The following is a 72,089-nucleotide window of genomic DNA, read 5'->3' as shown; positions in this document are numbered from 1 at the left end:
TCAATGCCTAAAAAACCATGTTTACTATTGTCATCCATACCTTGTGATTTATAGCCATATTTTGTACCCTAATGTTAATGCATGTTAAATCTTGTTATTGTTTATATCCAAGGGAAAAGAATCATGACACTATTGTCATTTTGCATGTGTGTGTTCATCTACATTCTATACAATTTTTTATTCCCCTTAATTCAAAAACTTTTAGATACAATCTTAGGTTCCCCTCAATTTAAACCTTAGGATTCTATCTCTCTCTCCTTCTGATAACCACTTACATAATAAACTTTGACTTAAGTCACTGTTTCCCCTTTTATTTCTTAATCAAATGCTTCAAAACACTTAAGCATATTCAAAGATCTTTTCATAAGACCTAAAAAACACAAACTTAATTCAAACCCTTTTGCCACTTTGGCTTTTCCATGTTTAAAGCCTTTTCATAAAAGGATTAGACATGAGTCATCCCTAATTGAGATTTAAATCTCCTACCCCATAACATTGTTGAGATTGATATTGATTCTTTTCCATTTGGAAGAGTTATGTGGCATACTTGTTGATTCTATATCCAAGTGAGAGCCCTTCTTTCAATTTGATGCAAAGATCTATCTTCCACATGTTTGTGTTGGTTTAAATGTGAGTTTTCTCCTTAAGATGACAATTTGTATCTTTCTCATAAAACCAACCTCAACAAATCCCTTCTTACTTTTGAACCCGAACTACGAGGTTTTAATCCTTCACGGGTACGTAGGCATAAGACTCAACGTCTTTCCAAATCATCAAACAATAAAAAGATGTTCTTTTTCTCATCTTCCCAATTAAATAACAAATAATTTTAAACCAAACACATATATTTAAAGGGTCCTTGTAGAGTACTACATATGATTAGGATGCTAATACCTTCCCTGTTCATAACACACCCCCGTACCTTTAGAATCTTCCCCGTTTTGCTTTGCTTAAGTTTAATCTTATAACTTTGCATATACATATTGGGTTATTTTTGAATCTTTCCCCCTTTCCTTGGATAAGTTAAAGTTCGGTGGTGATATTTTGATTCATGAGTCAAGTCTAATCAATAGCTTGATCTCCGATTCTTCACCGCGACAGGTTGCTATTTATTAGGAAAAAAATAACTTAATTGGTACACTCATATTCTCCCTCAATCCATGATCTCAGCATTTCCTCTAGTAAATGAAACATGGTTAGTAACTTCCCAAGACGTGTTATACGTTAAAAAATACCTTGTTACGAGAAAGGCTCTATATATATTCAGAATGTATTCACTTTGTTTCATGGTCACCAAAACATGGTTTATCTCTTTATAAATTTAGACCATAGAATTTAAGTAAGTAAATATTTAGAATAGTGAAACATAACCGTTGTTGCATCGAGAAGTTCAATTTCTACACATCAATAATGGGAGGTAAGTGCTCTTTGAAATTGCTTCCATTTAATGTGTTATTTATGAAATTGATTAATATTTCCATCAATAACGATTATGAAATTGGGTATACTAGATTCTCACTATTAAAATATATTAATATCCACTTACTAATTTTGTTAGGTTAAGAGTTGATTACATGTTCACTTACTTTCGTAAATAACTTTTCTATAAATTGTATGTACTTCATAATAAGTAAATAAAAATACATTTTTTATCTATTATTTTTACTATATGTTCGATATTAATTATTATGTATTGATAATATACAATTATTTAATATAAATATTCAATTGAATTACATCACACTTGGTACACAACATCCTCACTAACGTCCAGATTGATGTGGCGAAGATTATTGCTTATGAGCTGAAGTCCGTGATTGAAAGCGGGCTAAAGTCGGGGGCACGAGTGAATTGTCCCCTGGCTTTCCCTTGCCTAATCATGGGTTTGTGCCTGCAAGCGAGGGTGAGGCTACCCTCTAGGGGTCAAGTAAGGATCCCGCCGCCCATTGATGACCGATACGTGGCCAAGTATTGCAAACCGAAGAATGTAAGAGGTAGTTCAGCTGCTGAGGTTACCGGGGCTTCTGATGGTCCTGGTACTTCTACTCTAGGACCCGATCCTTTCCAGCAGGCTGTCTGCAACTACAACTGGGACTGGATGGCGGCAACTCAGCGCGCCATGCTCGATATGCACGATTCTATGCAGCTGTTACAGCTGCAGATGCGCGACCCCTCCGGAGAGCATTCTATGATGACACGTGAGCAGTTTCTGCAGCACGCGAGTTGGCCTGTGGACAGGCCTGTGTTTGGAGAGGGGGCGGGTGCTGGTGCGTCTTCTGGTGCTGTTGATGGAGATGATGATGATGATGATGATGAGGCTACCGGTTCTGAAGCCGGTACTGATGAGGGTTATGAGTCCGTGGAGGGCTAAGTTATTTTATTTTTCATATTATGTTTTATTTCTATTGTATTTTCAGACTTGCGTATTTTGATGTTGGTTATGTACTTTTGGGGTGTTTTGTCCCCCATGAACAATTTTAAATTTTGAAGTAATGTATTATTTATGTTTTAAATTTTGTTTGTTTTAATAAATTTTTGGTTGATTGAGTGTCAAACCTTCTAGATTGGTTGCTCCTCAAAGAAGTATCCAATGAAGGTGCATCCGAGCTTGGATGGCAATGATAAAAATAAACAAGTGAATAATGCTAAGGTACATGGTTACCTCCGGCTAGAATTTTAGAATGCATTAAGAACTTTACTCTTTTTTGTAATTGAATATTGTCTTTTTGCAACACAATTGAATGAATGTTTCATCTAGGACTTAAAACCACAAATTGTGAGGAAACCTCCATTGTACACTTAAATGCTGGATTCTAATAAGCTTTGTTGATTCATTTGATTCATGCTTTGTCTTTTATTATTGTGAATATGTGGAAGCAATTAGAAATGATCAAGGCACTTGTTTTCTATCGAGCACAACCAGTTCCAAATACAACTTACCTGTGAGCAGAGAGAGTATTCGTTAACCCCTTTGAGCTTAAACAGTTGAATCTCAGCTTGAAATAAAGCGAGATTTCAAAAATCTTTTTCTTGATACCCGGAAAATTTTGATAATTGTTCTTTTGCCGTAAAAAGTCAAGAGCATTCACTTAGGGTGAGTAAGAAATAAGTGGGGGAGAACGAAAATGAGAATCGGTAAGTGCCACAACTCTTGAAAAACTGAGCAAGCATAAATATATATATATATATATATATATATATATATATATATATATAACATAGAAAAGAGAAACATCTGTTTTGTAAATATGATGTGAAAGAAAAGAAAAAAAAATATAGAGAAAATAAAAATGAATGCTTGCTTGGAAGAAAAATAGTGAAAAACAAAAATTGAGTTGTGAAATAAGAGTTGTGAAGGTTTCAAATGAGAAATAAATGGAACGAAGTTGAGATGTGTGAATAATGTACAGTGAATGTCTCTTTTGCATCGGCAATTTCGTTTTCAATGGCCTTAGAAATGACCCTTGTTTGTTAACCTAACCAAGCTTCAACCGAAAAGCCCTTAGTAATCTTCGTGCTTCCACATTACCATTTATAATTGTTAGACATTGTATGAATTGAATTGATTTCTTCATTGTTTGTTGGAGAGTGAGATTATTCCCGCGGTTGCAAACGCGTAATTTCTTCAATCCTTATTCGAAGAGGAGAGATAGGGTGATTCATTCAAGATAATATTGTTGTAGATAGATACATATTTCGCATTGCTACTAAGTTTTAGTTCTTGTGTATTATTTTATTCTAACCGTTGGAAATTTGTATCTGCTGATTCGCTTGTGTTTGAGCCGTTTTATCCGATTTCGGAGAAACCTTTTTCTTAATGCAAATCCTCTTGTCCTTCAAGAGGCATACTTTGCTTGAGGACAAGCAAGAATCTAGTTGGGGAGAGTTGTTAGATACCCAAAAGTGCTTATTTGAGCTATCAAATATGGGTATCTTTCACTCCATTTCCTTGCTAAAGTGTTCGAAAACACCTTTGTTTTAGATGAATTGCAATACAATGATAAACGATCTTGGCACCTTTGATTTGTGTGTTATTGTGCAGGAATTAGGCATGAAATAATAGAAAATGAAGCCACAAGAAAGTTGGCAAAGGGACCAAAGAAAGGATGCAAACATCAACAATCTCGCTAGGCGAGCTGCCAGCGAAGTGTGTAGCGAACACATCCAGACTTGGTGAAAAGCGCAGCCAGCACTAACTCGCTAGGCGAGCCATTAGCGAGCTCCCAGCAAGCATTCCAGTAGCAAAACCTCTCAAGCTCGCTGGAGCGAAGGTTGAAGCGTGGGCTTCGCCTAGCGAAGGTTTTGTTCGCCTAGCGAACATGCCAGTCTGGCAAAGGTTATTTCTCTGGGCGCAGGTGCCTCAGGTGCCTCATTTAGGGGCTCGCTAGGCGAGCCATTCTGCTCGCCTAGCGAGCATGACAGCTCAGTAGCAGCTCTATAAGTAGCAAGGGCTACTTTTTGGAGCCATACTTTTACACCTCCATACTTTTGTACTTTTTAGATATTTTCCAGCATTGCTCTAGAGATCTTTTGTGACCTAGAAATCATTGCTCTTCATCTCTTAACAATCTTTCACAAAAAGAAGGTGGATTCCCATCCAATCTCGATTATTCGACTCGGATGTTGATCAACCTTCTTCCGAAACTTGTTGACCAAGCTACCATGAAAATGAGTAGCTAAGTCCTTCATTTTGTCAAGGTTAGATGTAGATGATCATTAACTCTGTGTGTAAATGGGATGATCTTCATTTGTAAACTCTTTAATGGTGAATATATGGTGAAAACTTTGTTCTTATTGAAAACTCTTTGTGTTGGTTTATGATCGAGAGATGTTTACCAACTCTTAACCTAGGTTTTCATCCAATCTTGTTTGTTAGCTAGAGATAGTAATGAATGATTTTGTTCACCATAAGGTTGAACCAAAAAGTTGTCATTTTGATAGATTGTGTTAGAGATAAACAATGGATCAAAATGGGAAAACTCACAATGTGTGTTAGAGATAAACACATTGGGAGGACTTTGTGAAATAGTTTATCATCTAAAGGAGTTTATAAGTTTTGTTGATCGAACATATACATGCAAAGTGATCGTCGAACCCTAACTTTGGCAATATTTCTCAAATATTAAAACCAAAACTTTTACCGCATTTTATTACACTTTTATGCAAGATACCGTGACAAACACCAAAACCCCATTGTTACCTTAAGCTAAGAATTAAAACAACTGTCGAAAGGCGGTGATATCTCACAATCCCTGTGGAGACGATAACAAAAACCCGACACTTAAAATTACACTCAACAAAATGGCGCCGTTGCCGGGGATACATCTTTATGTTCAGTGCAACACCAATCTCTTGGTGTTTGAAGAAAGAATTGGTAGTTGTAATCTCATCTTGTGAGGTCGGGTATATTACCCCTTCATTATGCGTGTGCTAATCCGTATGGCTTACGAATCTATTGGAGGAGTTAGGCAGCAGTGAGGGTGAGGTTGTTATAGTCTTAGTTGACAATGTTTCCGCAATTAATCTTGATAAGAACCCAATTGCACATCGAAGGAGCAATCACATTAAGATGAGGTTCCACTATTAAGGGAAATTACACACACACACACACACACACACAAACACACACATACAGAAACACACACACACACACACACACACACACACACACACGCACACCCACACAAACACATACACACACAGTAATAAAATTCATTAAGGGAAGCAATGCCAGCCATGTATAAATAGAAACTTGGGATAAGATGCAAACAATAATAAATTTATAGACATGTTAAAAGCAAATACACACACACACACACTTATCTATTTTATCGCGTCCGCTGAAGTTTTTAATGCCCTATCGCGTCCGTAATGTTGCACGATAGTGAATCTGATTATTTTCGATGCTTCACTCTTTTTTGCTCCTTTTTCACTTAATATTTCACTAAGTCCACAATTTGCACACTTAGGTATTTTTCCTTCATTCTTTGGTCATTCCTTCTCATATTTGCTCGACTTTCACTTGTTTTGCTCTTATTCTTCGACTAAATACATACAATGACAAACTGTTATCACAACCCCAAACTTGAATCGTTGCTTGTCCTCAAGTAACTCGGTTGTAGCTGCATATTTCAACAGATAATAAGTCGCACAATAACAATCGAACATCCCCAAATTAAATTTTTCTTTTACCTGACCATGTTCTAACTTCTTTCCGGCAAAATCGGAAAACATCCTTAACATTGACGAGTACTTAACTTGTCTCTCAACTCACTGTAACTCCCTCAATGGATAGGGTGATCACTCAATCAACATGTAAAATCAATTAAACTTAGCTTAATCATGTTCTAATAAAGTTCATCAAAGAAATCACAACATACACATTATAAGGCTTTCCAGGTTGTAACTTGGCTTATGTTAGGGTAGGATATATTTATGAAAGTAGGGTTAAACCTTTGGAGTTAGGTTCCTAGTTCTCCTCCATTCATCATACCTTTTTGTTAGTAGTAGAGATTTATGATCCTTATAACAATGTTATTCTTTTTCTTTTGTCATTCATTCATTTTTTTTGAAGAAGCATCTTTTTTCACTTATTTTTCACAACAAATTTTGAAATTATGGTTCATATCCTCTAGTACCCCAACCCCAAACTTAAAACGTTGCTCACTTCAAAGAGCAACCCCAAACTTAATCTTTTCCATGTACTTATGAACAAACTTTCTACCTAACTCCAAAGAGATGGTGGAAAGAAAAGATCTTTCAAGTAAATGGCTAATAATATAAGGCTACGTCACTGAAAGAAAGGATTAGGCTCAAAGTGTTTAGCAAAGGATAATCCTACTACTAAAGGATGGTTTATAAAGGCTCAAAGTTATAAACAAAAAAATTGCCTCAGTGTGTGTTGATCAAACTTGAAAACTTAATTAGAAATAAATCAAACAAGATAAAAGAATAGTGCATGAATACACCCATACAAAAACAAAAGTGAACAATGGAAATATTTTGCTCAAACCTTACTAGATGAAGTATCTGTAGATTTAGTACAAGTCTATTGATTCTTTTCTCAACCTTCGCTTTCAAGTTGCTAGTTTCTAATTTGACGATCAAGTCTATTTTGAATAATTTGATCAATGCTAAAGTTAGAACTTGTAAATATGAAGAAAAAAACATAAAAAACTACAAACTTGTTTATTACAGACAATGAATATCTTCCTGGAAACTTATGCTAGAGTAGTTATTTCCTCTTGATATGGTTTTCAAATGGAAATAAAATAAATTATGCAAAATAAGAACTAATTAAAAATTGATGGGTTGCCTCCCATCCGACGCTTCTTGTACGTCAATAACTTGACGATCCATTCTAAGTTACGTCAAGCGCAAGGAATACTCTCACGCCGGTCAATTTGCTTCTTCATTGTCTTGTGTTCACCTTACTACCTCTTGCCTCCAGATGATAGCAAGTATACAACATCTTTTCACCCGGTGCCCAATCATACAGCTTAAAAACTACTTTCTTTTTATTGACCTTTAATATAGGTTCACGCGTTTCTACATCAATCTTGGCTTTCCCGGTTACCAGGAATGGTCGTCCGAGAATAACAGATCCTCTTGAAGTTCCCTTTGTATCCATCACTACAAAATACACAGGAAATACCAGTTTGTCGATATGTACTAACATGTTACACAAAATACAAACCGGTTGAGTAACAAATGAGTCATATAGATTGATAGTCATATTACTCAGTGTGATCTCACCCACACTCAATTCTTTTATCGTTTTCAGTGGCATAACATTTATGCTAAATCCAAGATCACACAAAGCCTGCGGAATATTCACCTCACCGATATTGCAAGGAATAGTAAACTTACCTGGATATTTTAATTTTGGTGGAAACACATGAGGTCTTACCACTTCCTCCTTTTCAGTCATGTTTATGTGTTCCTTGCCTACTTTCCCTTTCTTCCCTTTTAATAATACCTTCATAAATTTAACAAATTTAGGCATCAGTTCTAAAATTTCATAGAACGAAATACTTACCTAGAGATTAGCTAGCATTTCCTTGAACTTTGAAAACATCTCTTATTCATCCTCTTGAACTGGTTTCCTTTTAATTATAGGGAATGATGGTTTAATGTAATCCGGTAAAAGAGGATTTGGTTTGTTTAGGATTTGCTTCTTCGTTCTTCTCCAAGGAGAATTTTTACCAATGAAGTGATCAATGGTGACTCATCTTTCTTCTTCATCTCCTTGCTTCCCATTCTCTTCTCTTTCAATCACACCTTCTTGAACTGTCTTTTTGTTATCTTGTTCAATAATTACCCCTGAACCTGTGCATCAACGACTTTGCATGTTTCATTCTTAGAATTTTCTATAGTGTTACCCGTTAATCCCTCACTTGTGTTAGGAAAAGTTGTTATTTGTCTGGATAGATGATCAATCTTCATCTCCATATTTTTTATAGACACATCCTGGTTTCTACCCATTTCCTTGTGGTTCTTATTTATCTGTTCAAGACTATCTTGAGTGGCTTTAATGAAATTCTGCAAAGTTTCTTCAAACTGTGATTGGCTCATTTGAAAGTTGGAAACTTGTTGGTTTTGTTGCATAGCTTGGGTACCACTTCGATTTTGGTTGTTGCTCCAACAAAAATTTGGATGATCCTTCCATCCCAGATTGTAGGTATTGCAATAGGGGTTGTTCTTCTGAAAATTTGCAAATTGGGCCTCTTCACTTACCCCTTGCAAAGAACACCTTCCGTTTTTATTTCCTCCTCTACAAGAGTCACTCTTAAGTGATTGTACCTGGCTCACGTTATCTTTATTTAAGCAGCCTCTAGCTAGCTGCTTATTTAACAATTCAATTTGAGCTAATAATGTAGTATGAGTATCAACACTTAACATACCTTTGGGTGTGCCACTAGTTTCGAGCTTAACCGACCTTTCACTTTTATAACGGTACTCACTCATGCACATCTTTTCAATGATATCCTTTACATGTGGTTCGGTCATTTGTCTAATCGTACCTCTCGCGGAAGCATCTAGCAACATATGTGTTTGACTCTTGAGGCCTTTAATGAAATTTTGCATCTGCTCCATATTGTTCATATTATGATTGGGGCATTTGTGTAACAGTAATTTGAATCTCTCCCAAGAGTCATATAACGACTCAATGTCTTGTTGCTCGAAATTGACAATTCAGCTCTCCTCTTAGTAAACTAGCTAGTGGTGAAAAACCTTTCCAAGAACTTATCCTTTAGCTCCTTCCATGTTCGAATGGTTCCATTTGGAAGGTATAGTAACCAATCTTTTTCTCTTCTAATGAGTGAGAAACCAAACAAATGTAACTTTACCTGGTTTTCTAAGACACCATCAGGTTTGCACATCGAAGCGGTTTCGTAGAAGCGTGCAAGATGATCCCATGGATCTCTGATAACGTTCACGTCGAACGGATTGTCTCTTAGACCTAAAAACACAGAATTTTTAATATCAAAGTTAGCAGGGTATGTCGGTATAAACCCTCTAGAAACCTGTCATTCATCAGTGAGGAGTTGTGGTGCTGCCATGTTATCCTCCTCTTCAAAATCCGAAGAAAATATTGGTGAATCTCCTTTATCAAGACTCATTTCTCTAGCTGCTTTTCTTAGAGCATATGTAATTATTTTGATTTTCGAATCAAATGGTAGTAATGATGACCCTGAACTACACATACACAAACAGAAAATACCTTAGTAACAATATGATAAATAATAAAATAAAACAAAAATAAACAATTAAAACTAAGAAAAATAAAATATATTGCACAAAGCGTTTCCCTATTGCAATCAACAGTCCCCGGCAACGGCGCCAAAAACTTAATGACTTCTAGACAAGTGTATCGATAGTGTCGCAGTAATAAAAGATCGAATCCACAAGGACTTTGTTCGGACAAGCCATCAATTATGCAATGTAAAGGAAAATAGTAAATATGGGGATTCAGGTTTTTAGACGGAAAACAAATTATGAGTTTGAAACATAAGTAATTAAGATGGTTATATTGTGTATTAGAATCCCATTATCTTCTATTGTTGATGTATGATGCCTTGTACAAATGGTCTTATCTTATAATCTCATGGTGAATTAACAAAATTGTTATAGCCGATCCCTCATGAAATAACTCACTAACCACTACTTGGAGCTTTCTATCCCTAGTCCGCCAGCATAAGCAGGGTTAGACGATGTACAGAATGTTAATTCCTTATGTCATTACTTGGGGTCTCATATCTCTATTCAACCAACGTAAGTAGAACAATTTCCCTATGTTCAACACACAGGCTAAGGGTCAGTAATCCCTATGTGTCCAAAATCAGATTAACATAGTATCTCAAATAAAAAACATTAAGATTAAGCAACAACTGAATAAAATTATAATTCAAGGGATTCATACAAAGTCAAACCAACATAAAATGCCAACAAGATTGAATAAGGTTCATCATCACACAACTTAACCTAGAGAAGTTTAACTACTCATAATTAAAATTACAATACCAATTGAATAAAAAAGAATAACATATGAATTCCCTTGAAGGATTGGCCTCTAATGACTTCCAATAATCTCAAAATCACACTTTGATGCTGTAAAAACATGCTCTCAGTGCAAAATTTCGTAACCCTTGTGAAAATGCAAAATTTCCTCGCTCAAAGGTGTCAGAATGGACCATAACGTATCAGTAAAAGGCCCAAAAATGTGACCATCGTGCGCGTGATACCCTGCATCGCGTGAGCGATGAAGCTTTTAATGCATGATTGCGTGCGCGATGTTGCACGATTTTGGATGTAGTTATTTCCGAAGGTTCACTCTTTTCTGCTCCTTTTTTCACTCAAAATTTCACGAAGTCCACAATTTGCACAGTTAGCTATTTTTCCTTCATTCTTTGGTTATTCTTTTACCTGGTTGCTCGACTTTCACTTATTTTGTTCTGATTCTTCGACTAAATACATGCAATAACAGACTGTCATCAAGGGACTCGCCCTTAGCTGAAGGACTTGCCTCTTTATGAGGACTCACCTTTAGTTGAGGGACTTACCCCTAGTTGAGAGACTCGTATTTAGTTAAGGGACTCGTCCATCACTACAGGGTTCAGCTGAAATAAATGATAAACTTAAAACACTTCACCATTTACAAGCCCTCGTTCTTGAGGGAATGTGTAGTGATATATTTGTGAGAGATGAGTCCTTGTTCCTGGACCATACATAAGTTTTTTTAATGCAGATGAAGAGTTGTTGTTCTAAGGCACTCGCTTGAGCTGGTAGAAAGAGTTGGAATGCATTATCAGGCTTGTAGGGTTATATGATAACGTTATCAACACTTCCACGTCGGCGAATTAGAAATAAAAATCTCCATGTCAGCAACATAAAGATGTTATACGTAAAAGCCTCGGTTAGTCGAAACTAACGGGAGGGACCAATTTTAGAAACGGAAATGATTGTGAGGATCATTGTTTGAAGGGAAATTTTAGAGGGACTAAAATTGAATGTTGGCATATTTACAGGGACTAAAAACACATTTAACTCAATAATTTATTACCTATTTTTATTTCATTTGCAGGAAAATCAACTTTGATAGATTCACTTGTTGTTGTTGCTAGAATTATAACACAGATGGATAAAGTAGCATAGTGTTTGTCTTGCCATGTTATGGAGCATTACGAAGTAATGGAAATTCAAGAGTTAAATTCATAGAATTGACTACCTCCTTATGCAATAGAAGACTTTACTGATGGAGGGACACAACAAGGAGGGAACACTAATGCAATAGAAGATTTTAATGGTGAAATATGAGATCTGACTGAAGCGGGAAAAAATTGGAATCAAATGCAGTAGGTGTCACATGGATGGACACAACAAGGCTACGTGCAAATTGCGTTTATCATTTGCGTACACCTTTTTTTAGTAGTATTTGTGTATACCATTTATAGTTCGGTCTTATACACCTTATGTCATTTTAAAACATGTTTAATTCCATTATGATTTAATGCATTTGGTTTGAATCAAAGAATGCAATAATATTTTAGTTAATTCCATTAAATTCAATATTGTGTTGATATGAAAGCTTTCATTCTCTTAATCCAAAACCCTATGAAATTTTGATCTTGGAAACAACAGGTTACAAATGCACTTTAATTAAAGTTTGGTTAATTGTTATGGTTTGATCTCTTAATTAATTATAAAGTTTCAGTTTAGTCTCTTAATAAAATTGCAGACTCACTATTTTAATTTTGCGATTAATTACTATAAACAGCCAGATTAAAAAGATTTACACTATCGATTCATCACCATCACCCGTTTGTATTACTTTATAAATTTTTAAAATAAAAGTCAAACTTATTTTAATATCCAACATCTAGGATTAACTGACGGTGTAAAATCTCTTTACAATGTCAGTGTATTTCAATTAAATCCTTTAATTTTTATCTTACTATCATGTCACATGTGCACAACTTAAAAGTTTTTTCATAAAATTTAATAGAAATAATTAATTTAACTAACGTAATAATTTTTAAAAGATTAATATGCAAAGTTTAGTAGATAAATTATTGATTTTTTAATTCATGTGGATATATTAAAAAATATAAGTTAATATTCTATTTCTAATTAATTATATAGGAACATAATAAATAATAATGTACCATAACTTGATAAGACTCATAAAGCCTGATCTAATAACAACATAAATATAATCTTAAGCACTTAAAGATTTGTGACCACTACCTAATCAATTAAAATCATATAATTGATAGTTTATACCTAATTGATAATTACTCCAAAATACACCTAATAGTGATTAAAACTTATTTAAATATATAAATTAATAAATTAAACATAAAAAAAAATACAACATTTGAAATCCAAAGAAAGTAGTAATGTAGAAGAGAAAAATGGCATGAGGTGGTTCATTCAACCGCAGCCGTCAGTGGAGCAAGTACTGTGGCGGCAAGTGGCATCTCCTGCTTCATGCAACCGGACATTTGGCCCTAATAAAAAAGCCAATTTTGTTATTATTATGTTCTAGATTTTTTTTATGTTCTAGTTTGTTATGAGGACCCCACGTCTTCAGGACATGTATATGACCGAAACACCCTTACCTAATTTTCTTTAAAAATACAAAGCGTCTATTTTTTGTGTTGACCCATTTAGTTAGAAATAGAATGCATAGTTATTGTAATTGATGATAATGAAATTTAGTCGCCTACTTTTTTTTTTTCTTCACAAGAGTTCTACATTTTTATACAAACTTCAAGAAAACTACATTCACATATATTCTCTGTTCAATATTTTTTTTGTGTAAAATATATTTTTCAAACTTTCACATATATTAAATGATTTTTTTAATAAAAAATATTCTTATTAAAGAAATAGTTATAGTACAATTTTTTATTTATCTATTATATTATTAATTATATAAATAATTATACATAAATAATAAATATAATTATTTTTATATTATTTGAAATTCTGTAGGGATTTTATAATAATAAATATTCTTCTCATAAAAAATATCCACTACAATATTTTTATATTTTAAAATATGAATGTTTTTTGAAGCTGAACACTATGGAGTGAGTTGAATATCAATATTTTTATTTAAATAAAATAATATTTAATATTATTTTATGTAAAATAAATTAAAATTTTAAATTTATTTAAAAAAATTATAAAATAAAGAAAGACGTAAGATTATAAAATTTGGCTTGGTGTTAAATGTTTTGGCACCCACATGATGAGACTCTCATTCTTTCACAGGTGTTTCCACCTTCCACCTTGAAGTTTGCAATTCATTGTTCTATGTTTCTATTTCTCTCTATTATTACTATAAATATTAACTGAAAGGTTTCAGAGACAGAGAGAGCGAGGTTTCGCTTGGTGTTGTCACTTGCATTATTTTATTATTTTCGTCGTTTTGCATCTCACAGTACCTCTCTTGTCCAGATTATTGCTGTTATATAAACACCAAAACCATTGTCAAACCTTCATCCTATTCTTGTTTTGTTTCCTCTCTCAATGTTCTGTTCTTTTTGTGGGATACTGCTTCTGTTTCGGCCTCATCACGGTATGTATATATTTTATACATGCATTCATTCATTTACATTTTTTTTATTTGTTTCTCATTTTCTTCTTTAAGCTTTATTTGGACTTTTTAGTTTCTTCTCAACATAATGTAAACTATATTATTTTTTAGAAAAAAATCGTTTGGTCACTTTCAAAAATATCTTAGAATGAGTTGGGCTAATTTGCGGGGATATGAATGGTGGTAAACCAGATAAATCAATAGGCATGCTGATTCATTTATTGGTTAAGTTCTAACAAATTTTAATTGATTGAACTATTTTTAACTGAGTCTAACAACCTTTCTAATAATAGCTTAAGCCTAACAAACCTCTTAAACTAAGATTTGTAATACTCCCCCTCAAGCTTAGGGTGGTGGAAGGCAAATCTTAAGCTTGGTACCCAAGTCATTGAAAGTTATGGAACCAAGTGATTTAGGAAGTGTGTCAGCAATCTAAAAGGCAATTGAAACATGTTGAAATAGCTAGCTTCTTAGAGGTCACGCGTTCCCTTATAAAATGGATGCCCAATTAAACATGTTTTGTGTGCGCGCTTGAAGGATTGGATTGTGACAGATGAATGACACTCAGATTATCACACAATAATGTAGGAGAAAAGAAGAGAACTCTAAGTTTAGTGAACAATGACTCAAGTCATAGACACTCTAAAGTTGTATGTGCAAATGCGTGATATTCTGCCTCTGCACTTGATCGTGTCACAAGTGATTATTTCTTACAGCTCCAAGAGACTAAATTGTGGTCAAAATTGATACATGATCCAAAGGTAGACCTCTTATCATTAACATCACTCGCCTAATCACTATCACTATATGCATGAAAAGAGAATTTGTGAAGGGCATTTGAGGAAAGTAGCGTGAGGCCAAACCCGATTGTGCCACTTAGATACCTTAGGATATGTTTGACAACAATCAAATATGTAGTTAAAGGAGAAGCCATGAACTAGCATACCTTGTTCACACTAAAGGTAATATCAAGACGTGTCAAAGTAACATATTGCATTGCCCTAACTATGAACCTGTAGTGATAACGGTCTGAGAAGCTATAAAGGCCAAACTTTATGAGTTTAAGACTGCTAACTATAACACCTTAAAACTCCCAATCAAATTTTGTAACATGATCAGAGTATATTTTCCACCAAAGGGTTTGTGACTGTTTGAGGCCTTACAAGGCTTTATGCAGCTTGTAAATACGGGCTTTGTCAGAGTTAATGAAATTAAAAGGTTGCACCATGTAGACCTCTTTTTGCAAGGTACCATTGAGAAACACATTGTTAATATCACCCTGTTATAACTCCCAATTTTGTGTGATGGAAAATGTAAGAATAACCCTTATAGTCGTAGGTTTGACCACATGAGAGAATGTTCTATTGTAATAAAAATCAAACTATTGATGAAATATTTTAGCAACTAATAAGGGGGATTTATACTTATTTACACTTCCATCCGAATTTTACTTGACTTGAAGCACCCACTTGCATTCTATAATTTTCATGTGAGTAAGCGAGGTGGTGAGTGATCAAATTTTGTTACCCAATAGGCCATTATACTCGAGTTCTATAGCTTTTGACCACTGAGGACTAGACAATGCTTCATTGACTGAAGTAGGCTCGGTGATAGTGAGAAAAACTTTAGGTTTATAATGACTTTCCTTTGTTTTAGTAAGCATTGGTAATATGGGTAACTTGTATTATATGAACATGCTCATCAAGAGATACCTCGGGTATCTGGGATATAAACATGTTATTGAGAGCTAATACCTCTGGTAAATGCTCATTGGAATATACCTCAGGTATCTGAGGTGTGGACATGTCAATGGAATCTACATAGTAGTGATACCTAAAAATTAAATGTGGTACCTGTTTGGTCCATTTATGGGTCTATCTCAGTTGATATCTCTAATGATATGTCATTGTCAGCCGTCAACCCTAATCATTCCATTGACATGTAGCGTACTACCTACCGTTGTGAGGTAAGGGGTAGTTGTATGTATGATGATATCCACTACATTTGTGCGACTGTGATTATAAGCTATGTAGCGTACTACCTACAACAACAGTTACTTTAAAAAACAGTTGTGATATTCTTTAATGAATAACATTTAACAACGGTTGATATAAACAATCGTTGTGATATATACACTAAGTTTATTATAAATTATGTGGAACGTTTATTTCGTCAATGCTCACTAAACATATAATCTTTCAATCTGATCTAGAACATTATAATATGACGAATTAAGTTATATTAGAAAAATAAGTTCATGTTCAATGCTAGACAAGAGTTCTTCAACTCCTTATCTACATTTTTATCTTTAATGGTTAGAATTTTGTTTAATGCTCTTAGTTCTTCAACCTCCCCTTACTTCACCTCCAGTTCATCTTACAAAATATTATTTACTATGCAAATAAATTTAGAGGTGGAGAAAGGGGTGGTTGAAAAACTAAAAGCATTAAATAAAGTTCTAACAGCTAAAGAATGAAATGCAGATAACGGGCTGAAGAATTCTTGTCTAGAATTAAACATTGACTTATTTTCTAATATAACTCTATCTATCATATTATAATTTTCTAATGCAATCTGAAAATTTATATATTCGGCAAGGGATTAGAAAAACACTCAAATCACATAAGATATATGTCATACGGTGAACTGATTTGGGGTATTTTGCTTTTTATCGCAATGTCGCGGATAGCAAGAGTCGCCACCGACTTTTCTTTTATCCAATAAGGAAAGGTGGAAAAGAACAGGAAAGACCTCAATAGATTTTGGGTTCGGGAGGTACATTATACAAAGGGAAGGTGTTAGCACCCTTTGTATCCATGGTTATCCATAGGCTCTTAATTGCTGGATCACTTATATTTTTGTCTGAAAAGTGTTCGTGAATTGTTTAAAAATGTTTCGAAAAGAGAGTTTAACTTTGTAATGATTCTCGTATGAATGTATACAAAGTATTTATCTCGTTTGATTTTGAAAACGGTTTAGAAAAATGTAACTTGGTAATGATTCTAGTATGAATGTATACCAAGTGGTGATTTTCTAGGATTTGCAAAGTGTGAGGGGTGGGAAATGTTTTAGGTTATGATCCAGCAATTGAGAGTTATACCTTCCTAAGGTCGTTATGGGCATTTCCTATCCTTATGAGGGTAAAACTGTCCTTACTATTGAGAAGTAAGTAGTTTTATCCTTTGGATGTTTAAGGGTCATCGTAGGGTCATCGATAGGTCATTGAAGGCAACAGTAGTAAGGATACCTTAGCATTCGAAGGGACGATCATCATTTAACCGTAGGCTACACCGAAGGGTCATCGAGGGACGAAATCATATATTCGAAGGCAACATCCGAGGGACTATGATTTATTTTATGATGATTTAATCGAAGGGCCATTGCTGAGTGTATCCCCACATTCGCGGGACATGACCATAATACCGTAAGGCAACAAAGAGAGGTCCAAGATCACATATTTAAAGGCCATATTTTAAAGTTAATTAGGTAATTAGGATGAATCTTCACATTAAAATCAATACATTAAAATTAATACATTAAAATTAATTAAGCAATTTAGGGCAGATCTTCATAAGGGTATCCCACAAATAAAATGGAAGGCATAAACAACACTCTTTTCCTGGGATATGTGAACCTTTACAAAAATTCAGCAAACGGGTTAGAATACCAATCAGGACGCAATCGAGGATTACACCGCAAAAGAAAACCAGAACAGCAGTAGGGTCAGATAAACAATGCATGGCTATGATAAAAACATGACAGGTTAGCAAAGGACAGAACAGAAAAATCAGCGACTGTCTCGGTCGCCGCTGCCTCGCCTAGCGAGGGCTTAGCGAATACTCGATGCATGCTCGCTTAGCGATGTGCTAGCGAGCGGCTGCAGATTCTGGTTTTGATAGCAGCATAATGGCAGCAAGCTTCACACCTTATAGCATTCATTACAGAGATTATGTGGTTAGACATTCAGATGTTCATGCATACTTAAACTCATATGTAAAACTTAAGATAGTTTCATAAATTCAATCATGATACCATGTGCAAATTAAGAACATAAGGTAGTAATAGCAATGCCAACCTGTTTGTAATCGAATTGTAACCTTGAATTGGTCTATCGGATCGAATTGAGCGGAAGTGACCTTGCTGCCGCCGGCTTTTCCTTCAGGGTTTTCCGTCTGTGAGCGCTAGGGTTTGCTTGCTAGGGTTCTCCTTTGGTCCTTTTTCGTCCCGGTTTTTCCGTTTTCCTTTTCGTTCTGGAGTTGGGGTATTTATAATACTCCTTTGATGACCTAATGGGCTCAGAATGAAGCCCGAAATTTTCTGTTGTCTGTCAGCTTCGCTAGGCGAGCGTGTAGCGAACGCGTAGCGAGCGTTCGCTAAGCGAGCGTGTAGCGAACGTGTAGCGAACGTTCGCTAGGCGAGCGTGTAGCGAACGTGTAGCGAACAGGCCAGTTTGGGCCATTTTCTGGATTGGGCCATTCGTGAGCTGGGCCTTCGTTCCTTTGAGATCAGTGTCATAAAAATGAGTCGGAGTGCCCTGAAAAATGTCTTAAAATATTAATGGGCAAATTTTGGGGTATGACAACTGCCCCTGTTCAATATTCTTGAACCGAGAGAGTCAGAATGGTATGTACGCCATTCGTGGTCTGGAGGTGGAAGATTATTGAACACTTAGAACGCCCCAAAATTTTGCACTTGTCAATTAGTTAGTCTCGATGGAGATGGGCTTAAAGATGCCATCTTAGGAAGTTTGATGATGAGAGCTTCAGAGTGCGTCGTACGTTAGAAGATATCTGAAGTCATGGGTGTCACTGGGTCATACGCCAGACCGTATAGTGAGTCATTCATTAGGCCGTCGACTTCACTGGGGAGTTAGAATGGGTCATACGCCGCTGGGGATAACAGATCAGAATGGATCATATGCTAGATCGTATCTGAGTTGCAGAATGGGTCGTCTGTTAGGCTGTATCTGACGAAAAGTAGTCGTACGCTAGACTACACTTCGGGATGTACCGTACGCTAGGTAGTATCTGAGGAATGAAGATCCGAATGGGTCGTACGCTAGACCGTATCGGACTTGTTGGGGGAGTAATATGTTGTGCCGAATCAAAATGAGATAAGAATCCGAATGAGTCATACACTACTGGGGATAAAGGATCAGAATGGATCGTACGCTAGATCGTATCTGAGTTGCAGAGCGAGCCGTCCGTTAGGCTGTATCGTTAATGGGGGTGAAGGATCAGAATGGATCGTATGCTAGATCGTATCTGAGTTGTAGACTGAGCCGTCCGTTAGGCTGTACCTGGTGATGAAGGGGGGGTAGTCATACGCCAGACTACACTTCAGAATGTACCGTACGCTAGGTAGCATTTGAGGGGATGAACATCCAAGCGGGTCGTAAGCTAGACCGTCTCTGAGTAGCAGAACGAGCCGTCCGTTAGGCTGCATCTGATAATAAAGGGGTAGTTATACGCCAGACTACACTTCAGAATGTACCGTACGCTAGGTAGCATCCGAGGCCTTGAAGGTCCAAATGGGTCGTATGCTGGACCGTATTGGAGTTGTTGAAGGTCGGAATGGATCGTACGTTAGATCGCATCTGAGTTGAAAGGAGTCATATGTTGAGCTGAATCAGAATGAACCGTACGCTAGGCTATATCTGATAGTATTTGTATATGTTGTATTTGCAATAAATGTCTGGGATGGGCTTATAGATGCCATCACTAGGGGGACGTCAGGATGAATGCTGACATGAAGTGTATCTGAAAGATGTATTTGAATCTGAACGTAATCGATGAAGATGTCCGTCTGAATGGCTCTCTATTTCGACTGTATCAGGAAGATAATTAACCTGAAAAATAAAGTTAGCTCCATGCCATGTCATGATGCATGAGATGCAAATGTTGTATGCATGTGTGTGCTGTGAAGTGATGTAATGAATGAATTATGCGTCTGAAATAAATGCGAACATTGTATGCATGTATATGTTATGAAATGAATGAATTATGCGTCAAGGGACTCTACTGGGGAAATAAATCTCAGTCTTCTGGTCGGAGATATTTGTATTGATGACCCTGTCTCAGCTGGGGTATTTGATTTCTGCCTGATGGTAGAAATGTTCAACAGAAGCCTGGCTGGGGATAGAAGAGATGACCAATTCGTCTAGTGATGCCCATTTCTTCTGGGGAATAACTGGCTTAGCCGGGGAATAGAATTGGCAACAGATTCATTGGAAAGTCTGGTTAGACCTTCTCCTCGATCCTGAAGTCCTTTAGTAATTGTCATTGTTATTTTATGCATGTATTTTGATAAACATTGATCATATTCAAATGCATATATCAATTCAAGTTAAATCAATGGACGTTTACGCAAACAAACAGAGAAAGTAAAACAAAAGCATCTTTTTGGAAATGAAATTATATTGATTTTGAAAGAGGGCCTATAAATAGGCAATTTGAGTACAAGGAGACAAAAATCCTAGTAGGAGGAAATTGTCAGGCAAACAAAGAGAAAGCTATGCAGAAAAAGTCCTATCGATTCTAATTCCACCACTGTCATTATGTCTTCAAGCCTCTCATCTCCTGCTGTCGGATAGAAGTGATTAGCTTGTTCAGTCCTTTGAACTTGGATGAAGCTGTCTGAGAACGGGACATAGTCATACGCTTTGATCCCTAATTTTTGCCTGGACCGCCTTTTCAGGTTTTCAATCCACCAGGATACCCCTTTTTGCCCAAGCCGCCTTTTCAGGTTTTCGACTTGCCGGGTGCATATTTTTTTATGTTTATCCCTAATTTTTGCCCGAACCCTTTTGGTTCGCCGGGATGCCCTAACTTTTGCCTAGGTACGTCGACCTAGCGGGTCTCTTTTATGCGTAGTATTTTTTAACTATGTCTGCGTTCACGGGATGTGGGAAGTCTTCGCCATCCATCGTAGCAAGTATCATGGCTCCACCAGAGAATACTTTCTTAACCACAAATGGCCCTTCGTATGTGGGAGTCCACTTGCCTCTGGGATCACCTTGTGGTAGAATGATACGCTTGACCACCAAGTCGCCAATTTGATACACCTGTCTCTTGACTCTTTTGTTAAATACCGGGGTCATGCGCTTCTGATATATCTGTCCATGACACACAGCCGCAAGTCTCTTCTCATCGATCAAGTTTATCTGGTCGAGTCGAGTCTGAATCCATTCATCTTCATCTAAGCCCGCCTCTTTCATGATTCGTAGAGAGGGAATCTGAACTTCCACTGGTAAAACGGCTTCCATAGGGGGTTTGACTCTGCCAGTCATAGGGGGTTTGACTCTGCCAGCCAAATCTCTCCACTTTTGAGCATATTCTTTGAAACTTTCTTTAGATCCCATAGTCATATTCTGCAACTGTAGCCGAGTAGGCGCTAGTTCAGAATTATACCGGTACTGTTTATAGAAAGCAGCTGCTAAATCAGTCCATGTGTGGATGTCAGAGCTCTCGAGCTGATAATACCACTCCAATTGTGTGCCAGACAGACTCTCTTGGAAGAAATGGATCCAGAGCTTCTTATTAGTGGTATACGGCTGAATCTTTCTCACGTAAGCTCTCAGATGCATCTGAGGACAAGATGCCCCATCATACTGAGTGAAAGCGGGGACCTTGAATTTGCGAGGAATGATCACATCGGAGACTAGACCCAAACTTTCAAAATCCAGACCGGGCGCCTTCTGACCTTCCATAGCTAGCACGCGTTCTTCCAGCAACTTGTACTTGCCATCTTTTGGAGAGTACTGTTCATTCTCGTAATCTTCATCGTCATCCTCAGGGTTGAAAGGATCAGCATTCTCATCTTCTGAATCTGTCTCTGTTTCCTCTTCTTGATCCTTCGGAATTCTGATTTTGATTCCCGCAGCCTGTCCTTTAAGCCTTCTTCCCGGGTTAATGTAACTCACAGCTTTCTTGTCTTTCTTTTTCTCGAGCAAGAGAGCTTTCAGTTCCTCCTGCCCCCTGGATAAGTTCAAGATCATCTCCTGGAGTTGAGCATTCTGAGCATGGAGATCCTTGACAGTTTGTTCGAGGTCCATTTTTCTGTGTGGAGGAAAACCGTGAGAACACTGATCCCTTTAGAGTACCTGTTATGCTATGTTATGCTATGCAATGCATGAAATGTTTTCAAGGCCTTTTGGAATTTAACTTTGCATAAACTACCGAAAAGGGAAACTTTTTTTTTTTGTTTTTTTTTTCATACAAAACAGAGCAAAGTTAAATCCCTAAGTCCTTGAAATGGTTAGTACAATGTTATGATGTCATGATGTTATGATGTTATGATGTTATGAGGTTAAATAAATAACAAGCACAAGCAAGTCACACAACAATCATTCCTAGGTTTTAAGGCTTGCATGAGTTCCATAGGTAAGTACCCTCCCCACTGAAGTTTGGTTGGTTCAACCTGTCCTAGAATAGTAACCGGGTTCTAAAAGGATCTCCAATCATTGACCTTTCTTTAAGTCCACTTCAGTGCAACACCAAGTGGTTGACCGAAGCTTCCCTAAAGTCCAATCTCAAAGAGTGTAGTATCGAGTCTCAACCAACCCCAGTCGGAACCGAAGTCAGTTATCTCACTACTTTCTAATGGCCAGGATGAGTCAATTAGGGTTCTAAAGGTCTGGTTAATGCTTTAATGACACCACGCGGAAGCCAAATTTTTCCTCAAGTAAACATGAGGAACATCAGGACATCCAAAGTATCACATTAACCGTAGCCATCATTTTAACCATTCCAGTATACGCCGGATAGTCGCGATGATCTATTGCTACTTACCTAAGGTACACTAGATCCGGGTGTAGGATCTTCCACTCAAGCATAAAATACCCTCAAAAGAAGGAACAGTTTAAAACATAAATGATTTTTAAGGTGACCTCTCTTTGTATGTCCCCAGCAGAGTCGCCAGTTCTGTCATACGGTGAACTGGACCTTATTGGATTTGTAATCGCAATGTCGCGGTTAGCAAGAGTCGCCACCGACTTTTCTTTTATCCCTTAAGGAAAGGTGGAAAAGAACAGGAAAGACCTTAATTTTAAATTCTTAGGTTCGGGAGGTACTTTATACAAAGGGAAGGTATTAGCACCCTTTGTATCCATGGTTATCCATGGGCTCTTAATTGCTCAATCATTTATGTTTTCTAGTTTGAAAAAGGTGGTTGAGAAATGTATGAAAAATGTTTTGAAAAGGAGAATTTAACTTTGTAATGATTCTTGCATGAATGTATACAAAGTGGTTATCTCATTTAGTTTTTTGAAAGTAGTTTAGAAAAATATAACTTGGCAATGATCCTAGTACGGATGTATACTAAGTGGTGATTTTCCAAAAGAAGACGTTTGAAAGGTGTGGGGTGTGAAAAGCATTTTTTGTTATGAATGAGCAATTAAGGTTATACCTGTCCGAGGTCTTTCTGGGCATTTCCCATCCTTATGAGGGTAAAACTGTCCTTACTATTGAGAAGCAAGTAGTTTATCCTTGGGATGTACAAGGGTCATCGTAGGGTCATCGATAGGTCATTGAAGGCAACAGTTGTGAGGATACCTTAGCATTCGAAGGGACTACCATCATTTAACCGTAGGCTACACCGAAGGGTCATCGAGGGACAAAATGGTATTTCCGAAGGCAACATCCGAGGGACTATGATGATTTTACCGAAGGGTCTTTGCTAAGGATATCCCCATATTCGCGGGACATGACCGTAATATTGTAATCGTGGGGTAATAAAGAGAGGTCCGATGTCATTTATTTAAAGTCCATGTTTTAAGTCCATTAGGTAATTATGATGATACCGCATTAAATCGATACATTAAAGTCAATATTACATTAAAAATTAATATAGTAAAATTAATTAGGCAATCAATATGAATCTTCACATTAAAGTGAAATAATTTAGAATCCCTCTCCATGAAGGCTTCCCATGCATAAAGCGGAGTACCTAGCCGGCTATTTCTTCGGAAGTATGCTAGCCTTTACACCATGAACACACAGATTAAAGCATAAAATACAATTGGAAATTGCATCATAAGATAAATATAGCAGCCAAGAATTTAGGCCAAATAATGCAGAATCATCATTAGGTAAACATGAAATAGGCAGCAAAAAGCAAAGCAGCCCCTGGCCCGGTCGCCTCTGCTTCGCCTAGCGAAGGCTCAGCGAAGGCTCGCTGCGGGCTCGCCTAGCGATGAGCTAGCGAGCGGCCACGGGTTTGAAATTTGAGAACATTATGACCTCAACCTGCAGCATGGCTTATGGCATCCAACATACAATTATATGGTTCAGCTTCACAATAGGCAAACACATTTAAATTCTCATGCAAGACTTCAAAATGTTTATGAATTTAATTATAATCCACAAATTAAGAACATGAAGTGGTACCATATGCCAAGTGAAAATACAAAACGATATCACATGCAAATTAAGATACTAAAATGATACCACCTGCAAAATACGGACACCAAATGATAATCATATGCCAATTAAGAAACTAAAGCGATAATAGTGAGGCTAACCTGTTTGCCAATCAAGTTGTAACCTTGAATTGGCGAGCCGGATTGAGTTGGACGACGGTAGCTTCGGAGTGAGTAAGCGGCCTTCAGGGTTTCCGCCTTCTGAATTCTTTGGATCAGCAGGGTTTCTGTGTTTCTCCCTCTGGATGCGTGTTTCCGTCCGTCTTCGTCCGTCTGTGTGTTCTTTTTCGTGGCAGCAGAGCATGTATTTATAGTAGTGGCAATGGTGACCTAATGGGCTTAAAATGAAGTCCAAAAATTCAAATTCTCGCAAGCTTCGCTAGGCGAAGGAATTGCTCGCCTAGCGAGCAAACTAGGTCTGGGCTTTTTTGCTGGATCTGATGCTTCGCTGGGCGAGTGGTATGATGCACTGTTCGCTAGGCGAAGGAGCTGCTCGCCTAGCGAGCCAGCTGTTTTGGGCCGCCTGTGGATTGGGCCTGTTGTGAGTGGGCTTTTGTCCATTTGATATCAGTGCCTTGCAGAACAAGTCAGAGGGTCTTGGAAAATGCTTGGTAATGCCAACGGGCAAATTTTGGGGTATGACAGCTGCCCCTGTTCAATACTCTTGAACCGAGAGAGTAGAATGGTATGTGCCGTTCGTGGTCTGGAGGTGAAAGATTATTGAACACTAGAATGCCCCGAAAATTTGCGCTTGTCCATCAGTCTTGACGGAGATGGGCTTAAAGATGCCATCCAAGAAACTTGCTGAGAAGATTTCCAGATTGTGTCGTATGTTAGACGATATCTAGAGACATGGGTGTCACACCGGGTCATAAATCAGACCGTATAATGAACCATCCATTATGCTGTTGACTTCGTTGGGGAGTCAGAGTATGCTATACTGCTGGGGATGAGGGATCAGAATGGATCGTACGCTAGATCGTATCTGAGTTGCAGAATGAGCCGTTCATTAGGCAGATGACTTTGCTGGAAAGGGAGTAGTCGTATACTAGACTACCATTCAGGAATGTACCTGTCCGAAGGTAGCACCTGAGAAAGGGAGTAGCCGTATACTCGACTACCATTCAGGAATGTACCTGTCCGAAGGTAGCACCTGAGAAAGGGAGTAGCCATACACTAAACTACCATTCAGGAATGTACCTGTCCGAAGGTAGCACCTGAGAAAAGGAGTAGCCGTATACTAGACTACCATTCAGGAATGTACCTGTCCGAAGGTAGCACCTGAGAAAGGGAGTAGCCGTATACTAGACTACCATTCAGGAATGTACCTGTCCGAAGGTAGCACCTGAGAAAAGGAGTAGCCGTATACTAGACTACCATTCAGGAATGTACCTGTCCGAAGGTAGCACCTGAGAAAGGGAGTAGCCGTATACTAGACTACCATTCAGGAATGTACCTGTCCGAAGGTAGCACCTGAGAAAAGGAGTAGCCGTATACTAGACTACCATTCAGGAATGTACCTGTCCGAAGGTAGCACCTGAGAAAGGGAGTAGCCGTATACTAGACTACCATTCAGGAATGTACCTGTCCGAAGGTAGCACCTGAGAAAGATGAAGGTTTAACTTGGTCGTACATTAAACCGTATTTGAGCAGCATCTGGTCTAACTTGATCGTACATTAGACTGTATCTGATGCCTGGAAGGTCTAACTTGGTCGTACATTAGACTGTATTTGAGTTGTTGAAGGAGTCATATGTTGAGATGAATCCGGATGAACCGTATGTTAGGCTGTATCTGTATACATTGTATTTGCAATAAATGTTTGGGATGGGCTTATAGATGCCATCGTTAGGAGGATGTCAGAATGGATGTTGACATGGAACAGATCTGGAAGATGTATCTGAAGAAGAAAGTAGTCGTACGCTAGACTACACCTCGGAATGTACCATATGCTAGGCAGTATCTGAGGGATATAGTTGAATCTTGAATGTAATTGATAAAGATGTCCGTCTGAATGGACCTTTGTTTTGACTGTGTCAGGAGGATAATTGTCCTGAAAAATAAAGTTAGCTTCATGCCATGTCATGATGCATGAGATGCAAATGTTGTATGCATGCGTATGCTGTGAAATGATGTAATGAGTGAATTATGCGTCTAGAATGAATGAGAGCATTGTATACATGTATATGTTATGAAATGATGTAATGTATATGATGCGGAATGAAAATTGTATGTAGGTATGTGATGTGAAATGAGTGCACTATGTGTCTGAAACGTTCTTCCAGGGGATTCTACTGGGGAAATAAATCTCAGTCTTCTGGTCGGAGATATTTGTATTGATGACCCTTTCTTAGCTGGGGGTATTTGACCTTTATCTGATGGCAGAGATATTCAACAGAGCCTGGCTGGGGGTAGAAGAGATGACCAGTCTAGCGATGCCCATTTCTTCTGGGGAATAACTGGCTTAGCCGGGGAATAGAATTGGCAACAGATCCATTGGAAAGCCTGGTTAGACCTTCTCCTCGATCCTGAAGTCCTTTAGTAATTGCCATTGTTATTTTATGCATGTATTTTGATAAACATTGATCATATTCAAATGCACATATCAATTCAAATTAAATCAATGGACGTTTATGCAAGCACAACAGAGAAAGTAAAACAAAAGCATCTTTTTGGAAATAAAATTGTATTGATTTTGAAAGAGGGCCTATAAACAGGCAATTTGTGTACAAGGAGACAAAAATCCTAGTAAGAGGAAATTGTCAGGCAAACGAAGAGAAGCTATGAGGAAAAATCCTGTCGATTCTAATTCCACTACTGTCATTATGTCTTTAAGCATCTCATCTCCTGCTGTCGGATAGAAGTGATTGGCTTGTTCAGTCCCTTGAACTTGGTTGAGGCAGACAGAGAATGAGGCATAGTCATACGCTTTAATCCCTAATTTTTGCCTGGACCGCCTTTTCAGGTTTTCAGTCCACCGGGATACCCTTTTTTGCTCAAGCCGCCTTTTCAGGTTTTCGACTTGCCGGGTGTACGTCTTTACATGTTTATCCCTAATTTTTGCCCGAACCCTTTTGGTTCGCCGGGATGCCCTTACTTTTGCCTAGGTACGTCGACCTAGCGGGTCTCTTTTATGCGTAGTATTTTCTTGACTATGTCTGCGTTCACGGGATGCGGGAACTTTTCGCCATCCATTGTAGCAAGCATCATGGCTCCACTAGAGAATACCTTCTTACTACAAATGGCCCTTCGCATGTGGGAGTCCATTTGCCCCTGGGATCACCTTGTGGTAGAATGATACGCTTGATAACCAAGTTGTCGATTTGGTACACTCGTCTCTTGACCTTTTCGTTGAATGCCTGGGTCATGCGCTTCTGATATATCTGCCCATGACAAACAGCCGCAAGTCTCTTTTCATCAATCAGATTTATCTGATCGAGTCGAGTTTGAATCCACTCATCCTCATCTAAGCCTGCATCTTTCACAATTCCTAGAGAGGGAATCTGAACTTCCACTGGTAAAACGGCTTCCATTCCATAGACTAAAGAGAAAGGGGTTGCCCCTGTCGAAGTGCGGTAACCATGAAGAGCAAAAGGTAACATCTCATGCCAGTCTTTGTATGTTATTGTTATTTCTTGCATGACCTTCTTGATATTGTTAGCAGTCCCCACAACGCCATTCATCTTTGGCTGGTACGGAGAAGAGTTATAGTGCTTTATTTTGAACTGCGTGTAGAGTTCAGTTTAGTACCATTATCAGTGATAACTCTTTCAGGAGACAGCAGGTTTCTCGAATGTATACTTGATAAGATCCATCTTAGAAATCAATAAAGTGGTATGATTCAACATATACTGTCTTAGTCGGCGGGCAGCCCAAGCCAAAGCGCAGCAAGCTTTCTCGAGCTGTGAGTATCTCGTTTCACAGTCGGTACCTTTTGCTAAGGCAGTGTATGACATGCTCTTTTCGACCAGACTCGTAATGTTGCCCCAGCACACCCTATTGAATTTTCTAACACGGTCAAATACATGATTAGAGGTCTTCCTTCAACTGGTAGCATTAGAATTGGAGGTTCTTGGAGATATTTCTTGATTTTGTCATTCATCATTCCATACCATCTCTTGATTTTTCTTTTTTGGTAATTTGAAGATGGGTTTGCAGGTAGCAGTCAAATGTGGGATGAATCGGGCAATGTAATTCGAGTGCCCCAAGAAACCTCTGACTTCTTTCTTGTCTATTTCAGTACCCATTGCAATTTCAATTGATTCCTCCTGCGGCTGTATGGCCTTTTCTTCTTGTAGTAACAGTCTGACAAGTTCACCAGGGACTTCACAATCTTCCTCGCTTCCATCCTCGGCTTGGTAGATCGGATTTTCAAAGTCATAATGAACAGTAGCAGAACTATTATCAACAGGATCCATAGTAGATATGGATCGGGAAACTGTTACGTGCGTGTGTGCAAGAAAACATAGCTTGTTTTGAAAAAAATGACAGGAAAGATAAAGAGCGCAATATTTGAATGCAAAAAGTCCATTGATTTATTGAATATAAATATGCTTATGAAAATGACAAAACCCTTGAAAAATTAGCTATTATGCCCCGGGCCTAGACACAATGCTTTGAAACACAAAAATAACAATAACAATTACTCCTGACTAAAGGAAATCGGGATAGTGTCTTCAGCCTTCCAATTATTGGGTCCGTCACCAATTGTTGGGAAAATCCAGCTATCCAAGTCATAATCGTTATCAGTATCTTCCACAGCATTGACAGTCTCGTCATGATTAGGCAGAGGGGCAGTGAGGCCATTAGGAGTCTCCGGAGGATCAAAGATAGTCACCTGTATCTTCCCACTTCGAATGCCACTTTCAACATGTTCACCTGTTAATATAAGTTCAGTGAAACCCAATGAGGAACTCCTCAATAGATGGCTGTAGAATGGGCCAGTCAGTGTGCTCATGAACATGTCCACTAATTCTCGATCAGTCATAGGGGGTTTGACTCTGCCAGCCAAATCTCTCCACTTTTGAGCATATTCTTTGAAACTTTCTTTAGATCCCATAGTCATATTCTGCAACTGTAGCCGAGTAGGCGCTAGTTCAGAATTATACCGGTACTGTTTATAGAAAGCAGCTGCTAAATCAGTCCATGTGTGGATGTCAGAGCTCTCGAGCTGATAATACCACTCCAATTGTGTGCCAGACAGACTCTCTTGGAAGAAATGGATCCAGAGCTTCTTATTAGTGGTATACGGCTGAATCTTTCTCACGTAAGCTCTCAGATGCATCTGAGGACAAGATGCCCCATCATACTGAGTGAAAGCGGGGACCTTGAATTTGCGAGGAATGATCACATCGGAGACTAGACCCAAACTTTCAAAATCCAGACCGGGCGCCTTCTGACCTTCCATAGCTAGCACGCGTTCTTCCAGCAACTTGTACTTGCCATCTTTTGGAGAGTACTGTTCATTCTCGTAATCTTCATCGTCATCCTCAGGGTTGAAAGGATCAGCATTCTCATCTTCTGAATCTGTCTCTGTTTCCTCTTCTTGATCCTTCGGAATTCTGATTTTGATTCCCGCAGCCTGTCCTTTAAGCCTTCTTCCCGGGTTAATGTAACTCACAGCTTTCTTGTCTTTCTTTTTCTCGAGCAAGAGAGCTTTCAGTTCCTCCTGCCCCCTGGATAAGTTCAAGATCATCTCCTGGAGTTGAGCATTCTGAGCATGGAGATCCTTGACAGTTTGTTCGAGGTCCATTTTTCTGTGTGGAGGAAAACCGTGAGAACACTGATCCCTTTAGAGTACCTGTTATGCTATGTTATGCTATGCAATGCATGAAATGTTTTCAAGGCCTTTTGGAATTTAACTTTGCATAAACTACCGAAAAGGGAAACTTTTTTTTTTTTGTTTTTTTTTTCATACAAAACAGAGCAAAGTTAAATCCCTAAGTCCTTGAAATGGTTAGTACAATGTTATGATGTCATGATGTTATGATGTTATGATGTTATGAGGTTAAATAAATAACAAGCACAAGCAAGTCACACAACAATCATTCCTAGGTTTTAAGGCTTGCATGAGTTCCATAGGTAAGTACCCTCCCCACTGAAGTTTGGTTGGTTCAACCTGTCCTAGAATAGTAACCGGGTTCTAAAAGGATCTCCAATCATTGACCTTTCTTTAAGTCCACTTCAGTGCAACACCAAGTGGTTGACCGAAGCTTCCCTAAAGTCCAATCTCAAAGAGTGTAGTATCGAGTCTCAACCAACCCCAGTCGGAACCGAAGTCAGTTATCTCACTACTTTCTAATGGCCAGGATGAGTCAATTAGGGTTCTAAAGGTCTGGTTAATGCTTTAATGACACCACGCGGAAGCCAAATTTTTCCTCAAGTAAACATGAGGAACATCAGGACATCCAAAGTATCACATTAACCGTAGCCATCATTTTAACCATTCCAGTATACGCCGGATAGTCGCGATGATCTATTGCTACTTACCTAAGGTACACTAGATCCGGGTGTAGGATCTTCCACTCAAGCATAAAATACCCTCAAAAGAAGGAACAGTTTAAAACATAAATGATTTTTAAGGTGACCTCTCTTTGTATGTCCCCAGCAGAGTCGCCAGTTCTGTCATACGGTGAACTGGACCTTATTGGATTTGTAATCGCAATGTCGCGGTTAGCAAGAGTCGCCACCGACTTTTCTTTTATCCCTTAAGGAAAGGTGGAAAAGAACAGGAAAGACCTTAATTTTAAATTCTTAGGTTCGGGAGGTACTTTATACAAAGGGAAGGTATTAGCACCCTTTGTATCCATGGTTATCCATGGGCTCTTAATTGCTCAATCATTTATGTTTTCTAGTTTGAAAAAGGTGGTTGAGAAATGTATGAAAAATGTTTTGAAAAGGAGAATTTAACTTTGTAATGATTCTTGCATGAATGTATACAAAGTGGTTATCTCATTTAGTTTTTTGAAAGTAGTTTAGAAAAATATAACTTGGCAATGATCCTAGTACGGATGTATACTAAGTGGTGATTTTCCAAAAGAAGACGTTTGAAAGGTGTGGGGTGTGAAAAGCATTTTTTGTTATGAATGAGCAATTAAGGTTATACCTGTCCGAGGTCTTTCTGGGCATTTCCCATCCTTATGAGGGTAAAACTGTCCTTACTATTGAGAAGCAAGTAGTTTATCCTTGGGATGTACAAGGGTCATCGTAGGGTCATCGATAGGTCATTGAAGGCAACAGTTGTGAGGATACCTTAGCATTCGAAGGGACTACCATCATTTAACCGTAGGCTACACCGAAGGGTCATCGAGGGACAAAATGGTATTTCCGAAGGCAACATCCGAGGGACTATGATGATTTTACCGAAGGGTCTTTGCTAAGGATATCCCCATATTCGCGGGACATGACCGTAATATTGTAATCGTGGGGTAATAAAGAGAGGTCCGATGTCATTTATTTAAAGTCCATGTTTTAAGTCCATTAGGTAATTATGATGATACCGCATTAAATCGATACATTAAAGTCAATATTACATTAAAAATTAATATAGTAAAATTAATTAGGCAATCAATATGAATCTTCACATTAAAGTGAAATAATTTAGAATCCCTCTCCATGAAGGCTTCCCATGCATAAAGCGGAGTACCTAGCCGGCTATTTCTTCGGAAGTATGCTAGCCTTTACACCATGAACACACAGATTAAAGCATAAAATACAATTGGAAATTGCATCATAAGATAAATATAGCAGCCAAGAATTTAGGCCAAATAATGCAGAATCATCATTAGGTAAACATGAAATAGGCAGCAAAAAGCAAAGCAGCCCCTGGCCCGGTCGCCTCTGCTTCGCCTAGCGAAGGCTCAGCGAAGGCTCGCTGCGGGCTCGCCTAGCGATGAGCTAGCGAGCGGCCACGGGTTTGAAATTTGAGAACATTATGACCTCAACCTGCAGCATGGCTTATGGCATCCAACATACAATTATATGGTTCAGCTTCACAATAGGCAAACACATTTAAATTCTCATGCAAGACTTCAAAATGTTTATGAATTTAATTATAATCCACAAATTAAGAACATGAAGTGGTACCATATGCCAAGTGAAAATACAAAACGATATCACATGCAAATTAAGATACTAAAATGATACCACCTGCAAAATACGGACACCAAATGATAATCATATGCCAATTAAGAAACTAAAGCGATAATAGTGAGGCTAACCTGTTTGCCAATCAAGTTGTAACCTTGAATTGGCGAGCCGGATTGAGTTGGACGACGGTAGCTTCGGAGTGAGTAAGCGGCCTTCAGGGTTTCCGCCTTCTGAATTCTTTGGATCAGCAGGGTTTCTGTGTTTCTCCCTCTGGATGCGTGTTTCCGTCCGTCTTCGTCCGTCTGTGTGTTCTTTTTCGTGGCAGCAGAGCATGTATTTATAGTAGTGGCAATGGTGACCTAATGGGCTTAAAATGAAGTCCAAAAATTCAAATTCTCGCAAGCTTCGCTAGGCGAAGGAATTGCTCGCCTAGCGAGCAAACTAGGTCTGGGCTTTTTTGCTGGATCTGATGCTTCGCTGGGCGAGTGGTATGATGCACTGTTCGCTAGGCGAAGGAGCTGCTCGCCTAGCGAGCCAGCTGTTTTGGGCCGCCTGTGGATTGGGCCTGTTGTGAGTGGGCTTTTGTCCATTTGATATCAGTGCCTTGCAGAACAAGTCAGAGGGTCTTGGAAAATGCTTGGTAATGCCAACGGGCAAATTTTGGGGTATGACAAAGGGTTATGGTGCTTTACGTTGAACTGCGTGCAGAGTTCAGTAATCATCTTGTTGTTCAAATTAGTACCATTGTCGGTGATAATCCTTTCAGGGATACCATACCGACAAATAAGACTATTCTTGATGAACCGTGCCACCACATTCTTGGTGACAGAAGCAAATGAGGCGGCCTCTACCCACTTTGTAAAGTAATCAATGGCAACAAGAATGAAACGATGTCCGTTGGAAGCAGTAGGTTTAATCTCTCCAATCATATCAATGCCCCACATTGCAAAGGGCCAAGGTGTTGTCAACACATTCAATGGAGCAGGCGGCACATGTACTTTATCCGCGTAGATCTGACACTTATGACAAGTTCTGGAGTGGTGGTGGCAATCAGCTTCCATGGTAGACCAATAATACCCTGATCTCAGAATCTTCTTGGCCATCGTATGTCCACTAGAATGAGTCCCAAAAATATCGTCGTGCATATCTCCCATAATCTTTTCTGCTTCCTTTTTATCCACACAGCGAAGCAAAGTCGAATCGTGGTTACGTTTGTATAATACTCCATTACTCAAAAAGAATTTAGCAGAGAACTTCCTCAGGAATTTTCTGTCATTGATAGATGCCCCCTCAGGGTACTCCTGAGTTTCTAAATATCTTTTTACTTCGTGGAACCAAGGTTTCTCTTCCACTTCATCAGTATTAAGCTCATAACAATGTGTTGGTTCATCCAGTCGCTCAATGGTGATCCTGGGAGCTTCATTGTCCCATCTGACTCTGAACATAGATGACATGGTAGCTAATGCGTCTGCCAACTGATTCTCTTCTCGTGGGATATGTTCGAATGTAATCTCTTCAAAGTATGGGATTAATGTCATCACCCGTTCTCGGTAAGGGATGAGATTCGGATGCTTAGTGTCCCATTCTCCTTTGATCTGACTGATTACTAATGCTGAGTCTCCGTACACACTCAAAAACTTGACCCGCCGGTCTATAGCAGCCTTGAGTCCCAAAATACATGCTTCATACTCAGCCATATTATTGGTACAATGAAAACATAGTCTAGCAGTGAAAGGCGTATGGTAACCCTCGGGAGAAATGATTACCACACCAACACCATTGCCCAATGCATTAGAAGACCCATCGAAAACCATAGTCCATCGGGATCCTAGTTCGGGTCCTTCATCCGGTTCAGGTTCTTCATAATCAGTAACAAGCATGACATCCTCATCTGGGAACTCAAAATTCATAGATTGGTAATCATCCAGTGCTTGATGAGCCAAATGATCAGCTAGCACGCTTCCTTTGATTGCTTTCTGAGTAGTATACTGGATGTCATACTCTGTTAAGATCATCTGCCATCTTGCTATTCTTCCGGAGAGAGCGGGTTTCTCAAATATGTATTTGATAGGATCCATCTTAGAAATTAATAAAGTGGTGTGATTCAACATATACTGTCTCAGTCGGCGAGCAGCCCAGGCCAAAGCACAACAAGTTTTCTCGAGCAGTGAGTATCTTGTTTCACAATCGGTAAACTTTTGCTAAGGCAGTGTATGACATGCTCTTTTCGACCAGACTCGTCATGTTGCCCCAGCACACCCTATTGAATTTTCTAACACGGTCAAATACATAGTTAGAGGTCTTCCTTCAACTGGTAGCATCAGAATTGGAGGTTCTTGGAGATATTTCCTGATTTTGTTATTCATCATTCCATGCCATCTCTTGATTTTTCCTTTTTAGTAATTTGAAGATGGGTTTGCAGGTAGCAGTCAAGTGTGGAATGAATCGGGCAATGTAATTCAAGTGTCCCAAGTAACCTCTGACTTCTTTCTTGTCTATTTCAGTACCCAGATTTACAATTTCAATTGATTCCTCATGCGGCTGTATGGTCTTTTCTTCTTGTAGTACCAGTCTGGCAAGTTCTCCAGGGACTTCACAATCTTCCTCACTTCCATCCTCGGCTTGGTAGATCGGATTTTCAAAGTCATAATGAACAGTAGCAGAGTCATTACCAACAGGATCCAGAGTGGATATGGATCGGCAAATTGTTACGTGAGTGTGTGCAAGAAAACATAGCTTGTTTGAAAAATGACAGGAAAGATAAAGAGCGCAATATTTGAATGCAAAAAGTCCATTGATTTATTGAATATGAATATGCTTATGAAAATGACAAACCCTTAAAATTAGCTATTATGCCCCGGGTATAGACACAATGCTTTTAAAATAGCAATAACAATTACTCTCGACTAAAGGAAATCGGGATAGTGTCTTCAGCCTTCCAATTGTCGGGTCCGTCACCAATTGTTGGGAAAATCCAGCCATCCCAGTCACAATCGTTATCAGCATCTTCCACGGCATTGACAGTTTTGTCATGATTAGGCAGAGGAGCAATGATGACATTAGGAGTCTCCGGAGGATCAGAGGTAGCTGCCTGTATCTTTCCACTTCGAATTCCGCTTTCAACATGTTCACCAGTTAATATAAGTTCAGTGAAACCCGATGAGGAACTTCTCAATAGATGGCTGTAGAATAGGCCGGTCAGTGTGCTCATGAACATGTCCACTAATTCTCGATCAGTCATGGGGGGTTTGACTCTGCCAGCCAAATCTCTCCATTTTTGAGCATATTCTTTGAAGCTTTCTTTAGATCCCATAGTCATATTCTGCAACTGTAGCCGAGTAGGTGCCAATTCAGAATTATACTGGTAGTGCTTGTAGAAAGCTGTCGCTAAATCAGTCCAGGTGCGGATGTCAGAGCTCTCGAGCTGATAATACCATTCCAACTGTGTGCCAGACAGGCTCTCTTGGAAGAAATGGATCCATAGCTTCCTGTCAGTGGTGTGCGGCTGAATCTTTCTTACATAAGCTCTCAGATGCATCTGAGGACAAGACGCACCATCGTACTTAGTGAAAGTGGGGATTTTGAATTTGCGAGGAATGGTCACATCGGAGACCAGACCCAAACTTTCGAAATCCAGACCGGGTGCCTTCTGACCCTCCATAGCTAGCATACGTTCTTCCAGCAACTTGTACTTATCATCTCTTGGAGAGTACTGTTTATTTTCATAATCTTCATCGTCATCCTCAGGGTTGAAGAGATCAACATTCTCATCTTCTGAATCTGTCTCTGTTTCCTCTTCTTGATCCTTCGGAATTCTGATTTTGACTCCCGCAGCCTGTCCTTTAAGCCTTCTTCCCGGGTTAATGTAACTCACAGGTTTCTGGTCTTTCTTCTTCTCGAGCAAGAGAGCCTTCAGTTCCTCCTGCCCCCTGGATAAGTTCAAGATCATCTCCTGGAGTTGAGCATTCTGAGCATGGAGATCTTTGACGGTTTGTTCGAGGTCCATTTTTCTGCTTGGAGGAAAACCGTGAGAACACTGATCCCTTAGAATACCTGTTATGCAATGTTATGCTATGCAATGTATGAAATGTTTTCAATGTTTAAAGTCCTTGAAATGGTTAGTACAATGCCACGATGTCATGATGTTATGATGTTATGATGTTATGATGTTATGATGTTAAATAACAAGCACAAGCGAGTCACACAACCATCATTCCTAGGTTTTAAGGCTTGCATGAGTTCCATAGGTAAGTACCCTCCCCACTGAAGTTTAGTTGGTTCAACCTGTCCTAGAATAGTAACCGGGTTCTAGAAGGATCTCAAATCACCGACCTTCCTTTAAGTCCACTTCAGTGCAACACCAAGTGGTTGACCGAAGCTTCCCTAAAGTCCAATCTCAAAGAGTGTAGTATCGAGTCTCAACCAACCCCAGTCGGAACCGAAGTCAGTTATCTCACTACTTTCTAATGGCTAGGATGAGTCAATTAGGGTTCTAAAGGTCTGGTTAATGCTTTAATGACACCACGCAGATGCCAAATTTTTCCTCAAGTAAACATGAGGAACATCAGGACATCCAAAGTGTCACATTAACCGTAGCCATCATTTTAACCATTCCAGTATACGCCGGATAGTCGCGATGATCTATTGCTACTTACCTAAGGTACACTAGATCCGGGTGTAGGATCTTTCACTCAAGAATACCCAAGCAATCCCTTAAAAGTAAATCAGACAATTTTAAATAAGTGATCTTGTTTTTTAAGGTAACCTCTCTTGTAATAGTCCCCAGCAGAGTCGCCAGTTCTGTCATACGGTGAACTGACTTGGGGTATTTTGCTTTTTATCGCAATGTCGCGGATAGCAAGAGTCGCCACCGACTTTTCTTTTATCCAATAAGGAAAGGTGGAAAAGAACAGGAAAGACCTCAATAGATTTTGGGTTCGGGAGGTACATTATACAAAGGGAAGGTGTTAGCACCCTTTGTATCCATGGTTATCCATGGGCTCTTAATTGCTGGATCACTTATATTTTTGTCTGAAAAGTGTTCGTGAATTGTTTAAAAATGTTTCGAAAAGAGAGTTTAACTTTGTAATGATTCTCGTATGAATGTATACAAAGTATTTATCTCGTTTGATTTTGAAAACGGTTTAGAAAAATGTAACTTGGTAATGATTCTAGTATGAATGTATACCAAGTGGTGATTTTCTAGGATTTGCAAAGTGTGAGGGGTGGGAAATGTTTTAGGTTATGATCCAGCAATTGAGAGTTATACCTTCCTAAGGTCGTTATGGGCATTTCCTATCCTTATGAGGGTAAAACTGTCCTTACTATTGAGAAGTAAGTAGTTTTATCCTTTGGATGTTTAAGGGTCATCGTAGGGTCATCGATAGGTCATTGAAGGCAACAGTAGTAAGGATACCTTAGCATTCGAAGGGACGATCATCATTTAACCGTAGGCTACACCGAAGGGTCATCGAGGGACGAAATCATATATTCGAAGGCAACATCCGAGGGACTATGATTTATTTTATGATGATTTAATCGAAGGGCCATTGCTGAGTGTATCCCCACATTCGCGGGACATGACCATAATACCGTAAGGCAACAAAGAGAGGTCCAAGATCACATATTTAAAGGCCATATTTTAAAGTTAATTAGGTAATTAGGATGAATCTTCACATTAAAATCAATACATTAAAATTAATACATTAAAATTAATACATTAAAATTAATTAAGCAATTTAGGGCAGATCTTCATAAGGGTATCCCACAAATAAAATGGAAGGCATAAACAACACTCTTTTCCTGGGATATGTGAACCTTTACAAAAATTCAGCAAATGGGTTAGAATACCAATCAGGATGCAATCGAGGATTACACCGCAAAAGAAAACCAGAACAGCAGTAGGGTCAGATAAACAATGTATGGCTATGATAAAAACATGACAGATTAGCAAAGGACAGAACAGAAAAATCAGCGACTGTCCCGGTCGCCGCTGCCTCGCCTAGCGAGGGCTTAGCGAATACTCGCTGCATGCTCGCTTAGCGATGTGCTAGCGAGCGGCTGCAGATTCTGGTTTTGATAGCAGCATAATGGTAGCAAGCTTCACACCTTATAGCATTCATTACAGAGATTATGTGGTTAGACATTCAGATGTTCATGCATACTTAAACTCATATGTAAAACTTAAGATAGTTTCATAAATTCAATCATGATACCATGTGCAAATTAAGAACATAAGGTAGTAATAGCAATGCCAACCTGTTTGTAATTGAATTGTAACCTTGAATTGGTCTATCGGATCGAATTGAGCGGAAGTGACCTTGCTGCCGCCGGCTTTTCCTTCAGGGTTTTCCGTCTGTGAGCGCTAGGGTTTGCTTGCTAGGGTTCTCCTTTGGTCCTTTTTCGTCCCGGTTTTTCCGTTTTCCTTTTCGTTCTGGAGTTGGGGTATTTATAATACTCCTTTGATGACCTAATGGGCTCAGAATGAAGCCCGAAATTTTCTGTTGTCTGTCAGCTTCGCTAGGCGAGCGTGTAGCGAACGCGTAGCGAACGTTCGCTAGGCGAACGTGTAGCGAACGTTCGCTAGGCGAGCGTGTAGCGAACGTGTAGCGAACAGGCCAGTTTGGGCCATTTTCTGGATTGGGCCATTCGTGAGCTGGGCCTTCGTTCCTTTGAGATCAGTGTCATAAAAATGAGTCGGAGTGCCCTGAAAAATGTCTTAAAATATTAATGGGCAAATTTTGGGGTATGACAGTATAATAAATTCATCTTTTAAACAAACAACAACATTTATCAACAACATTCATCAACAACATTCATCAACAACATCCATCAACAACAAACCTTAAATAACATACAAGATACAACAAACAACTCTTATTAAAAACAACAAAATCATTAACACATAGCATAAACTGCATACAACATACAACTTTTATTAATAATAACAACAACATATACACTCATATAATGTTTTAGAAAAGCACATGCCCCATAATGGTATCCACAATGAAAGGATGATGAAACTAAAGTGAGAGCTATAAACTTGTGTTAATTTTGAATGGATGTCATTCTAGGTATTTTACACAAGTTTGCAGCGTTCACTTTAGTTTCATCCTCGTTATTGAAACAAGCATCTCTATCTACAAGTCAAAACAGGCATAAATTTCAAAAATTATAAAACAAGTTATTGAAACATAAGAAATAATACATAAACAAGTTTTGAAACATAAACTATTCTGAAGACGAATCTATAAGGAAGTCATTTGGTAAGATTTGATGCAACAAAGGTAACCCTTCGAAGAAGACGAGTTTGATGCATAAGTTTGGGGTTTCCATATGAGAGAAACGAGTGACAAAGATGTTAGGATTTTGTTTTGAGAGAGACGAGTGAAAGAGATGTTAGGATTTTATCTTGAGAGAGACAACTGTAATGTACTGAAGCGAGAAATAATTTTGCTTATATAAATAAGTAACACCTTTCACCATGATCGATAATACGAGTCGTGATGAAATGATTGCACCTTACACCACAGTTGATTATAAGAACCATGAAGACGAACCTATAAGGAAGCCATTTGGTAAGATTTGATGCAACAAAGGTACCCTTCGAAGAAGACGAATTTGTTGCATAAGTTTGGGGTTTCCATATGAGAGAAACGAGTGACAAAGATGTTAGGATTTTGTTTTGAGAGAGACGAGTGAAAGAGATGTTAGGATTTTATTTTGAGAGAGACAATTGTAATGTACTGAAGCGAGAAAATAATTTCGCTTATATATAAATAAGTAACATCTTTCACCATGATCGATAATATGAGTCGTGATGAAATGATTGCACCTTACACCACGGTTGATTATAAGAACCATGGTGATATACAAGGTCAATCCCATTATGTCACGATAAATGTAAAATTGTTGGTGCTGAGATTCGAATTCTTTCACTCCATGTACATTTCATTACGGTTGTTAACTGTGATTGTAGTGAAATGTATTTTAGTAAATAAAAAAACGCCTAAAAAAGAGTTATTACCACGGTTACCAGGAAGACCATTGTAAAATGCGTGTTACGAAATATCTATTTTATAGTAGTGTATAATAGAGTCACAGTTTGAAGTATGTGGTACTGAGCTTGTTAGAAATCCAATTGTCTTTGTGAGGGGAAGGGACGAGCTTGATTGCTTGTGTTACAAGTTATTTGTGCCAATAAGAAAGATAATGGATTAGGTAAACTTACACTCATTAAATGAAACATCTTTAGATATAAAAATTATGGCATCTTTAATAAGACACTTTAACCCTTTGTGTTGAGGAGATACACCTAAAAATGTGCACTCCTCACTTCTAATTGAAGTTTGTGTTGATTATATGGTCGAAGAGATAGAAGGCATAAGCATCCAAAAAAATTGAGTGACTTGTAACTGGGTATCTTATTGTGAAAGGCATAATACAGAGATGAGAAAGTGGACAAGATTGTAGTATGAAGTATGTTGATGATATAAGTTTCCATAATGAAGTTGTGATCTAGTAAGATAAGGGACTAAAAGCATAAGCCAAAAGAGTGAGTCCCATTTAAACAATTTGCATGTGCTTCCTTTTAGCATACCCATTTTGATGAGATATATGTGGCACGTGATTCTATGCGTTATGCCTAATTCAGTTAAATATTTGGTAAATGACCTAAATTCTCCACCAAAGTCAGATTACATAGCTTTAATGTTAGTTTGGAACGGAGTTTTAACATATGCAAGAAAATTTTAAAGGCAACCATATCATCTAATTTAAGTTTGGGAAAATAAACCAAGGTTTACTTAATGCAGGCATCAACAAATATAATGTAATATTAGAGTTTAGTTTTAGACATGAAGGGTGCTGGACCCCAAATACCAGTATAGACAAGATAAAAAAGTGCACTATAGACACTTATGGAGCTAGGAGAACTCCAAATTTGTGGTGAAATTTTATTATGAATTATGATATTACACAAATGAAGTATATGTCCGACAATTTGAAAATTGACATGTTATAGTCTATTGTGCCATAATGATAGTTCATCATAAGAATTACAATCTTTTAAAGCGGGTTTATAACTAGGATTACAATTATTAGAAGCAAGAAAAACTAGACCATAAGTCTTTGATTGAGCGAGTTGAATATGAGGAAAACAATATAAATCATTATTATCAAGAAATCCTTCAAGGACAACCTGATTAGAAATTTGAGAATTCAAAAAATACTTGTTAGCAAGAAACTTAAAAATGACACAATTGTCTTTGAAAAATTTTGAAATAGGTTATAAGTTTCTAGTTATGCCAGGAACATGAAGAATCTGGTTTAGAATCAACTTAGTGTTAGGTGTAAAGTGAGAATCAAACTAAGACGAGCCAATAGACTTAATAGAGAGACTATGGCCATTACGTATCTAAAATCTATCATTTCCTAAATAAGTACACTTATGTTATATGATGGAATCAAAGAAAGTAAGGTGATGGGAGACACCTTAATCTACAAACCACACTTGAGACTCTAATTTATGTTGCATGGAATGCTCCTCGATGTACACCTATGGATCAGTGTGGCTATCGTGGCAGTTGAAGTTTTGGATCTAGTTGGTCCATAAAACACCTCAATCTTGGTTTAACTGTCATAGCAACACGCATTTTTGTGAAAACCTTATGTACTTTTTAGAGGGACAAAATATGCATCATACATGTGTCTACTTTCCAGCACAACATGTCCATATTTTCCACAAAGGAAACATGTTGACCTATTTCTTGGATTGCCTCCTCTGGAGCGACCATGACCCATAAACCAGAAGCTTATTTCTTTACCACGCATGATATGACCTCCACGACTAAGAGCAGGTTCACGTTCAGCTACATTTGCGTAAACATTAGAGACAAGGAGTTATTTCTTGATCTTGTCAAGTTGAGCTTCCTGAACATCTAACAGTGCTTCACAATCATATATCGTAGAAGGCTTAGGACAATCATACATTCGCACCATGAATGGATTATATTCCTTTGAAAGACCATATAGGATAACAAAAATATGATCTTGTTCAGATATTAAATCACCTTCAGACAACAGAGAATATGTAATTGTTCTGATGTGAAGTACAAACTTTGACATAGAGCGATTGGGTTTCTTGGTTATTTTGAGATTAGAGTTCATCGCGTAATTGCCTCAATTGTGCTTTCACAATCATTGTGAAGTGCATGTGAACCTTATCCCACGCCTCATATGATCACTTATAGAAGAGCAAGTATGTCATCATTGATTTAGAGATTGTTCACAACAATCACGTGAACAGGGTTTGACCTTGCGCTATCCAAGTTTCATATTTCACAATGTTTTGAAGACGATCTTCATTTGTTTTGAACATAGAAAGAATTTAAGGATTCACCACATAACTGTGAAGCTTATGCGAGAGGATCACACATTCCACCTACTAATTCCATACTAGATAGTTTTTATCTTGCAGCTTGATAGAAAACATGGGACCAAATGACGGAAAAGAAGAAAAACATCCAAGAAACGAAACTACATCATGTAAAGAGGTTCAATTCTTGATCAATGGTGAGGATTCATCAATTTTTGCCATCACTTTTTGCCATTGATGAACTTCAAGATGCAAGAATAGAGAAAGGAGATAAAGCGAATAGGCTAGAGGAAGGAAGGATCAAAGATGATTATTATCATATTATAAGTGTTAGATAGATTTGATGACTTTTCTTCATTGAACCAAAGCTTAGCTTGTTACACAATAATAGAATAACTATATATAGAGTTAGTTAAAATTGGTTGAGTTCTAACAAACTTTAATAGACTCAAATCACTTATAAGTAACTCTAATAATCTTTCTAGTAATAAAGCTTAAATCTAACTATCCTCTTAAACTAATACTTGTAATACTCTTATATAAATTCTTTTTAAACTTTATCTTTAAGTAAAGTGGAAATTGAGTTTTTCTTAATCCACCTAATATTGCGTGACTCGAATCCTTCACTCTGATATCATCTTAGATTGAGTTTGATTTAATTCATTCTTATATTATCGAAGAAAAATATTAATAATGAATTAATATTATAAAAAAAATTATAATTTAGTATAACTTTTTTTTTAAATGAGGAAGTATAATCTATGAACCAAGTTGTTTTATTTTTATAATTAAAATAAAACTAACTGGGTTTTTGGTTTCTGTAGATTTAATTCATATGTAATGTATATGAACATAGGTTTCATGTTCAACTTACTAAGAGTACTTTATTTATTACTATTATCCAAGACACTTTCTAAAATAAGGGTTATTTATGATTTTTAATAAGTAATGCAGTTTTATTTATTAAATATGCGTTGTTAGCCATAACTCTTTTAATTTAAAAATTAAATTGTAGGTATACTGATTCATTTTAATTTTGTTTATTTATACATTTTAATAAATAGTATTAGTTTCATCATTTCTATATAATATTCTAAAAAATAATTGTCGCATCTAAAAAAAATATTTATCACTTTATTTTATCAATAGAATTTTCATTTTTATTTTTTTATTATATCCTCTAATTAATACTTTTAAGTTATTGTTTTCTCACTTTACACCAATACTAATTTGAATACATCAATAATTATTAATGATACTTTAATAAAATCTTTATTCTCTCTTTTTTATTTGTTATATTTTTTTAATTTGTGTGAAAATGTCAAATATGACATTTATTTTAGGACAGAGAGTAGGATTTTACTTTATATTTATTGCAAATATTAATATATAATAAATACATTTTAACAAAAGTATTATTTTCTCTTTCTTTTACATAACTAGCTTAGCTTAGTTATCATAAAAAAACAAATAATTAAATAAGTTGAAATACAATAAATAAATAAATATTAATAAAAAAATTAAAAAATTGTATTTTGATGATTTAGAACATAGTATTAATTTTTGAATAAACAACTTATTTCTTATAACATAATTTTTTTAATCAAAATAAACACTCGTCAATAAACGAAAAAATATAATATTTGTCAAAATAATAAATGTTATATTTTTTACTCTTTAAACAATGTTCTAAAGTCATTAATTGATATTATTATTGTTATTATTTTTTATTTTGCAATGATTTAGAGATGTCCTTTTTTTTCTAAACAATTTGAACTAATGTTTCTAGAGATGTATCTTTATATAAAAGATAAACACTTGTGGATAAGATTGCATAAATTATTTTTATTTCTTAAACGGGATTTCTATCTTAGAAATATAAATAAAATATTCGTCAAAATAAGAAACATATATTTTTCATTGATTTGGAGATGTCCTTTTTTTCTAAATAATTTGAGCTAATGTTTCCAAAGGTGTTAAAACATACTTAACTTGCTAGTTTAATACGATTATCTTGTTTTATGAATAATTTGACAAAATTATCTAACAAAATATTTTTAGCCCTCACGTTTGACAAACTTTCTAAATACGAAACTTTTAGAATGACATAATGTTTTTGTCCCATATGATCATTTTTTAAAAATAATTTTAATTTTTTTATATAGATGAAATAACGTAGTTATTAAAAATTTATTCAAACAGATTTTAAATTTGAATCGGAATCAAAATATTCGATTTAATAATATTGATATTTGAATTTCGATAGGAGTTTATAAAAATATTCTATAATTATTTTAGTACAAAAAATAATTTATTTTTATTAAATTTAAGTAGACCTTGTACTCTCAAAAGAATATATTGGAAATTCCAACGTCCTTATTTTTGTTTTTTGTTTACATATTTTTGATAGTATTATTTGGTAGAATTTAATACTACTACTAGTCTTCTGAATTTTCCTTCCTAACATATCGGTTTAAAGTTAGATCTCTTAAATATGCGACAATTCCAAGAAAAATAATAGACAATTTAGACGTAACCTTTACTAACTACTAAATTAATGAAAGAACAAAGAATGTGACATTTTTAATTTCTCCCTATTCTTATTCACAATTATAGAATTCAACGAACTTTGCTTGTTTTTCTCTAATCACTTTCTAAATCCAAGTTAATGTTTGATCCGAAAAAATGGTTTCAATCGTCAAAGTTTAGCCACAAGTGTGGTCTTGAACCTATTTACAATGATGTTTTTGTTTTATAATATATAGTAGTACAAGTTTCGTTCATTGATGAGTAAATTAGTTTAACTATAACATGTTTTTAACATCTTTAAGAAACCTATCGTTAATACCAAGAAACTAACTGCATAGTTTTTGTAATTTTTCATATAAAAACCATGTTCATATGTTTGGTTTGTTTCATGAACCAAAACAAAACAAGAAACACTCAACAATGTTAAGTTTTGAGGTTTCATAATTTTGTTACTTACAGATTATAATAAGCTATGGCTTATACAGCAGTTGGCATGGCTACATCTCCAACAACGTCTGCGACTAACGACATTACGAAAGCGAAGAACGGTCTTCGCCGGTCGCGATCCAGCGTAGACATGTGTAAACGTTCCATTATGCATAGATCTTATTCTGACAACTATCTATGTTGCTCATTCAGCCGTGTACATGGTGCGTCGGTTCAACCGAAGCTTAAGGATAGCGGATCAATGGGAACTGGAACTTCGCCGTTTAAGTTTTCAGGTTCTGTTCTCCCGAATTCGCTTCGCTCGTTGTTATTTGATAAACAAAGGGAGAAGGATATGGTTACTGAGGAAAACATGGTGGAGAGTTGTAATGAAGAGAGAGTGGATAGAGCTAATTGGATAGAGAGGCTTTTGGAGATTAAGAAACATTGGAGAAATAGGTTACCGAAAGAAAGCGTGGATATGGATATGATGCGCGATGATAATACATCGGGCGAATTTGAGTGTGATGATGATGATGATGGTGTTTGTATGGTTGATTATGACGACGAAGAAGAAGATGGGAAAGAAGTGACGTATGATCGCGAATCGTTCTCGAAATTTCTTGTTCAAGTGCCATGGTTTGATACCAAACTTTACTCTCAGCTAGCTTTTCTTTGTAACATGGCTTATGAAATACCTCAAATCAAGGTAAGCGCCAATGGTATTTATATTCCATTTCCATAAATGAATCGAAAGAGAAACATGAACATAAAAACTTTTCTTTCGAATCGGTTTGCAGGCTCAGGAGTTGAGGAGACACTATAGTCTTCAGTTTGTTACATCTTCTTTAGAGAAGAAAGCTGCTGTGGCGAAGCTAAAAGCGAAACTTAATCAGGACTTACAGCGTGTTCCTATAGATGACTCGGTAGTCTCTCGAGACAGCTTAGAGAAAGGAAATGATAACGAACAGAAGCCTCAAATTCGGCTTGCTTATGACATTGCTGCCTCGGCCGCGTCCTATGTCCAACTGCGAGCTAAGAATCTCTTGACCCTTGCTGCCAAGTCACAGCAAAGTGATAATGAAGATTCGAATAGAAGAGAGGATTCTGCAGAACAGGAAGAAGAAGAAGGCATTTCGCGAGACTATAAATCGGAGGTTGCAGCTTATATAACAGCGTCAACGGTGACTTCTGTGGTTGCAGCGGGAGATAGGGAAAGGCACGAAGCAGCGAAGAATCTTCAGTCGCTTCATTCTTCACCTTGTGAATGGTTTGTTTGTGACGATTTTAGTAACTACACTAGATGCTTTGTAATTCAGGTAATTCCTTAACTAATATTTGGTCTTTCGTTCTACCATCAAGCTATATAATCACGAAATTCGACAAATGATTTTGTTTCGATTCGTGTTGCAGGGTTCCGATTCCTTAGCATCATGGCAAGCAAATCTCTTCTTTGAGCCAACGAAATTCGAGGTATGAACCAAGAACAATTCATTGTTATGGTGCAAAATGAATAGTACTTATGATATATTCTCTTACAGAACACAGATGTACTAGTTCATAGAGGAATATACGAAGCTGCAAAAGGAATATACGAGCAATTCATGCCGGAAATAATGGACCATTTGAAAAGACACGGTGATCGCGCAAAGCTTCAGTTCACCGGACATTCTCTCGGGGGAAGTCTCTCTCTTTTGGTTCATTTGATGCTATTGTCTAGGAAAGTTGTCAGTCCCTCAGCTCTTAAACCAGTAGTGACGTTTGGCTCGCCGTTTGTATTCTGCGGAGGCCAAAAACTAATCGACGAACTAGGCGTGGACGAAAGCCAGATCCACTGTGTCATGATGCATAGAGATATTGTTCCAAGGGCCTTCTCTTGTAACTATCCTGATCATGTAGCTGTCGTCCTTAAGCGCTTAAACCGCAGTTTTCGGTCACATCCGTGTCTGACGAAAAACGTAAGCATCATTGTTCTATCGCTACATCATTTAGCTAGTAAGTTGATGTTTTCACATACTTTCTTTTGATGTTTTTCAGAAGCTATTGTACTCACCACTAGGAAAAATATTGATTCTCCAACCGGACGAGAAGACATCGCCTCCGCATCCCTTACTTCCTTCCGAAAGCGCGTTCTATGAGCTCGATAGTACTATTTGCGGATACTCTTCAAGAGTTGTGAGCACATTTCTCAATCAACCACACCCTATTGAAACACTGAGTGATCCAACAGCATATGGATCAGAAGGCACAATTCTAAGAGACCATGACTCAAGCAACTACCTTAAAGCTGTCAATGGAATCTTGAGACAATATTCGAAGGCGGTTGCTGGCAGAATTCGAAAGCAAAGGATTGATGAACTGTGGCCACATCTATGGAGCCATGAAAAGAACACGTTGATGAGAAAGGACATAATAAGTAGATAAAATTATTAAATTATGAAATGAACTAACTAGCACAGGAAAATCATTTTTATTTTCTGTACATTTCTAAACATACAGAAGACTAAGTGTGTTTGTAGCAATAATGATCTTTGACTAACATTGTACAATCTATAAAATTTCAATAGAATAAAAACTGTGAGAACTAAAATGAATATAAAATTTCAATAGAATAAAAACTGTTGGGCGCAATTGTTGTTTATATTGTGAAATCTTTAATACTTTATTCCTACTTTCTAATGAATATTTTATTATATTTTTTTAAAGATGGGTTTTGAGTAAGTTTTTTTTATTTATTACAAATTACAGTTTTAAAATTTAATTTAATTTAATAGTTAATATTTTTATATTCAATTAATTATTTCATTATATTTAAATTAAAAATTTAATTGGTATTGCAAATAATCACAATTGGCCTATCCATCAAATGAATGTCAAATCCGCGTTTTCGAATGAACCACTTGAAGAGGAGGTATATGTAGGAGAGCCCCCTGATTTTGTAAAAGACCAAGAGATAAAATTCTACAAGTTGAAGAAAGCTCTATATGGTTTGAAGCAAGCTCCAAGAGCTTGGAATAAAAGAATTGATAGTTTCCTAAAGGATATTGGCTTCAAGAAATGTGTATCAGAGCATGGAGTATATGTGAAGACGGATGCGAGTGAAGGAGTAATCATCCTTTGTCTATATGTAGATGATTTATTGATCACGGACAGCAACGGGGAGTGCGTTTCAAAGTTCAAGAGTGAATTTATGAAAGAATTTGAGATGACATACCTTGGTCTCATGACTTACTTACTTGGCATTGAGTTCCATAAGTCCAATGTGGGACTGCTCGTGCACCAAAGGAGATATGCTCTTGAGATATTGAAAAAGTGTGAAATGGGGCATTACAATGTCATTTCTCCAGCTAAACCAAGTGTCCAGTTGTCTAAGAATGATGATGAGCAAGATGTTGATCCAACTCAATATAGGAGGTTGATTGGATCCTTGCGTTACTTGTGCAATACGCAATCGGACTTGGTATTTAGTGTCGATATTGTGAGGCGATTCATGGTGAGACCGAAGGTGTTTCACTTGGCAGCAGTCAAGAGGATCCTATGTTATGTCAAAAAATTTGTTGATTGTGGAATTCTCTTTCCCACAGCGGATACGAGCAGAAAATGCAATTCGTTCGGTTTTACCGATTCTAACTAGTGTGGAGATAAAGATGATCGAAAGTCTACAGCTAGATACATTTTTATGTTTGGTACAACATCAATCTCATGGTTACATACCCGAGTTTTTTTTGTATTTTCTACTATTGTACTTGATCATTTAAAGTCTCAATTGTTTTGTATCTTATATATAAGTGTTTAGGGTGCACTCCCACTCAAGCTAATGAAATCATAACTTCTCACCCTCAATTCTCTCTCTCTCTTTCTCAATTCTCCTCTTTCACTCTCTTTATCCAAAATTATTTCGCCGTTGTTTCACCAATTTTATAGTTGTTTGTTCCAATATAGGCTTCTTAATTTTAATTCCCTAATTTTTACTATGAAATGGATTTTACTTTTGCTAATGATTATGGGTTAATGAATTCTCAAGCAAATGTTATAATATTGAGAATGAATGTGGGACAATAATATTGAGAATGAACGTGTGATAAAAAGTGTTTTTTTTAAATAACCATTTTTTTCAAAAAAAAATCCAAAATAATGAATTATTTACAAAAATTATCAAAATAACCGAGTTTGGTAGAGGATGCGCCAGATGAATTGGCGCATCTCCAATGCTTTAAGAGGAGGCGCCAATAGAATTGGTGCATGCATTAGGCTCCTCATGAGGAGGCGCCAATGCTAGTGGCGCCTACATTGGGCCTCATGAGGAGGCGTCAATGTTAGCGGCACCTGCATTGGGCCTCATGAGGAGGCGCCAATGCTCCTGGAGGCTAGGTGCATTTGGTTGTGTGGGCGCCCATTCATCTGGCACCTGCATGTCATGGTCATGTGGGCGCCAATCCCTTAAGCGCCCACATGTTCTGTACAATTGATGTTCCGTCTCTATAAATACAACTCCTTGGATGCAATATTTTTCACTCAAACTCATCTCTTAATACCATAAATTGTCTAGTTTAACCACCATCAATTTCAATTCTCTCTGTTTCAATAATGTCTGCATACATTCAGAAACGAAATGATGATGTAATATTTTCTACCGTTGCGGCTCCGATACAGGTTCGACTTTGGAACACAGATACATTTGAACGTCTTAATCGGACGTTGTACAGTTGGTTAGAGGGAGAAATTGGAGAGGGTGAACGGATTAGAAGAATACAATGGCTTGTGTCCACGTTCAACCAACAATGAGAAGTGCGTGAATGGGTGGATATTAAGACTGATCAAGACGCTCGTAGGATGATGCATTACATGTTCAAAATTGTTTTGATGGTTCTAATTGCATAGTTCTTGTATTGTATTTGTTATAATTATATGTGTTACTGTTTATGTAATGGTACTTTCGTCATAGACGTCTAATATGAAATAAATTTAGTTTTTCATATATTGCAATAGAGGTACATGTAAATTTATCTGGTTGTACTCGTTCCAACACTAGGACAGTTATTACGATTGTGACCTGGTTGACGGCATAAACTACATAGTCTAACCATTTTGTTCGCCGTATCCATTTCGGTTCGAATTCGGGTGCTGTTTGGGCGACCATTTTTCTTTCTTCTCATAACTTCGTTGTGTCAAACGATGTCCCCCTGATATTCTGGCCAATAATCCTCTTTTGCCACTACGGAAAAACTAATTTTATAAACATTTGAAAGGCTGGCGACTTTGTAAACTTCAGATAGCAAGTAGGATGGATCCCTTCGAACCTTTGAGCATGCCGCAATGACATGGGAGCAGAGGGTACGAAAGGCTTGGAACTTTCCGCAGTCGCACCAACCTCTATCTAGTTCGACTTTGTACTGTCCCACCGGTATGCCCTCATTGTGATCCATGGACTCGGAAACACTAAACCAACCTTTAGTTCGGTCATATACCGTAACCACGTGTGTGTTTGCTTTGGCAGCTTCATGTCAGATGAATTTCATTGAAGCATCACTGAACAATTGTCCAGATTGCAACACTGAACTCCATTTGGAGCGTCTGGTTTCAAACAACGCCCCTAGCCTGAAATATGTAGCCTGCACCAAAGCGGTTATTGGTAGGTTATGGATGCCTTTGAAGACAGAGTTCATTGATTCCACAAGATTTGTTGTCATGTGGCCCCAATGCCGTTGTTGTATGCCCTAGTCCACTTCTCCAACGGAATACTATCGATCCACTGTACCGCATCTTCGTTTGACAATCTTATTTCCTCGCGGTAGTGTTTGAAAGAAGGTTCTGATAATGCGTAACCTGCATTGACAACCTTCTTCCGCAACATCTTATCTTTGATTTCCCGCATGAAATTCTGAGCAATATGTCTAATACATAACACATGCGTCGAAGGAGGATTTTTCCAGCCGTTGTCAATGTTATTATATGCACTGATGATTGAGAGGTGTCTGTCGGAGATCACACACAAGTTAGGCTGAGGTGCAACATGCAATCGGAGACTTCTTTGAAAAAAACTTCATCCCTCAGCAGTCTCCCCTTCAACTAGGGCAAAGGCGATTGGAAAAATATTGATGTTCCCATCTTGTGCCACTGCCATCAGTAACGTTCCTTTGTATTTTTCGTACAATCATGTACCATCAATTTGTATAATTGGTTTACAGAAAGAAAAAACTATGATACATGGTTGATACGCCCAGAATAGACGCTGAAATATTCTATTTCCAACAGCACACGTACCATCTGATGTATAGGTGGGTAATGTTTCCATCTTGACAATTGTCCCAGGAGCATATTATTTAGAGCCAACTGGTATTTGGGAAGTTGTGTGGAAGACATTTTTTTTGTGGAAGACATTTTGTTGAAATATTAAATATGTAGATAGCTTTAATGGAATTGAATGTATTACTAAGTTGTTCATCTGCATAGCATAAATAGCTTGGTCATTGCTAACTTGGTCGTTGCATTGATAAGTTGGTCATTGTCTGTACAAACTTGATCATGCATGCACTAGAGAGAATCAACCATGCAGAGAAAAGAGTGACAAGAACACACATAGGGAATCAAAGAATCTCTGAACCCTGAGCCCTAAGATTCCCACCTAGGCGCCCATTCCCTAGGCGTCATAAAGTAACTGGGGCGCCAAAGGGTTAGGCGCCTCTTCACAAAACTTGGTCTTAGGCGCCACTTGGAAGGGCGCCCCTTCCCATTGCCCCACACTAAGGCGCCAAGAGGAAGGGCGCCTCTTCCTTGCATGTGAAGAATCACATGTAGGCGCCAAGAGGAATGGCGTCTCTTCCCTTACATGTGGTTTCTTCACATGCACGTAGAAGAGATTCCTCACATGCTTTCTCTCACATACTTTCTGAAGTTTGTCATTCCCTTGTCTTCTCTTGCCATTTCATGCAACCAATCACATTCATTTTAGGTTGCAAACCTACTCACTCATTCATCTATAAATAGCCTCTCGTATCAACAATATCAAATCATCTTCATCAATACTCAATTATATTCTTCTACCACACTTGTTTCCTCTACCACACTCAAGCTTTGCAAAATCAAATCATGTCTTTGTTGACTATGGCGATGAACACAGAAGAACACTCGAGAATATCTCGGCATTTGTATGTTATCTCTCTCTTTTTACTTTTTATGCTTTTAGTCTTATACATTTGTTAGCTCTCTCTTTTTACTTTCTATGTTTTTCTTACTTCTTATAGATGTGTGTTTGTTGAGTATGTATTTCTTCTTCTAATTGTATTTTCTTACTTTTTTGTTATTAGGATCCGAAGCGGTTTAGATGCCGTGTACATGAATATGTACCCCATGATCCTTTAATAGAACCATATATTAGAGGATGTGAATTTGGAAATCTACTCAACATTGTTTCGTACTCGGTGGACTACAAGTTCATTCTGGCTTTGTTGGAGAGGTGGAGACCCGAGATCCACACATTTCACCTTCCGATCGGTGAGTGTACCGTCACACTTGAGGACGTGTACATGTTGTTGGGTCTTTGTATAGACGGAAAGGAAGTGATTGGTCGAGTTAACCAAGACAACAATATCTGCAATGAATTATTGGGTGCCCCTTTGTTAGACGACGAAACTGAGGGAGACACATCCGGTCAAGCAAGGGGGCAAGGTATAAATTTAAAATACCTAAAACAATATTATGTCAGTATAGTATTGTCCGACGATTCAACCGAGTATGAGAAAATAATAAAAGCTCGGTGTTATATTATGATTTTATTTGGTAATTTTTTGTTTCCAAAAAGTACATGTAATTCTGTAAATATAATGTATTTACCTTTATTACGCAACATTAATAAGGTAAACACTTATAATTGGGGTTCAACTATGTTGGCCCATCTATATAGTGCAATGTGTAGAACTGCAAAAAAGAATACATGTACTTTTTTTTCATGTGCGTATTTGTTTCAAGCTTGGGGGTGGTCAAGAATGTTGTCGCTCGCCCCGATAAATGAGCGCCCATTCGTGTTCCCGTTTGCAACCAAATAAATCTAACACTTTACCATTCACCATTTAGTTAATTATATTTAATATTATAATTAACAGTAAATAATATTTTTCACTTCTTTTTTATCTTAGGTGGTTAGTAAGGGGAATGAACTACAACAGGTGTCTGAAACACGCTATTGTAGTCTATCGAAATCTATTGGACCACATAGGACATGACGATGTAATAATCCTACCCAACTATATTTTAATTTAAAAATACTTCTCAAATTATTTTCCATTTAATCGTTTCGTATTGTTTTACAGTTTGTCTGGAGGCCATACAACCCAACAACTAACAACACAACATCAACCAACCACATACACACAAGAACCAAACACCCAACATCGCAACCCGTTCATGCCAACCACACAACAACCAACCATCCAACGTCGCAACCCGTTCATACCACTCACCCAAACACAAAACCAAGAATCAAAGCCCGCAATCACAACCGTCTACAGCCCAGATAATTCATATGGGTCACTTCATCGTAGCCCCCCACCAATGACCATCCAAACATCCCATCAACATAACACCCAACCATTGTGTAACTATACTACGCCCTAGGAACCATTGCTTCGTTTCCAAAACGACTCAATGGCCCAATTTGAGCAATTATACCGTCCCCAATTCACCTAACCCCAACTACGATGACATGGGCACCGAACTCCATTACGGAAGCGCCGTTGGTCAGAGCCCCTCCGGATATTAGGAGCAAATGATGACACATCTGTCAAATACCGCTGGAATTTCCGTCGGACCTTCCAACCAGCCATCGCTCGATCAGGTCAGCACACAAAGACCACAAACACCTCAAGAAAATCGTGGGAGACCTTGGAGACAAACTAACGCACCGGGATGTGGAACCGGGGGACGTTATAATCGGGTCGGTCATTAGTTTATTGTCATCCAATGTAACCAATTATTACATCTTCAATTAATTGATTTATTTTCATTACTATTTCTTAATTATTAAATAATAAAAATTAAATATTAATAATTAAAAAAATTAAAAATAAAAAAATATAGGAGGGGGTGTATGCGACAGATGAATTGACGCATACACCAACCAAATGCACCTAGGCGCCATTAGCATTGTCGCCTCCTCATGAGGCCCAATGTAGGCGCCACTAGCATTGGCGCCTCCTCATGAGGAGCCCAATGCATGCGTCAATGTTATTGGCGCCTCCTCTTCAAGTATTAGGGATGCGCCAATTCATCTGACGCATCCTCTACCAAACTCGGTTATTTTTGTATTTTTTTTGAATAATTGATTATTTTGAAAAAAAAATTGAAAAAAATGATTATTTTGAAAAAAAAATCCAAAAAAATCATTGTACGCTGATTTATTTAATTGCAATGTTACTTATGAAAAATGAATCTCTCTCAAGTGTGTAGATTAGCATTATGCAATGTAATTTTAACTTCAGTTTCTCTTACCCCTTCTTCTCTTTTCAGCATTTCATTTATGGAATATTGTTTATATTATTTTAATTTTTAAAGTTTTTATTTATATTATTTATTGTCTCGTGCATACTTCATAGTAATTTTCAATTTTGTTTCGTCTTTCAATTATAGTCATGGATAGGCATGGCAATATAACCCATATCAGTGGGTACCCACCCGAACTCGCCCCGAAGTTGACGGGGAAAATCCGCTTTAACTGAGTTCGGGTTTGAATTTTCCCCGATTATAAAATATGGGGATGGGTCGGATAATGGGGACACTAGTACCCACCCCGAACACGCCTCGTTTATTTTATTATGTATATTATTATTATTATTTGATAATTTAGAATATTAAATATGTGGTTAAAGTTTTAATTTAAATTTATTATTTAAAATATATGAATGAAATTTTTTTAGATTGTTTTATTTTATTATTTGTAATGTAATTTTAGTTTGGAAAAAATAAATATTTCTATTAAAAAAATTGATTTCATTAAATGAATGGTGGCGAGGTGGGGATACCCGAACCCGTTTGGGACGGGTTTGGGTTTTGATTCTCCATCCCCGTTTGAATTTGGGGCGGGGAACAGAGATTGTTTTGGGATTCGGATTTGGGTTTGTGGGAGGTAAAAACCGTCCCCGACCCGCCCCGTTGCCATGCCTAGTCATGGAAAATTGAACTTATCCTTTCAACGCCAATCACCACTCGAAACTAACTATTGATATTTATTTATGAATTTTATTTGTAAATATATCTTTCTAATCTATTTATGTAATTTTGATTTACTCTAAAAATTATCTTTCTTTTTAAAATTGGTTTCTTTAAGCTATATTTAAAAGAATAATAACCGTTGAGAAAATAAAAACCAACTACATTTTAGAGATTTCTCTCTTTTTTTTTAGTATAATTGAGGTTTTTTTTTCTTGAATAATTCTTTTGTAGGAAAATTATGATTTTAAGTAAAGGAATTTTCGGTTGATTTTTTTATTATTCCAGTCTCATTCTTAAGTTGTGTTGTTATAGTTTTTATATTTGTTTAAGTTTTTTGGAAGTTACAATTTAATGATAAATCTAACTTCTCTGTATAGTAGTTTTTTTCCTTCTGAATATGCTTTTGACATATTTTTTATTACTTTAAATTATTTATTTCTTAAAAATTATTTGAATTTTTCACATGTGGATTTCTCTAGACAAGGTATAAATGAAATATCAGTGAGTATTTTTATGTCTTGCTGATAACTTAGAGATGAAATAGTATGATTTCCCTATATTTAATTTTTCGGATATTATTTAATTTTGACTAACTTACACAAGATCTGTAAAAAAAATTTGAGACAGTTCTGGAAATTATATTTTCGAAAATACATGAGTAAAAAATAATTATTTCTATGTTTGTTACAAGGTTTAAAAAAGTTATTCACAAAAATAAAAGTTCCATAGAATGAAAGAACTTCCGTAACTTTAGTAATTCCATGGTTTTACTCCTATGAGAATAATTCCTACAAAATTTCACATGATTTGTTTTGAGAAAAATATATCACTATTCATTTTCCAAAGAATATATCAAACTATATGCTAAACACATTTTTAGAAAAGTATTTGGAAATTAAATCTTTATTTTATTTTTCATGTAACTTATTCATGGGATTTTTTTTATGAATCCAACGGATGGACAGACATAAGACTTTATATCAAAACCTTCCCTTTATCTGAGTTTCTCCTCTCTGCCTCTTTTTCAGCAACCATGACACAGAACTCAGAACCAAGCATGTCGTTTATATCAAGATTAGCCGAAACACTTAGATCGATAACACCCTTGATACTTTCCAATGTTATGATGAACCCTAGAGTGGACAATACTCTTACAGCATTTGCAGCCCGGCATATGTATTTTCTAGTCTCCAGTGGCGTATAGTTTTTCTCTTGTTCTTCAAGACTCGCTGAACTTTTATTCGGAACTGAAACGTTTGGCTCAGATCGGTTAACTTGGTCTTCAACCATGTCATCTCTGACTCCAACATGTTCCCCAACCCATATGAACCCATTACAGCCGATTATTAAATCAATACCATATTGATCCAGATGATGGAAATGTTGTTTTTGTCTCTTCACTAAATACGGTGCGACTGTAAGCAACTGACCACTAGTAAGCTGCAAAACAGTTGAAAGCCATCAGTAACACTAGGAAAAGACTAAAGAGTGTCAATAATGGAAATATAGTTTACAAGGTTTTCAAGAGTAACCTTTCCATGTTTTTGACTTCTTGTTTGAAGGTGTATGTCACCATGCGTAAAATCACGAACTTCAGCCTGTGAACATGTTCATCATATAGAACACTAGTCAGCTGTTGTTTTCTTTCATAAAAAGTAAGTAAATTATAACATACAAGATAGAATCCAACTTACACAAATGTAATCATCCTCCGCAAAAATACATTGCATATTCAACTCATCTCCTGACGTCCTTCGCCTCTAGCAACGAAAAGAACAATTTTGAGTGACAAATTTAAACTTGAAATATTATTTCTTCAAGAATTATGGTTTCTTTACGCAAGCACCTCAAATCAGTTTACATAACTTCATGAAGAGAGAAATTGATGACCATCAAATCAAATAATGGAACAGAGCAAACACACAATTCAGGTCATTAATAATACTTGCAGTTCAACCAAGATATCAGACAGTTTCGACAGAAAAAGCATATCAACATCAACACTGGGGAACTTTCTCCTACGACTAAGAACTTCCCATATCTGTCCCAAGGCATTGATCCCATCATCTAACAATTGCAAATTATTCTAAGATCAATTCACCACAAATGAAAAAAAAAATTGAAATGACAAACTCATCATGATAAACGACTAAAAACATATCCACCTCTCGTTCATCCATTGTTTCACTCAACAACAACGTGATGCTATGGCAACTAGGGTCGTCTTAATATTTTGGAGGCCCTATATAAATAGGTTAGTCACGGTTCAAATGTGGCAAATATTGAGTCCTATTTAACCAAAGTTTAACCGTGGCAATTTTGAGATAGTCTGCATTGCACAAAGACAGACCTGATGGCAACAATATGACAAAACAGTGACCACTAATCGATAACTCCCATAATCCATTCTATCAATTTATCCAAGTTTCTTAAACATTAATTGAAAAGACACTAATTTTCCTCAAAGAAGTCTCCAAAATTTCAGAAAAAATATAAACTGTGCAAGCTAGAACAGAAAACAAGATATCTTCTCCATAAAGGGAATTGCATAATACCTGTACACCATCAAGCACATTCATAGCAGAAATCATCAAATAAGCATTTTTACTGCAATTGATATCCAATCTCCAATGCTTTTGAGCAACCTACACAACAACAACAACAACAACAACAACAACAAACAATAAGTCGATGGCAACGAAAAACTTGTAAAAGCAAATACATAAATTAGAAGTGGAAATTATAAAAGTGTACCTCAACAACGCGCCCTATAACGATGTCACCAACCTCAGGTTTGTACCTAAGATTGAGTCACAACATTCCATTAATAAACTAAAACATAAAAATTAAAAAAAAATATTAAAAATGAACAAGTTAAGAAGAAAACTTACCTTGAGCTCAAAGGACGCACATAAACGAGTTTGTTAACACGCTCCACAGTGCCGCAGAGAGTGGAAACGACTTCACCGTCTAGGTCAGCAGTTCCGTGTCCTTTGAGTACTCCTTCTTCAAAGTTGACAGGAATGGAATCGGCTATGGTGACTGAAGCATCGAAATTCACATTAGAAGATAGAGATTCCATAGCCTTTTGCAGACGGAGCTTCTGAGTTTGATTGAACTGTAATTGAATCCGTCTCGTCTCTATATCCATGTTCACACAGCAACAATGGAAGGTGGAGCGAGAAAGAAACAATAGGAGGAAGGTGATGACGGAGGGGTGTGAAGAGTAAAGAGGGTGTGCTAAAGAAAGAAAAGGGGTTTGAAGGAAAGAAATAGGGTTTTGGGTTTTCAATTTTAAATGAGGAATAAGCATTTGTATCATTATAACATTTCCGAAAGATATGGATATTGCCTTTATATGGTTACTTTGAAGATTTAAAATTGTTTTCTACTAATGAATGTAAGAGTGAAAAGATAACACTTGAAAAATATTTATTTTACATATAATATTTATATATTTGAGAAAATCTTGAATCAAAAAAATCTTTGTTGAAATTTATTAGGCTCTGTATAAGGTGGTTTTCTAATTTGTTTTAAAATTTTAAAAGTTAAAATTAATTTTTTATTAAATTAATTTTTTATTTAAGTTTCAAAATTTTTGAAAACTAAAATTTGATTTGATTTCTAATTATAAAATTTTCAAAATTTAAAAACAGTTTCAAACATAAATATAAAAAAAAGAAAATTTTACCTTGTACCCCTACAATTAATCTCATACCCCTATAAAAATTTAAAAATTCCCATTTTATCCTTAATTGGTTTTAACCAATTTACCATTTCATTTTTACCATTCAGTTGAAAATTCCAAAAATTACACTTTCACACCCCTCGCACCGGAACACTTGCAAAAAGACTTCCGGTATGTATTTTTCCAAACCGGAAGACTTTTGGGAAGACTTCCGGAACACAAAAAAAGAAACCGGAACACTTAAGGAAAGAGTTCCGGTTCACATAAAAAAATTTCAAAAAAAAATTGCATACCGGAACTCTTTGGAGAAGTGTTCCGGTTTGCTTTTTTTGTGTACCGGAAGTCTTTCTTTAAGTCTTCCGGTACGTGTTTTTTTTTTTTTTTTTTAAATTTTTTTTTTTTTAAATTATTATTATTTTTTTTTTTACAGAAATGGAAAATCTTCCCAAAATATGTGTAGATACTACTGATGCGTTTATGACGACGGAAAGATTTGGTACACGAGAAGAGGTTATCAGATGGATTAAAGAGGTTGGAATCGACAATAAAGTAACTGTTATTATCAGTCGTTCAGATACTGAAACGGGGAAGAGAGGGAGAAGTAACAAAATAATATTTGGCTGTGATAAAGGTGGGAAACACAAGATTAGTGATAGTGGTACCCAAAGTGCGTCCAAGAAATGTGGATGTCCATTTAAAATCAGGTCGACTCCGGCGAAAGATGGATTTGGTTGGAAGATTGATGTAAAATGTGGGTTACATAATCATGGTTTACCTGATAGATTAGAAGGTCATTCGTTTATTGGTAGGTTGACCACAGATGAGAAGCAACATGTCGCTGATTTGGCAAAGAGACATGTAGCACCTAGAAACATTTTGCTTTCCTTGCAAGACAAGTTTCCTGAGAATGTCACTCGTATTACGCAAGTATACAAGCATAAGAGTGTGATAGAAAAAGAGATAAGAGGTCCAAGGAGTGAGATACAACATCTGTTTAAGCTTATTGAGGATGCAGGATATGTGTATTGGAGTAGAAAAAAGGATGACTCGGAAGTGGTGAGAGAGATATTTTGGGCACATCCTGATTCAGTGAAGTTGTTGAATATATTTCCGATTGTGTTAGTTATGGATAGCACCTACAAGACAAACAAATATAGACAACCTTTGTTTGAAATTGTTGGCATGACATCGACTGGGTTGACTTTTGCTGTTGGATTTGCATATATGGAGTCTGAGCAAACAGAGAATTTTTGCTGGGTATTGGAGAAATTAAAAGAGTTGTTTGTGAAGAAAGACATGTGTCCACAAGTGATTTTGACAGATAGAGATCTTGCTTTGATGAAAGCAATTGAAGTTGTGTTTCCCAACTCGATTAATTTGCTATGTAGATTTCACATTAACAAAAACGTTGGTGCCAAATGCAAACAACATGTGGTGAATGACCTGCAAAAGACGATAGACACATTATGGATGGAAGTTGTCTGGGCTAGTGATGAGGTTGAGTATGGTCAGCGGTTGCATCAACTTGAGCAAGCATGTGTTGATTATAGTGGTTTTATTAATTATGTGAAAGACACATGGTTGACTCCACATAGGCATAGATTTGTTGGAGCATGGATTAATCGAGTCCTACATTTGGGTAACACAACGACTAATCGGTACGTCTTATAATTTTATATTTGATTTTTTTTTTATGTTTTTTGATGTGTTATTTTCAATATCTGATATTTTTAATACTTGATATTTTCAATATCTAATGGTATTTTTTATATCTGATATTTTTAGGGTTGAATCTGCTCATTGGAAGTTAAAGCAGATGTTAGGAAACAGTATAGGTGACATGGTCAAATGTTGGGAAGCCATGAATAACAACTTGAGGTTACAACTGGGAAACATTAGAGCTTCATTTCAAAAGAGTTTTTACGAAGTTGAGAACGCGCACGTACGTCCCTTTTATGGTTATTTGCGTGGTTCCGTATCTCGAGCTGCTTTGAGACGTATTGCTGAAGAGTTATTGAGAGTTGATTATGTTGGAACTAACAGGCAAATATGTGGTTGTACTCTTAGAACATCTTATGGGTTACCTTGTGCTTGTGAGTTAGGAAGATACAGAGTAGGTGGTATACCGATACCCATTGATGTTGTTCATGTTCATTGGAGGAAACTAACTATGGAAGTTGAGTTAGAGATAGGTGAAGATGATGGATCAGAGGTGGATATGACAGCTGCAATGGATGAGTTGTGGAGACGATTTAGGTCATTAGATGTTGTTGGGAAAAGGGCATTAAGGAGTAGGGTATGTGAACTAGCATACCCAACAATGACAACATTGTGTCCACCACCTGAGAAAATAAAAACCAAAGGAGGAGTGAAGAAGAAAGGGAAAAAACCAGCAGATTATGATGTTTATAGGGACCCTTCGTATCATGAGTATGTTGATAAGGCATCTCAATCTTCACAAAGGCAATCTCAACCATCACAGACTTCGAAGAAGATCAAATTATCAAAGAAGCAACCACAATTCATTGTTCAATTTCCTAATCATATTAGGTCATACATTGAAGATGTAGTTAATGTTGAATCAGATGGTAATTGTGGATTTAGAGTCATTGCATCATTGCCACCGGTCACATTAGATTGGAAGAAATTTCGTTCTCATATAGCAACTACTTGGATGCTAGGATTTGCAGGACGTATGCAACATTGGCAATTACTTACACCTGTATTAGCATGATTATGTAATCAAAACATAAATATGTAATCAAAACATGAAATCTATATTATTATGTCTATTATATTCAAAGCTTAATACATATAATCAATGTGAACGAGAAATATGCAAAGCTTCAAATAAATCAGAAAACTGTGGATCTTCCTCTTCAGCATTAACCTGTCTCAGATAGCGACGAATCAATGTAGATACACGAGCCCAATCAGGATCAGATGGCCCGGCGTCATATACAGGAACGGGTACCTCTCTAGGAGCGTCACGATGGGGAGGGACCAACCGTGGATGGGAAACACGATAATACCACTCCAGATAACCGTCTACTACCTCAGATGGAGTGGTGGCCACGGAAGATGAACCGATCACATCGACAACACTCTGATGGTAACTGATCCAATCAACATCAATATCCGTCGCCATCATACAATCCAGAGGTGGGGATGGAACATACTGCCTATACCCGAACTGACGTAAACATCTATCAGGCAAGTATGGAACAACTGTTTCACCCCACTTCAAACAGCCCCTGTAAAGACATATCTCATCAAATACACGCCATGCTCTATGATCCTCAAATGGTCGCCAGATGACGTCGGTAGGTGTCAGCTCGTCCAAAATAGGTCGTAAATCATCGACCTTCAGGACTCCCTGTCTATATGACCATCTCATCGCTCGGGGAAGACCACAGTTTCCAGCAGGATTCCAATTCTTCCCTCTTTTTCCAACAGTTGGAAAATACTCGTGAATCCAACACTGTTACAAAATAAAAACATAATAAATAAAACAAATTAAGTTACAATATTTTATAAAATGAATCCAACACTTAATTAACAAAATTAAATTATATACCTGTAGGAGAGTAGGATATCCACCTAGCTGTTTGCAACTGTACATGGACGCATCTCCAAGATATCGGTAGAGGGTAACTAGTGCAGCTGCTCCCCAACTATATCCTGAACATCCATCCAAGTCCCTAAACAGGAGGAGGTATCGTGCCTCTACAAGTGTAAAGGTCTTATCAGCAAATATGGTGGAACCCACCAACATCAATAGATATGCTCTAGTCGCATATGCCCAGCTGGAAGCAGCCCTATGATGTACGAATATATCATATAACCACTCCAACTTGTAATACGACCCCCTGCAGCTCCGAACATGTGACTGTGCCTGACTCTGTGACACTCCTAGGTAGTCAACAGCAAGTTCAACATCTAGCTCTTCAGTCACATCCTGAGGACTCCAAAAGATACCCCTAATGGGCAAGTGAAGTAGACATGCGACATCATCTAAAGTAATGCTCATTTCACCAAACGGCATGTGAAATGAAGATGTCTCTAGATGCCATCTTTCCACAAATGCAGAGACAAGATTTGTGTCTATCTTGTTCAGACTCGTTCTCTGCAGTGAAGCTAAACCGGATCTAGATACCCAACTCTCCATCTGTGGTGGAAGAGCCAATGGAACCCTAGAATTCAACTTCAGTCCATGTCCGGCAACCTTCAACTCTTTCTTTGGTCCTCTTTCCTAAAAACAATTAAAACACATATTAGAAAACAAATTATAAAATACTCAACTATTATTCATTTTCAAATATAGTCCGTTTACTTACCTCACCGAACCATATATGTCGAGCAACATGATGCTCGTACTTCACCAAAAGCGATGTATCGTACGACCCTCTTGGATATCCAGTCGGCTCAGCTGCAGCTGCAGATGAAGATGCACCCCGGTCTAACGTGCGGACTGGAATCCGGCCATCTGCACCTCTTCTTCGAACCACTGCAAAAATAATGTAAAAAAAAATAATTAAAATTAAAAAAAAAAAAAAAAAAAATTACGTACCGGAACACTTCAAAGAAGAGTTCCGGTACACATCATCCAAACCGGAAGACTTCAAGAAAGTGTTCCGGTATACAAGTATACAAACCGGAAGACTTTCTAGAAGACTTCCGGTTCAGTGTCCATAAAAACAACAAACCGGAACACTTTAGAGAAGTGTTCCGGTATACACTTTTCAAACCGGAAGACTTACTCTTAAGTGTTCCGGTATACAATGCAAAAACGCCAAAAAAATTTCTTCTCCGGAAGTCTTCAACGAAAATGGTAAAAAAAATTTGAAACGGAAAATATACCCTATTTATATGAGGGTATTTTGGTCAAAAAAATTTAAATGTGGGGTATGGGTACAATTGTAGGGGTATAGGGTAAAATTTTCTAAAAAAAATCACACTTTATCAACAAACAAAAAATTCACATATTTTTATCCAAACCATTCATATCATTAGATTTATTGAAATATAACATTCATATTACACATTCAAAATATGAATTATTATTTAAAATATGGAAATATATAATACATTTGTAAAAATAATGATTTTAGAAAATGGTTAGAGTCAGAATTGCTATTAAACCTTAGTGAGAAATATATATCATTCATTTTTGACAACACATATTTAAGAACACGGATGGAAATTGAAGGTAAAATTAAAATTGATAACTTAAAAAATAAAACATTACATAAATAATTAGACATTACATAGATGAAACATATCAGTGTTGATGTGGACATTCCAACATCCTAACAGTATTTTCAGCAGATCTCTTTATTTTCGCTTCCAGTTCAATCGAAAAATGTTTCGTAACGAAAAAATATTTTTTGCATAGTCCTTACATCTGCAACAGTCTTAAGCTCGAAGTTGTTGAACATTGACGGTACTCGAGCTTCACAATTTTTTGATTATCATCATATGATAGAAGTTCTTCCTGTATGAATTTCATATCATCAAGAGGCGTATACTCAGTGAAGTTGAATGTAATCGTTGACTCAGTCGTATTGAAGTGGACTTATCTGGTATTTCAATTGATGTTCATTCTAATGTAATGTAACGGTATAAAAAAAATAAAATGAGAGTTCATATTTATATAAGTTATAGACCAATATGAACCTCAGAGTTTCAGAAACATTTTTTTCAACCTTATCATCGTTATTATCATAAACATTTTCTTCAAAATCATTTCCTTTAGTCAGTGGAATTTCATCAACATTGTTGCTGACTTCATTATTTCCATCATCTTGATTGGCATTAAGTTCTTCCTCGCTAGACTCTTCTTCATCAATCACAGTTTCAGTCAAGATGTTTTCAACATCCTTACAAATGGTACTTGGGTCAATATCAACAGAGGGATCATTCAACAGTTTTCTTGGGACAATTATATCACCTAGAAGTTAACCTTAGTTTTAGTACTAGGTTTATAGGGTACTTCTACAAGTATGGATACGTTAGAAATAACAGCAAATTTAGGGGATTCAGAGGTATTATACGACTTACCTTTTTCTTTGATAGGGAAAACAACTTGAAGATGGATAACCTCTAAAACATCTTCTGATGGTTTCGTTGAGTCCTTTGTTTGAGGGTTATTCGACTATTTGGTGACTTTGGATGCCTTCATAACAGTTTATGAAGCTTTCCCGGTTAGGCCAGTCATTGTGAGAAGGACACGATCACCAATTTTTTTTAGTTTCTTCTTCTTAAACTCCTTTGGACGTTCAACGGGGAAAGGACATTCGGCCTAACTATTGGCCTCTCCTCCAATCATTTGGTGTGTATACTTCAAAGTAGTTGACTCCTTCTCTTTGAAGAAAATCTCGAGCTACCAATATCGCCCTATGTCTTGTTATCGACCCATCAGCATTGTGCTTCAACTTGAACATACACTTCACTTTGATAGCTTTTGTATGTGCTGGAAATTCGACTAACTCTCATGTGTTGTTTCTTTCGATTACTTGTAACTCTTCGACCATAAATGACTTCCACTTTTTATCGTTTAAGGCTTCACTATAGTTGATTGGTTCAACACCTGCAAGTAAGGCAAAATAAACTAATTCTCCATCTGGTGTGATTGCATCATCACCAGTAACTTCATAGTCTTGAAGTCTTGCTAGATGAACTCTAGCTCTTTGAGATCTTTGACTAGTACTAGCTACACCATCTTCGACTTCGACTGTGTCTGGCATGTCAGCAACTACTTCAACTTTGACTAGAATAGCGATAACATCTTCGACGTCAACTTCATTACTTGCTTTGTCAAAACCATATCTCATCATTGACTTGTCAATTGCATCACTAGAACTCCAATCCCAGGCAAAATTTTCTCCAATCACAATATCTCAACTTATCACGATCTTCTAATTAATTGGATTAAACAACCTGTATGCACCAGTTTTATGATATCCTACCAGAATCATATGTTCACTCTTGTCATCAAGCTTCCTTCTTCTAGCATCAGGAACATGCTTATAACAAATAGAGTCAAACACCTTCAAATGACTTATTGATGATCGTTTTCCACTCCAAACTTCTTCAGGAACCTTGTTCTTCAACTTCTTGGTAGGACACATGTTCAGAATATAAACAGCAGTGGAAACAACCTCACACAACTTGGATTATATATTATATGTCAATAGAGAGAATCATGATAAACCGTGTATTTCGACCGCTCTACAAATGGGGACCTTATAATTTGACCCCTCATCAAATTAGATATTGATTTATGGTATCTACACAATAACCTTACCTTTCATGATATTTATGTTTTTAGCCACATACTTAATATTAATTAGATCATTGTGGTTTTGCCTAATTAAATAATGACCCTAACACATTTAATATTACGTTTGTGATCCAAATTTTTTAACAATTTCTCACTGATCACATATGTAACTTTACACACGTGTTAGACTTTATGAAATCAAAATTTGCCATTATATTCTTTAAGTATATTCAAATTATCTTGTATGTTAGTCATGCTAGTATTCATAATCAAAGTGATTTTCGTTATATCAATCATAACTAAATCCATCAATGATCACTAATAACGACATAACTAAATGACATAGATTCATCATGAAATTAGAATGAAAATCACATGAAGTTGATATATAGATGTCGATTATCAACTGGTCCTACTTTACTTTAGTGAGATTAGTTAATAACCATATTGTACAAAGTGCAACTAGGTGAATGTTAAACTTTATCAATAGAAAAATATTCAAAATCATAGTATGCATACATAATACTAAACATAGAACACAAAATTCATAAATGACTAACTCCCTCTAAACTAAAGATTCCTCTAACCATAAAACACTCATGTAAGCAATATGCTCATGAAAGACTTTTGGTGGAAAATCTTTTGTAAGAGGAACTACCATGGAATTTGTCCCTAAGTGCTTTATGGAAATCCGTCTACTTTGTACTCTTTCCTCAATAATTAGGAACTTGATGTCAATATGTTTTGACCTGATCAAGCTCCTATTATTGTTTGAATATAAAACAACTGGTTTATTATCACAATATAACTTAAGTGGTCTTTCAATTTCTTCTACAATTCGTAGTCCAGTGACTAGATTTCTCAACCAAATTTCATAGTTGAATGTCTCATAACATGCTATAAATTCTGGAATCATGATGGATGAAATCGTAAGAGTTTGCTTGACATTGCACCAAGTTTCATAGAACAAATAGTTATTTTTACTTATTAAGTTTAAAACAAAAAATATTCAACCATAGTGTTAACATAGTATTCTCAAACATCTATTATACCCCCAATAAAGACCTACTCAAACTCATTTAATAAGATGTTGATAAAAAAAAATCGATGCAATGATCTTTTAATGAATAATCTTAGTCATGATTCTTGCAAGTCTCTGACGCTCAACTCATCTAAATTTTTATTAAATTATTATAATTAAACTAATTGCAACTCTTAAAAACCACCAGCATTCTTGTTAAGAACGTTCTTCCTATGTCAAAGTTTGGCTTTTTCAAATTCACAATAGTATAAGTCTTGGGTTAGGTACAATATTTTCCTAATGACATCTTTATTAATTTGTAGTGAGAAAAATGAAATATAATATGAATTTAAATTTCAATAAATATAACATAATTCAACATGCTAGAAATTTAGATAGTAAGATGATTGAATATTCATGAGCATAGCTGACTTGACTAATAAATTCTTAGTGATGACTGAGTCCTAGTTCTTTCCTCCCTCAATTTTTGTACTCTTCCTCATTCAACAAAATAGCCATCAATTATCTCTCTCTCTCTCTCTATTAACTCTCAATGTTCCAAATCAAACAACAATAGCTGTTTCTGCATGTTTAAGGTTGGTGTTTCCTTAATAACTTTCTTGTTTTCTTTGCTTTCTCCGAAACCTAACAACAGTACATAATCATGTTAACTTGTTCTTTACATGTTTGTTTCCTACATGTGGTTCCTTATGATTTTTGTTGTATGTTACTACTTGTTTATCCATTTGGTGATTCATTTAGTATCATTCTTCATCATTGATTAATTCATTTCTACTAATTTTACTTTTGGAGAAAAACAAGTTTCTGATTTGATGTTACATTTTTCAGGCCTGAATATAGTGTTTTGCTGCAAAAGATTAATTAGTTATAATAATCTATGAGCAAGTAGTTTAATCATGAATCCAAAGGGACATAGATTTGTGAGGTGAGGTTGCTTAATCGTCGTTAGTCTCTACAGTTGCGCGCACGACGGATATATTAGTTTAACAAAGAAAAAGATAACAAGATTTGGTATGTTTCTTTTGATTTCAGGTTGTTTGAGGATTGGAGATCAGAATCATCTTTTAGTATAGAGCAGAAAGATTCGATAAGCATAAGAAAAGACAGACCGAGAGTAAGTGATGTTTTGAAGAGTATTGGAAGAAAACTTGAAAGTGGTTTAGAGAAGATGAAGAAATTCGGAAGAAGTTCTTCGGTAGTTCACCCTTTGAGTGAAGGACAAACAAAGAAATCGGTTTCGTCTAACCGCAAAATTCTCGATCCACAAGGGCCAATGCTTCAGAAATGGAACAAAATCTTTGTAATCACATGTGTAATGGCAATCTATGTCGACCCTCTTTTCTTTTACATTCCGGTGATTGTCGGTAAAAACAAATGTGTTGATTTGGATGAAGCATTGCAGACTACTGCCAGTGTTCTTCGCACTTTCTTCGATCTTTTCTACATTCTTCGCATCATCTTTCAGTTTAGAACCGGATTTATTGCACCTTTTTCTCTTGTTTTCGGAAGAGGCGAACTCGTTGACGATCCTGTCGCCATAATGAAAAGATATTTATGTTCTCATTTCATCATTGACATTCTATCAATTATTCCACTTCCACAGGTATCTATCTCGCATTTCAACTCATTCTTAATTTGAATATTTTTTTTCCCGATGCGAAAGAGATCATTTTGCTATTGTTTTTGCATTTCAGATTATTTGTTTGGCTATATTTCCACACATGAAGAATTCAGCTCCATTTGTAGCAAAGGATTTGTTGAAGTATGCAGTATTAGTCCAGTATGTGCCGCGACTACTACGGATCCGTCCACTTTTCAAAGAAGTAACTAGAACTTCAGGCATATTGACAGAGACAGCATGGGCTGGAGCTGCTTACAATCTTTTTCTCTACATGCTAGCAAGTCATGTAAATCGATTTTATTTCACTCTCGCGATTCGATTATGTTATATATGTTCTTAGTTATTATCATCGGTCACTAAATTCTTGTATATCAGATGGTTGGAGCAAACTGGTATATACTTTCAGTAGAATCACAAGTGCGGTGCTGGCGCCGAGAGATGAACAAGGTTTCAAACTTTCGCGAATCATACTTGGGTTGTGGCCGGCAAAATGAATCTGTCTTCAAACTTCTCAACAGTACATGTCTTTTGGTTGACCCTGATAGTGTTAATGACACAAACACCTTCAATTATGGAATATTTTTCGATGGTCTTCAATCCGGTGTGGTAGACTCAACGACTGATTTTCCTCAGAAGTTCTTCTACTGCTTTTGGTGGGGTTTGCGCAATTTAAGGTTGGTGAATGATATTTTGTGTTATTGTCTTAATATAGAACTTCATATCATAATTTTGTCATATTTTACAGTTCTCTTGGACAAAACCTCAAGACAAGTACTTATGTGGCAGAGATAGCCTTTGCAATTTTCATTGCCATCTTTGGATTGGTTTTATTCTCGTTACTTATCGGAAACATGCAGGTAAGTGTTGATTCAAAATTAACCGCAGTTTCGAAAACCATTATAGTCCAAGTTTGCATAAGTTTGCTAGCTAATAGATTGTGTTGAACATTGTTACAGAAATATTTGCAATCTACAACAGTTAGGGTGGAAGAGATGAGAGTGAAAAGGAGGGACGCGGAATTGTGGATGTCGCACCGTATGTTACCTGATAACTTGAAGCAAAGAATTAGAAAGTATGAACAATACAAATGGCAGAAAAATAGAGGTGTTGAAGAAGAGGCTTTAATTCTTAACCTCCCTAAAGATCTCAGAAGAGACATAAAGCGTCATCTTTGCTTAGCTTTAGTTAAAAAAGTGAGTATAATTCATAATCATCACTCACCGTGAAATCGTTTTTCGTCGACGAATATATACTATATTGTTTTGTACATGTATAACGAACATTTTATTCATGTTCTTTAATTTTGCATTAGGTGCCACTGTTTGAGAAAATGAATGAGCAATTGTTGGATGCAATGTGCGATAGATTGAAGCCGGTTCTGTATACAGAGAAGAGTTGCATTGTTCGCGAAGAAGATCCGGTTGATGAAATGCTTTTCATCATGCGTGGAAAAGTCGCTACTATGACAACAAATGGTGGAAGAACTGGTTTCTTCAACTCCTTATTTCTAATGCCTGGTGATTTTTGCGGAGAGGAGCTTTTAACATGGGCTTTGGATCCAAACTCATCTTCAAATCTACCAACTTCAACAAGAACGGTAGAAACTATATCAGAAGTTGAAGCATTTGCGCTTATGGCTGATGATTTGAAGTTTGTTGCTTCCCAATTTAGGCGGCTTATCAACAGCAAACAACTCCAACACACTTTTAGGTATGGCTTGATACTGTCTTTTCTCGTAACTTGATGGCGGATCATTAAATTTTTTGGATCCGCGAACATGCTTTGTTTAGGTTCCGAAGATGGACTTATCTTATGACATAAACGCGCCTTCATACGTATTTTCGAAGAGTTTATGAAACTGACGTGTGACATGTTCACGCAGAAATTGATTTCAACTCTAGAATAGTTTATAAAAACAATTTAAAGTTTATATAAAGATGCGTTTACCTAATTTCCTCTTTGATTATAGAAATAACTTATCTTTTGCAATGTGTACTTTGTTTGAAGGTCATATTCGCCGCAATGGAAGACATGGGGTGCGTGTTTCATACAGGCAGCATGGCGTCGATACTCGAAAAAGAAGATTGAGAGGACGTTGCGTGAAGCGGAAGACAAGCTACACGATGCTTTGGCAAATGAGGAAGGTTCAACTATAAGCCTTGGTGCAACCATATATGCATCAAGGTTTGCTGCAAATGCATTAAGAAACTTGAGAAGAAATAACACACACAAGAGAATGCAGCCGAGATTAATGCCTCTTTTGCCTCCAAAGCCAGCTGAGCCTGATTTCACAACTCAGAAACACTAGG

The 72,089-nt window shown here is 36.9% G+C and overlaps 3 protein-coding genes across 6 annotated transcripts in view; 2 read left to right on the top strand and 1 right to left on the bottom strand.

The window, feature by feature from the left end:
* Nucleotides 1–13,787: 13,787 nt before the first annotated feature.
* On the top strand, nucleotides 13,788–48,580 carry LOC127132129 (phospholipase A1 PLIP1, chloroplastic). 3 transcript variants are annotated; one of them, XM_051061002.1, is made up of 6 exons: nucleotides 13,788–14,086; nucleotides 46,155–46,650; nucleotides 46,742–47,260; nucleotides 47,355–47,414; nucleotides 47,483–47,899; nucleotides 47,979–48,580. In XM_051061002.1, exons 2-6 carry the CDS (start codon nucleotides 46,204–46,206, stop codon nucleotides 48,363–48,365), a joined length of 1,830 nt encoding a protein of 609 aa, XP_050916959.1. In that variant the 5' UTR covers nucleotides 13,788–14,086; nucleotides 46,155–46,203; the 3' UTR covers nucleotides 48,366–48,580. The 3 variants fall into 3 exon arrangements, with proteins under 3 accessions (XP_050916959.1, XP_050916957.1, XP_050916958.1); XM_051061000.1 differs by having other exon boundaries at nucleotides 45,975–46,650; XM_051061001.1 differs by lacking the exon at nucleotides 13,788–14,086 and having other exon boundaries at nucleotides 45,557–46,650.
* An 8,452-nt stretch (nucleotides 48,581–57,032) lies between these two features.
* On the bottom strand, nucleotides 57,033–59,470 carry LOC127132128 (exosome complex component RRP4 homolog). Its single transcript, XM_051060999.1, has 6 exons — nucleotides 59,039–59,470; nucleotides 58,902–58,947; nucleotides 58,703–58,792; nucleotides 57,842–57,907; nucleotides 57,680–57,745; nucleotides 57,033–57,587 (listed from the first exon to the last, which is right to left on the bottom strand). The coding sequence occupies exons 1-6, from the start codon at nucleotides 59,467–59,469 to the stop codon at nucleotides 57,123–57,125; spliced, it is 1,164 nt and encodes a 387-aa protein (XP_050916956.1). The 5' UTR covers nucleotide 59,470; the 3' UTR covers nucleotides 57,033–57,122.
* A 9,055-nt stretch (nucleotides 59,471–68,525) lies between these two features.
* LOC127132127 (cyclic nucleotide-gated ion channel 1) overlaps nucleotides 68,526–72,089 on the top strand; it is a 3,834-nt gene continuing 270 nt past the window's right edge. The window contains exons 1-9 of one of the 2 annotated variants that reach the window (XM_051060997.1): nucleotides 68,526–68,734; nucleotides 68,988–69,084; nucleotides 69,192–69,762; nucleotides 69,854–70,066; nucleotides 70,156–70,454; nucleotides 70,526–70,637; nucleotides 70,737–70,973; nucleotides 71,093–71,490; nucleotides 71,788–72,089. The exon at nucleotides 71,788–72,089 is cut by the window's right edge and continues 270 nt beyond it. In XM_051060997.1, coding sequence (XP_050916954.1) covers nucleotides 69,056–69,084; nucleotides 69,192–69,762; nucleotides 69,854–70,066; nucleotides 70,156–70,454; nucleotides 70,526–70,637; nucleotides 70,737–70,973; nucleotides 71,093–71,490; nucleotides 71,788–72,088 — 2,160 coding nt within the window. In that variant the 5' untranslated portion in view covers nucleotides 68,526–68,734; nucleotides 68,988–69,055 and the 3' untranslated portion in view covers nucleotide 72,089. The remainder of the gene's footprint in view (nucleotides 68,735–68,987; nucleotides 69,085–69,191; nucleotides 69,763–69,853; nucleotides 70,067–70,155; nucleotides 70,455–70,525; nucleotides 70,638–70,736; nucleotides 70,974–71,092; nucleotides 71,491–71,787) is intronic. The other variant, XM_051060998.1, reaches the window with a different exon arrangement.

This window comes from Lathyrus oleraceus, chromosome 3 (genome assembly GCF_024323335.1).
Source record: "Lathyrus oleraceus cultivar Zhongwan6 chromosome 3, CAAS_Psat_ZW6_1.0, whole genome shotgun sequence".
Taxonomy (NCBI): Eukaryota; Viridiplantae; Streptophyta; class Magnoliopsida; order Fabales; family Fabaceae; genus Lathyrus; species Lathyrus oleraceus.
The sequence above is the reverse complement of the archived record's forward strand: the minus strand, read 5'-3'. Positions and strand labels throughout refer to the sequence as shown.

What these genes read in the sequence shown, in the direction of transcription:
- LOC127132129 (XM_051061000.1), top strand. Translation starts at nt 45,988, where the DNA reads ATGGCTTATACAGCAGTTGGCATGGCTACATCTCCAACAACGTCTGCG. An exon ending in ATGAAATACCTCAAATCAAG is followed by an intron (nt 46,651 to 46,741) that starts GTAAGCGCCAAT and finishes ATCGGTTTGCAG; the next exon opens with GCTCAGGAGTTGAGGAGACA. An exon ending in ATCCGTGTCTGACGAAAAAC is followed by an intron (nt 47,900 to 47,978) that starts GTAAGCATCATT and finishes GATGTTTTTCAG; the next exon opens with AAGCTATTGTACTCACCACT.
- LOC127132128 (XM_051060999.1), bottom strand. Translation starts at nt 59,469, where the DNA reads ATGATACAAATGCTTATTCCTCATTTAAAATTGAAAACCCAAAACCCT. An exon ending in GTGCGTCCTTTGAGCTCAAG is followed by an intron (nt 58,948 to 59,038) that starts GTAAGTTTTCTT and finishes ACTCAATCTTAG; the next exon opens with GTACAAACCTGAGGTTGGTG. An exon ending in TTATAGGGCGCGTTGTTGAG is followed by an intron (nt 58,793 to 58,901) that starts GTACACTTTTAT and finishes GTTGTTGTGTAG; the next exon opens with GTTGCTCAAAAGCATTGGAG.